This window comes from Emys orbicularis, chromosome 12, assembly GCF_028017835.1.
Source record: "Emys orbicularis isolate rEmyOrb1 chromosome 12, rEmyOrb1.hap1, whole genome shotgun sequence".
In the NCBI taxonomy this organism is placed as follows: Eukaryota; Metazoa; Chordata; order Testudines; family Emydidae; genus Emys; species Emys orbicularis.
Genome location: NC_088694.1, coordinates 47,194,898 through 47,265,360, shown reverse-complemented (window position 1 = coordinate 47,265,360; position 70,463 = coordinate 47,194,898). Strand labels below are relative to the sequence as shown.

Here is a 70,463-nt window from a genome sequence, read left to right as displayed (position 1 = left end):
GGGGTTGTCTGTAAGCGAGGGCAGGTCTGTCTCCCAAGATCTGTGAGAGTGAGGGATCATCTTTCGGGATAGGTTGTAGATCTCTGATGATGCGCTGGAGAGGTTTTAGTTGGGGGCTGAAGGTGACAGCTAGTGGTGTTCTGTTATTTTCTTTGTTGGGCCTGTCTTGTAGGAGGTGACTTCTGGGTACTCGTCTGGCTCTGTCAATCTGTTTTTTCACTTCAGCAGGTGGGTATTGTAGTTTTAAGAATGCTTGATAGAGATCTTGTAGGTGCTTGTCTCTGTCTGAGGGATTGGAGCAAATGAGGTTGTATCTTAGAGCTTGGCTATGTAGACAATGGATCGTGTGGTGTGTCCTGGATGGAGGCTGGAGGCATGTAGGTAAGTATAGCGGTCAGTAGGTTTCCGGTATAGGGTGGTATTTATGTGACCTTCGCTTATTAGCACAGTAGTGTCCAGGAAATGGACCGCTTGTGTGGATTGATCTAGGCTGAGGTTGATGGTGGGATGGAAATTATTGAAATCATAGTGGAATTCCTCAAGGGCTTCTTTTCCATGGGTCCAGATGATGAAGGTGACATCAATGTAGCACAAGTAGAGTAGGGGCGTTAGGGGACGAGAGCTAAGGAAGCGTTGTTCTAAGTCAGCCATAAAAATGTTGGCATACTGTGGGGCCATGCATCTGATGAAGTGGGCTGTAGCCCACGAAAGCTTATGCTCAAATAAATTTGTTAGTCTCTAAGGTGCCACAAGTACTCCTGTTCTTTTTGCGGATACAGACTAACACAGCTGTTACTCTGAAACCTGTCATTATGTAAGGCACTGCATTTAGTCGTATGGAGTGGAAATCCATCAACTTCATGAAAAAACTCATACAGATACAGACAGACATCATGTTCCTTTCCAAATGCAAACAGATGGACATCATACCAAAAGGACTAAAGGTAAAAAATCCATTACAATCTACATATCACACAGACTATGCTGAGAGACTGTGTCACACACTCTCAAAGAAACTGCGAAACCACCTGATCAGCATCCTATACAGCAAACAGGGAAAGATTAAGAATGAGCTCTCAAAACTGGATACTCTCATAAAAAACCAACCTTCCACACAAACTTTCTCATGGATAGACTTTACAAAAACTAGACAAGCCATTTACAACACAAACTTTGCCTCTCTACAAAGGAAAAAGGACACTAAACTATCTAAACTGCTACATGCCACAAGAAGCCACTACAGTAGTTCCCTTAACCCACCCAACAATATTGTTAATCTTTCCAGCTATACTCGTAGCCCAGCAGAAGAGTCTGTCCTATCTTGGGGCCTCTCCTTTTGTCCCTCCAGACCCACGAACATGATACAGTTCTGCGGTGACCTAGAATCCTACTTTCGACGTCTCCGATTCAAAGAATATTTCCAACATACCTCTGAACAGCATACTAACCCACAGAATCCTCCCTACCAACACTACAAAAAAAAAGGATTCTGCATGGACTCCTCCGGACGGTCGAAACAACAGACTGGACTTCTACATAGATTGCTTCTGTCAACGTGCAAAGGCTGAAATTGTGGAAAAGCAACATCAGTTGCCCCATAACCTCAGCCGTGCAGAACACAATGCCATCTACAGCCTCAGAAACAACTCTGACATCATAATCAAAAAGGTTGACAAAGGAGGTGCTAGACAGCTCTCTAACACCACATTCTACAGGCCATTATCCTCTGATCCCACTGAGGATTACCTAAAGAAACTACACCAACTGCTAAAAAAACTCCCTGACAAAGCACAGAAACAAATCTGTACAGACACATGCCTAGAACCCCGACCAGGGGTATTCTATTTGCTACCCAAGATCCATAAACCTGGAAATCCTGGATGCCCCATCATCTCAGGCATTGCCACCCTAACATCAGGATTGTCTGGCTATGTGGACTCTCTCCTCAGGCCCTACGCTACCAGCACTCCCAGCTATCTTCGAGACACCACTGACTTTCTGAGGGAACTACAATCCATCGGTGATCTTCCAGAAAACACCATCCTGGCCACTATGGACGTAGAAGCTCTCTACACCAATATTCCACACAAATATGGACTACAAGCTATCAGGAACAGTATCCCCGATAATGTCACAGCTAACCTGGTGGCTGAACTTTGTGACTTTGTCCTCACCCACAACTATTTCACATTTGGGGACAATATATACCTTCAAGTCAGGGGCACTGCTATGGGTACCTGCATGGCCCCACAGTATGCCAACATTTTTGCATACTAAGAACTAAGAACAACGCTTCCTTAGCTCTCGTCCCCTAACGCTCCTACTCTACTTGTGCTACATTGATGACATCTTCTTCATCATCTGGACCCATGGAAAAGAAGCCCTTGAGGAATTCCACCATGATTTCAATAATTTCCATCCCACCATCAACCTCAGCCTAGATCAATCCACACAAGCGGTCCATTTCCTGGACACTACTGTGCTGATAAGCGATGGTCACATAAATACCACCCTATACCGGAAACCTAATGACCGCTATACTTACCTGCATGCCTCCAGCTTCCATCCAGGACACACCACACGATCCATTGTCTACAGCCAAGCTCTAAGATACCACCGCATTTACTCCAATCCCTCAGACAGAGACAAGCACCTACAAGATCTCTATCAAGCATTCTTAAAACTACAATACCCACCTACTGAAGTGAAAAAACAGATTGACAGAGCCAGACGAGTACCCAGAAGTCACCTCCTACAAGACAGGCCCAACAAAGAAAACAACAGAACACCACTAGCCGTCACCTTCACCCCCAACTAAAACCTCTCCAGCACATCATCAAAGATCTACAACCTATCCTGAAAGATGATCCCTCACCCTCACAGATCTCGAGAGACAGACCTGCCCTCGCTTACAGACAACCCCCCAACCTGAAGCAAATACTCACCAGCAACCACACATCACTGAACAAAAACACTGACCCAGGAACCTATCCTTGCAACAAAGCCCGATGCCAACTCTGTCCACATATCTATTCAAGTGACAACATCATAGGACCTAATCACATCAGCCATGCCATCAGGGGTAGATGTGCAGCCTGCACATCTACCAATTTGATATATGCCATCATGTGCCAGCAATGCCCCTCTGCCATGTACATTGGCCAAACCAGACAGTCTCTACGCAAAAGAATAAATGGACACAAATCTGACATCAGGAATCATAACATTCAAAAACCAGTAGGAGAACACTTTAACCTGTCTGGTCACTCAGTAACAGACCTGGGGGTGGCAATTTTGCTACAGAAAAGCTTCAAAAACAGACTCCAAGGAGAAACTACTGAACTTGAATTGATATGCAAACTAGATACAATCAACTTAGGCTTGAATAGAGACTGGGAATGGCTGAGCCATTACAAACATTGAATCTATCTCCCCTTGTAAGTATTCTCACACTTCTTATCAAACTGTCTGTACTGGGCTATCTTGATTATCACTTCAAACATTTTTTCTCTTACTTAATTGGCCTCTCAGAGTTGGTAAGACAACTCCCACCTTTTCATGCTCTCTGTATGTGTATATATATCTCCTCAATACATGTTCCATTCTATGCATCCGTAGAAGTGGGCCCACGAAAGCTTATGCTCAAATAAATGTGTTAGTCTCTAAGGTACCACAAGTACTCCTGTTCTTTTTAGTGAAAATAAAGATACTCCTTTTAACAAAAGATGTTTAACTTCCCTCAGAAAATACAGCAACTTGCTTTAGATTTATGCAAAACAGTGAATGTCCTATCCCCAGCACTGGCAATAAAAGTGTAAAGGAGAGAAATTATGTAGCATCCGGTCCCCCCTCCTTTTTTCCCCCCTAGAAGACAACAGTGAGGAGAATGTAGATAAAACTCCCTTCTAACTGTTTTGAAGATAAGCTCATTTCTGAATTCTTTGGCTAACAGTGAATACAAAGATACATCTTTTAACAAAAGATGGTCTCCTTCTCTCAAAAAACACTGGCTTGCTTTTTATACTTTTTCCCAAAGGAATGTTCCGTAAAGAAATTATACAACTTTTACAAGCAGAGGCCCCTCTTCTAAGATAAAGCTAATGACCAACAACTCCAGGGTTAAAAACACCAACCCTCAGAAAGACCCCAAGCCATAAAATGATTTAGCTGTAAACTTTGTAAAGTATGAAAACTATGCATCCGAAGAAGTGGGTTGTAGCCCACGAAAGCTTATGCTCTAATAAATTTGTTAGTCTCTAAGGTGCCACAAGTACTCCTGTTCTTTTTGCGGATACAGACTAACACGGCTGCTACTCTGAAATTTGTAAAGTGTGAAAGTCCTATTCCCAGGATTGACAATAAAAGTTCAAAAGAACCTATATTAGCAGGTTCTTTCAGTGGATGACACTAAGAAAGCAGCTTATACAAAAATCAGCTCCTTTTTTCAAATAAAAAAGGAAAACCTTATATTTTACAACAAATAACGCTGGTTATCTGAAGAAACACAAGCCCTCAGTAAACCATAAAACCCAGCATTGAATGAGCTGAAACATAACAAGGTCTCTTCTTTAGGAATATTTTGTAGAAGTTCAGTGACATAAAAATGTTTAAGATACACTAGCCTATCCTTTGAAAAATAGTGTTTTTAAAGTACCAAAACAACAACTAAGTAGAATATGAAAACTGTCACAATTGATGGGAGTTTACATATGTGTTTCAATAAAAAAAGAAGTTAGCATGCAGTGAGGACAATTTGAAGCAGCATATTTTTTTAAAAACTCTTAAATTTTGCAAGAAAAACACTTTCTTAAAATTAAATAACAGAAGCCTAAAAAGATGCTAAGTTTACTCAATTTCCATAACTAAATAATGATCATCTCTGCAACACAAAGATCTTAGTCTAACTGACTTACCTGGTAAGGTCAACCTCCTTCTCCACCCCCCCACCCCCACCACCACCACCCCGGCCTGGTAAAATTAGGTTATACGGAAATGTAAATTGTGAAGAAATAAGTTCGTGGGGGACAGGAATATTATACAAAACCCTCACGTAAAGAAGGGTTTTACAATAATAAAATAAAATGGAAAGACAGGTTATAGCTTTCTACATGGTTAGGCAGGGTCTTTAAAATATAGTGTTAGTTCGTTTTTTAAACTTTTGTGTAAACAAATTGCCTAGAATACAAAAAGTGCTCTACTTGTAAATCGTAAAGATAGCTTTGAAAGTCAAGGGTGTGGTTAAGAATCTCCTCTCCTCTCCCTATCCCCCAACACCACACACACACACACACACACACACACACAGAGGCAAATGAAGGGTTTTACAATAAAACAATTAAAAAGACAAAAGCCACAGCCATAGAGAATAGGGCATGGGGATAAGAGAGCTGTCCTGAGGTTTTAGGAGAATATGGATAACTGACTGAAATCTCTTTTAGCGACACAGGTTTGTAAACAGCCATTCTCTGTGAGTTCTTATGCTTGTGCACAGGCGAGCCTTTGTCATTCAGAATACCTTTCCCACTCTACGAGGTATTATCTCCCCCATCCAATGGACTATCATAAATAATATTAACAAAAACACAGAGGAATTACATACTTGAAGATACTTTGTAGCGGTGCCTGCAAAGCAACAATTACAATTTTGTTTATTATTATCTTGTCTTGATACCTTAGAGAATGTTTTGTTGTGTTTTTATAAAACACTTCTATGCAAACTGTAACCCTAGAGGCTGTACAGCATTAAATAATATGCGCCAGTAGATGAAAGACCTGAGACATTGCTGAAAACAGAGGTGTCATGATCACTAAAGTCCTAATGCAGAGGGCCTGCAGGAAAAGTAAAAGGCACAGCCAAAGCAGAAGATGGTATGCTTTAAGAGGGTTTCTGGAGCTACTTTGCAATGGCCCAGATGCCCCAACAGCCTATCCCTCATGCACAAGTAGCCAGGGGCCCATGTTAGAGGAACAGGCTGTCCATATATTTCTTGTCATTGAAAAACTATAACCTAACTACAAGTACACCACGGGTTCAACCTGCTTCTCTTTTGACAACCACCCCCACCCTTGAGCTCCATAAAAACATGCTTCACACCGACATTTTAAACTGACATTTTATTTGTACAATATGCCGTGTTTTGTTCCCAGACCACGCTCTAACTTTTATCTAATGTGTATCTGTCAGTTTGATGATTTCATCTAACACTCTATCTGGTTCCTCCGCCTCTGTCACGTTGTCCACCAATGCTGCTACGAAACCAAAATGTTCCTGGGTTAAACTGAGGCACTGCAGCTCATATCCCAATGTAATGATGGTATTTAAAAAACGGTTCATACACAAATTACCATTAAAAATTACCACTAATTTCTTTAATTTTACAATTCACATCATCTACAGACCAGTTCACACAGTACAGACCTGGGGCGGGATCGGGGCTGGTGCCCCTCAGAGAGGAAAGGTCCCATCTCACATTTCCCATCACCACTGACAGCAGAAGGAAATGCATAGAGAGTGGCTGGATCCTAGTGATTTGTTTAACTAACTGCTCTGGTCGGACAGACAGCTCAGACTGCCAGTGACTGGGGCTCCCCTGCCCTGGGTGACAGAGATCTGGGAGAGGAGGAAACACTCCCAGGGACGGGATTCCATAAAACTCTGTGTTGATTCCAGAGGACACAAGCCAGCCTGGGAAATTAACAAGTAAAGAGTGCAGATGGCGGGGAGGGAAGGGGACTTTAACTACCCAGACATCTGCTGGAAAAGTAATACAACAAAACACAAGATTTCCCATAAGTGCCTGGAATGTCTTGGGGACAACTTTTTGTTTCAGAAGGTGGAGCAAAAACCGAGAGGGAGGGGCATTTTAGACTTGAATCTGACAAGCAGGGAGGAATTGGTTGTGAATCTGAAGGTGGAAAGCAATTTAGGCTAAAGTGACCCTCAAAAGATAGAATTCCTGATTCTAAGAAAGGAAGGAGTGAGAGCAGCAGAATCAGAACAATGGACTTCAAAAAACAGACTAACCAGTTCAGAAAAGTATAGGTGAGGTCCCAGGTGAAGAAAATCTAAGGGCTAACGTAGTTCAGGAGAGCTGGCAGTTTCTGAAAGGGGCAATATTAAAGGCACAACTACAAACTATCCCTATACAAAGCAAAGATGGGAAGAATAGTAGGAGATCAATATGGCTCCAACAGAAATTCTTTAATGTCGTGAAAATTCATAAAGAGGAAATTTGAAAACTTACTAAGGGGAAGTACAAAAGACTAGGGCCTGGTCTACACTACGAGTTTAGGTCGACTTTAGCAGCGTTAAATTGAATTAAGCCTGGATACATTCACACGACAAAGCCCTTTCTTTCGACTTAAAGGGCCCTTTAAACCGGTTTCTTTACTCCACCTCTGACAAGGGGATTAGCGCTAAAATCGGCCTTAGCGGGTCGGAATTGGGGTAGTGTGAATGGAATTCGACGTTATTGGCCTCCGGGAGCTATCCCACAGCGCTTCATTGTGATCGCTCTAGACAGCACTCTCAACTCAGATGCACTGACCAGGTAGACAGGAAAAGCCCCGTGAACGTTTGAATTTCATTTCCTGTTTGCCCAGCGTGGAGAGCACAGGTGACCACACAGAGCTCATCAGCACAGGTAACCGTGATGGAGTCCCAGGATCGCAAAAGAGCTCCAGCATGGACAGAACGGGAGGTACGGGATCTGCTCGCCATATGGGGAGATGAATCAGTGCTAGCTGAACTCCGTACCAGTAAACGAAATGGCAAAATATTAGAAAAGGTCTCCAAGGCCATGAAGGACAGAGGCCATAACAGGGACGCACAGCAGTGCCGGGTGAAAATTAAGGAGCTAAGGCAAGCCTACCACAAAGCCAGAGAAGCAAACGGAAGGTCCGGGGCAGAGCCGCAAACATGCCGCTTCTACGCGGAGCTGCATGCCATTCTAGGGGGTGCAGCCACCACTACCCCAACCGTGTGCTATGACTCTGTCACTGGAGAAACACACAGGGAAGCGGGTTCGGGGTACGAGGAAGATGAGGATGAAGATAATGTAGATAGCTCACAGCAGCAAGGAAGCGGAGAAACCGGTTTCCCCAACAGCCAGGATATGTTTATCACCCTGGACCTGAAACCAGTAACCCCCGAACTCACCCAAGGCGTGCTCCCAGACCCTGAGGGCACACAGGGGACCTCTGGTGAGTGTACCTTTGTAAATATTACACATGGTTTAAAAGCAAGCGTGTTTAATGATTAATGATTAATTTGCCCTGGCAATCGCGGCCAGTACAGCTACTGGAAAAGTCTGTTAACGTGTATGGGGATGGAGCGGAAATCCTCCAGGGACATCTCCAGAAAGCTCTCCTTCATGTACTCCCAAAGCCTTTGCAAAAGGTTTCTGGGGAGGGCTGCCTTATCCCGTCCGCCATGGTAGGACACTTTACCACGCCAGGCCAGTAGCACGTAGTCTGGAATCATTGCATAACAAAGCATGGCAGCGTATGGTCCCGGTGTTTGCTGGCATGCAGACAACATCCATTCCTTATCTCTCTTTGTTATCCTCAGGAGAGTGATATCATTCACGGTCACCTGGTTGAAATGGGGCGATTTTATTAAGGGGACATTCAGAGGTGCCCCTTCCTGCTCTGCTGAACAGAAATGTTCCCCGCTGTTAGCCACGCAGTGGGGGGGAGGGGTGAAGTGATCATCCCAGAGAATTGGGTGTGTGTGTGGGGGGGGGGGTAGTTGGGTTTGTGCTGCATGTAAACCGGGAAACTGCAGCCCCTCCTTTTACATTGCAAACCCATTTTAAATGGCCAACCCAAGGGGTGCTTGGTATGGGAAATGAGGGCTCTACTGTTTGAAACCATTCCCACATGTTAAGAAGGTTAAAAAAGCCAAAAGACTGTAGCTTACCATGGCTGCCTGCAAGCCAAAATCTGTTGCCTGGCACTGCGTGAGTGATCTCTCACACCAAACCGGCAGGCCCTCAATATAAGAGGAAAAATGCGACCTTGTAACGAAAGCACATGTGCTGTGTAATGTGAACAGCAAAATTTAACGTGAAAGAGTGTACCCATTGTTCTCTAAAATGTGTCTTTTTTAACCACCTCTCCCTTCTCCTCCACCGGCTGCAAATGTTTCTCCTTCACAGAGGCTAGTGAAGATTAGAAGGAGAAAACGGCGGACACGGGATGATATGTTCACGGATCTCCAGATGTCCTCACACGCTGACAGAGCACAGCAAAATGCGTGTAGGCAGTCAATGTCAGACTACAGAAAAGCACAGTATGAACGAGAGCAGAGGTGGCGGGCTGAATCGCGGGCTGAAGAGAGCAAGTGGCAGGCTGAAGAGGATAGGTGGCGTCAGCTTGCAGACAGAAGGCAAGAGTCGATGCTCCGTCTGCTGGAGCATCAAACTGATATGCTCCAGTGTATGGTCGAGCTGCAGGAAAGGTAGCAGGAGCAGAGACCGCCGCTACAGCCCCTGTGTAACCAACAGCCCTCCTCCCCAAGTTCCATAGCCTCCTCACCCAGACGCCCAAGAACACGGTGGGGGGGCCTCCGGCCACCCAGTCACTCCACCCCAGATGATTGCCCGAGCATCAGAAGGCTGGCCTTCAATAAGAGTTAAAGTTTTAAACTGCAGTGTGTCCTTTTCCTTCCCTCCTCCCCCACCCATCCCGGGCTACCTTGACTATTATCCCCCTAGTTGTGTGATGAATTAATAAAGAATGCATGAATGTGAAGTAACAATGACTTTATTGCCTCTGCAAGCGGTGCTCGAAGGGGGGAGGGGAGGGTGGGGTGGTTGGCTTACAGGGAAGTAGAGTGAACTGGGGGGGGGGCAGAGGGTTCATCAAGGAGAAACAAACAGAAGTTTCACACCGTAGCCTGGCCAGTCACAAAACTCATTTTCAAAGCTTCTCTGATGCGCACCGCACCCTGCTGTGCTCTTCTAACCTCCCTGGTGTCTGGCTGCGCGTAATCAGCGGCCAGGCGATTTGCCTCAACCTCCCACCCCGCCATAAATGTCTCCCCCTTATTCTCACAGATATTGTGGAGCGCACAGCAAGCAGCAATAACAATGGGGATATTCTTTTCGCTGAGGTCTGAGCGAGTCAGTAAGCTGCGCCAGCGCGCTTTTAAACGTCCAAATGCACATTCCACCACCATTCGGCACTTGCTCAGCCTGTAGTTGAACAAGTCCTGACTACTGTCCAGGCTGCCTGTGTACGGCTTCATGAGCCATGGCATTAAGGGGTAGGCTGGGTCCCCAAGGATAACGATAGGCATTTCAACATCCCCAACGGTTATTTTCTGGTCCGGGAAGAAAGTCCCTTCCTCCAGCTTTCGAAACAGAGCAGAGTGCCTGAAGACGCGAGCATCATGTACCTTTCCCGGCCATCCCATGTTGATGTTGGTGAAACGTCCCTTGTGATCCACCAGGGCTTGCAGCAGCATTGAAAAGTACCCCTTGCGGTTTATGTACTCGGTGGCTTGGTGCTCCGGTGACAAGATAGGGATATGGGTTCCGTCTATGGCCCCACCACAGTTTGGGAATCCCATTGCAGCAAAGCCATCCACTATGGCCTGCACGTTTCCCAGAGTCACTACCCTTGATATCACCAGGTCTTTCATTGCCCTGGCAGCTTGGATCACAGCAGCCCCCACAGTAGATTTGCCCACTCCAAATTGATTCCCGACTGACCGGTAGCTGTCTGGTATTGCAAGCTTCCACAGGGCTATCGCCACTCACTTCTCAACTGTGAGGGCTGCTCTCATCCTGGTATTCTGGCGCTTCAGGGCAGGGGAAAGCAAGTCACAAAGTTCCATGAAAGTGCCCTTACGCATGCGAAAGTTTCGCAGCCACTGGGAATCGTCCCACACCTGCAGCACGATGCGGTCCCACCAGCCTGTGCTTGTTTCCCGGGCCCAGAATCGGCGTTCCACGGCATGAACCTGCCCCAGTAACACCATGATTTCCACATTGCTGGGGCCTGTGCCTTGTGAGAGGTCTATGTTCATGTCAATTTCCTCATCACTCTCGTCGCTGCGCTGCAATCGCCTCCTTGGCTGGTCCTGGTTTTGCTTTGGCATGTCCTGGCTCTGCATATACTCCAGGACAATGCACGTAGTGTTCATAGTGCTCATAATTGCCGCGGTGATCTGAGCGGACTCCATGATCCCATTGCTATGGCGTCTGGTCTGAAAAAAGGCGCGAAACTAGTATCTGACGGCCTGGGGGAAGGAGGGAGGGGCGAGTGACGACATGGCGTACAGGTACAGGGAATTAAAATCAACAAAGGTGGCTGTGCATCAGGGAGAAACACAAACAACTGTCACACAGACTGGCCCCCCTCAAAGATTGAACTCAAAACCCTGGGTTTAGCAGGCCGTTGATTTCACAGAGGGAGGGGGAAGCAAATGAATACAGAACAAATCTATTTTTTACATCTTAAGCTGGCAGACGACAGTGCAGCATGACTGATAGCCCTCGGCATCTTCTGGGTGCTTGGCAGAAAATACTGGGCGCTTGGCAGAAAATGGCATACTACGACTGATTGCCATCATCATCGTCAAGACTGTTCGATAGGACTGAGCATGTCTGCCCAGGTGCCCATGATTGACAGCCACTGCAGTACGATGACGACGGATACCAATCGTAATATACCATCTTCTACCAAAAGGCAAGGGGCTGCTGCTGTGTAGCAATGCAGCCCCACGTCTGCCAGCCCCACGTCTGCCAGCACCCAGATCGCCCTCGGCATCTTCTGGGTGCTTAGCAGAAAATACTGGGCGCTTGGCAGAAAATGGCATACTACGACTGATAGCCATCATCGTCATTGTGAAGGCAGCAGAATATGACTGGGGGGACTGGGGGACATACTGAGTTCCAACCACTGCTGTACGACGACGACGGTTACCAGTCGTAATACACCATCTACTGCCAAAAGGCAAGGGGCTGGTGCAATGCAGCCCTACGGCTGCCAGCCCCACGGCTACCAGTCATGCTGCACCATCTACCGCCAAAAGGCAGTTAGCTGCTGCTGCTGTGTAGCAATGCAGTACCACGTCTGCCGGCACCCAGATGACATATGGTGACGGTGAGCTGAGCTGAGCGGGCTCCATGCTTGCCGTGGTATGTTGTCTGCACAGGTAACCCAGGTAAAAAGGCGCGAATCTATTGTCTGCCGTTGCTCTGACGGAGGGGTAGGGGCCTGATGACATGTACCCAGAACCCCCCGCGACACTGTTTTGCATCATTCGGGCATTGGGATCTCAACCCAGAATTCCAATGGGCGGCGGAGACTGCGGGAACTGTGGGATAGCTACCCATAGTGCAATGCTCTGGAAGTCGACGCTAGCCTCGGTACTGTGGACACGGTCCGCCGACTAGAGCACTCAGAGCATTTTATGTGGGGACACACACAATCGGCTGTATACAACCGATTTCTATAAAACCGGCTTCTATAAATTCGACCTAATTTCGTAGTGTAGACATACCCTAGGACTAGCATGTAGGAACAAAATTGGAAAGGCTAGGGCACAAAATGAGTTTCACCTCACAAGGGACCTACCAAGGGACCGGTGAGAGGTCCCAGAGGACTGGAGAAGGGAAAATGTAGTACATATCTTTCAAAAGAGGAACAAAGAGAATGCAGGGAATTGTAGACCAGTCAGCCTAACTTTGATACCTGGAAAGATACTGGATCAAATTATTAAACAATCATTTAGGAAGCCCCGGCCTAGAGGATAATAGGGTTACAAGGAATAGCCAACATGGATTTGACAAGAGCAAATCATGACAAATCAACCTAATGGCCTTCTTTAACACGGTTACTGGCACGGTGGATGGGGGGACACAGTAGACATGATATATCTTGATTTTAGTCAGGCTTTTGACACAATGCCACCAAACATTCTCATGAATAAACTAAGGGAATTACTATAAGGTGCTGGGAGAAATGGTCAAAAGACTGAACTCAAAAACTATCAATGGTTGTGTGTCAAACTGGGGGAACAATTCTAGTGGGGTCCAGCAGGGGTCAGTCCTCAGTCACGTACTATGCAATATTTTCATTAATGGCTTAGATTATGGAGTGGAGAATATAAATATAATATTTGCAGATGACATCAGGTTGAGAGGGACTACAAATACTTTCGAATACAAGGACTAGATATTGAAACAAAGTTGACGAATTAGCAAATTGGTCTGGAATCAGTAAGATGAAATTCAATAAAGACAATGCAAAGTGCTACACTTAGGAAGGAAAAATCAAATGCACAGCTACAAAATGGGGAAATCTCTGGCTAGGTGCTAGTACTGCTGAAAAGGATCCGGAGGCTATAGTGGATCACACATTGAATATGAGTCAGCAGTGTGATGCGGTTGGGTAAAAGGTTAGTATCATTCTGGGGGGTATTAATAGGAGTGTCCTATGTAAGACACAGAGGTAATTGTCCCACTCTACTTGGCACTGGTGAGTACATCTCGATGTGCAGAAAGAGTAGCAAATATGGCAGGCGGCCAGCTTGGCTTAACAGAGAAATCTTTGGTGAGTTTAAACACCAAAAGGAAGTTACAAGAAGTGGAAACTTGGACAGATGACTAGTGAGGAGTATAAAAATATTGCTCGAGCATGCAGGGGTGTAATCAGGAAGGCCAAAGCAGAACTGGAGTTGCATCTTGCAAGGGATGTGAAAGGTAACAAGAAGAGTTTCTACAGGTATGTTAGCAAGGAGAAGAAGGTCAGGGAAAGTATGTGACCCTTACTGAATGGGGGAGGCAACCTAATGACAGATTATCTAGAAAAAGCTGAAGTATTCAATGCTTTTTTTGCCTCAGTCTTCACAGACAAGGTCAGCTCCCAGACTGCTGCACTGGGCAGCACAGGATGGGGAGGAGGTGAGCAGCCCTCAGTGGTGAGAGAAAAGGTTAAGGACTATTTAGAAAAGCTGGACAGGCACAAGCCCATGGGGACGGATGCAATGCATTCGAGGGTGGTGAGGGAGTTGGCTGATGTGATTGCAGAGCCATTGGCCATTATCATTGAAAACTCGCGGCAATCGGTGGATGTCCTGGACGACTGGAAAAAGGCTAATATAGTACCCTTCTCTTAAAAAGGGAAGAAAGAGAATCCGGAAAACTATAGCCTCACCTCAGTCCCTGGAAAAATCATGAAGCAGGTCCTCAAGGAATCCATTTTGAAGCACTTGGAGGCCAGGAAGGTGATCAGGAACAGTCAACATGGATTCACCAAGGCCAAGTCATGCCTGACCAACCAGATTTCTTTCTGTGATAAGATAACTGGCTCTGTAGATATGGGGAAAGCAGTGGATTTTGATACAGTCTTCAACATTATTCTTGCCAGCAAGTTAAAGAAGTATGGATTGGGTAAATGGACTACAAGGTGGCTAGATCGTCGGGCTCAACAGGTAGTGATCAATGGCTCAATGTCTAGTTGGCAGCCGGCATCAAGTGGAGTACCCCAGGGGTTGGTCCTGGGGCCGGTTTTATTCAACATCTTCATTAATGATCTGGAGGATGGCATGGATTGCACCCTCAGCAAGTTCATGGATGACACTAAGCTTGGGGGAGAGGTACATACGCTGGAAGGTAGGGATAGGGTCCAGAGTGACCTAGACAAATTGGAGGATTGGGCCAAAAGAAATCTGATGAGGTTCAACAAGGACAAGTGCAGAGTCCTGCACTTAGGATGGAAGAATCCCATTCACCGTTACAGGCTGGGGACCATCTGGCTAAGCAGCAGTTCTGCAGAAAAGGACCTGGGGATTACTGTGGATGAAAAGCTGGATATGAGTCAACAGTGTGCCCTTGTTGCCAAGAAGGCTAATGGCATATTGGACTGCATTAATAGGAGCACTGCCAGCAGATCGTGGGAAGTGATTATTCCCCTCTATTTGGCATTGGTCAGGCTACATCTGGAATATTGTGTCCAGTTTTGTGCCGCATACTACAGAAAGGATGTGGACAAATTGGAGAGAGTCCAGCGGAGGGTACAAAAATGATTAGGGTGCTGGGGCACTTATGAGGGGAGACTGGGGGAACTGGGCTTATTTAGTCTGCAGAAGAGAAGAGTGAGGGGGGATTTGATAGCAGCTTTCAACTACCTGAAAGGGGGTTCCAAAGAAGATGTAGCTCGGCTGTTCTCAGTGGTGGCAGATGACAGAACAAGGAGCAATGGTCTCAAGTTGCAGTGGGGGAGGTTTAGGTTGGATATTAGGAAAAACTATTTCACTAGGAGGGTGGTGAAGCACTGGAATGGGTTACCTAGGAAGGTGGTGGAATCTCCTTCCTTAGAGGTTTTTAAGGCCCGGCTTGACAAAACCCTGGCTGGGATGATTTAGTTGGTGTTGATCCTTCTTTGAGCAGGGGGTTGGATTACATGACCTCCTGAGGTCTCTTCTAACCCTAATATTCTCTGCTTCTATGATTCTACTTTGTCCAGTTGTGGGTGCCGCACTTTAGGAGAGATGTAGAAAAACTGGAGAGGGTCCTGAGGACAGCCACAAAAATAGTTAAAGGTTTAGAAAACCTGACCTAGGAGGAAAGGTGAAAAAAACAGGGTATGTTTAGTCTAGAGAAGAGGAGGCTAAGGGGGAACCTGAGAACAGTCTTCCAATATATTAAGAGCTGTTCTAAAAAGTATGAGGGTCAATTGTTCTCCATGTTCGCTGACGGTAGGAAAACAAGTAATGGGCTTCATCTGCAGCAAGGGAGATTGTGATTAGTCATAGGAAAAAACTTTCTAACCCTAAATGGAGTTAATCTCTGGAATAGGATCCCAAGAGAGGTTGTAGAATCCCCATCACTGAAGGTTTTTATGGCCAGATTAGACAAAAACCTGTCAGGGATGTTCTAAGTTGACATGGTCCTGCCTCACAAGAGGAGGATGGACCAGGTGACTGCTTGATGTCCCTTCCAGGATGATATTTCTATGATTCTACTCTATGAAATGTCTTCTGAGATGAAATCCCCTGTGCTTTGTTCCCCTCCATTGCCCGTTATCTGGTGACCAGCTAGCCAGGGTCCAGGGAGTTATGAAACATTACACTGAGAAAACAAAGCTGGTCTTGAAAGTTTTCTAAGAGCCAGGAGAAGAAGGAAATTACTTAGCTCGTGGGGAATGCAGAAATAACAAATTTGCAGAGAAAGATATAGACATTTAATAGTCTTGCTGGTGCAGGCCAGAGGCGGTGCGGTCGGGGGTGGGCAGTATGTGACCACAAATGCCCCCCCCCCGATTAGCTACTTAGCTTATACTGACCATGCTAACATGGACTGAGCATGCTGGATAGCACTGCTGAAACGGGCTGCCCTCATTCTGCGCCCCCACAATGGGCAGGGATGGGTCATCTCTTTTGGGGACCATCAATCCTGACCTGTAGACCCACCATCCCAGTCCAGGACTGAGACCTTCAGAGAGCTCCATTTGTGCTCCCGAATGTCTGACTCTAAGAACTGTTTTCGTTCATGACACGGCTGTGCGTGGGGATGTACCTTTCACTGCCAGGGGGACGAGGAGATATCCCTGCTCAGATGTTCAGCTTGACAGTCAGGCCTCAGGAATGAGCCTGCTACAGATGGGAGGGTTTTACCGTCCAGGCCATGGACACTGGGGGTTCGTCAACACCACAAAAAAACCCACTGCAGCCAGTTTCAGAGGCTGAGTCAATTGATACCGTAGGACGGACCAGACTGGACACAGCCCCAGCTGTGCAGAGCCCAAGATGCTGAGTGTCTGCACATGTTGGGGGCCCGTCCTTTCTCCCAGCCATGTGGTGGGGTGTACATGCCCCAGGACAGCCTAGCACCCATCTATGCATTGGGAACCTGACCCTGAGGTTGCCTGTCCCCACCCAGCTGGGGCTGTAACCCCTCTGGGACCAGGCAGAAGGGCTGCCCCCTCCTCAGACAGGCCATGAAGATGCCACTCATGGGGGATGGGAAGACATCATCTGGGAATGAATACGGGGTTCTCATGCTCTGTGGGTGCTGTCTGAGTCGTATTAGGGCACCCTGAGGGAGTGGCACGGATGAGGAGAAGACAAGGGGGTTTTATGCATTTATGGGTCATGTCTTCAAACTCTTCTCCACAGCTTCGTGGGCTCAAAACGCCCAATTTACCACAAGAGAAGCTAAAATTTGCAGGTGATCCCATGGCTCCTGATGCTGGGGCTTTATGAAATACACCAAGGTATTTCAGGAGAGTTTGGAGCTTGATGGAGAAATGGGGCCGGGGCCTCAGTGCAATTTTAAGCCACTTTCTGTGGCCCAGAATTGTGGGCATGTGAGATGTTCAAATGTCTGGACAGCCAGGGTCACATTTCCAAGTGGTCACCTCTGTTGTGTGGGGACGTTTGCTCTTTACTCAACCATGCCAGCCATGGGGCAGGCCCAGAGGAACACGGCTCCAGCACCGTCTGTTTAGGGCCTTCCCCATCACCCATCACCATGATATCAGTGCTCCCCCACCTCCAACGTGGTCTACGTGCTCCCCATCTTCTGGGAGAATTTCTGCCATGGGCTCTGTGGCTGGGCTACAGGAAGTCACAGCAGGGCCCCCATCCCCTTCTTACTGCTCTGAGACGCACACTGGAGAGGAAGCGGGGAGCTGAGCCAAGCCAGCGGGTGACTCAGCATCAGCCGCACTCCCCGCCAGATGAGCTGCTGGAGCAGAGGAGACGGGCGAGCTCCAGATGAGCCCAGTGCCAGGTGTGCTGGGCTCCAGGCAGGCCCCAGGGGGCCCTGCTCTGAGATGTTGTCGGCAGGGGGAAAGAGATGTCCTGTCCCAGAGGGATTTTCCCCTGAGCTCCTTCCTTCAGAGAGAGGTTGTTTTCCAGCCACCAGCTCCCTCCCTCATGCCCCCCATGTGTGAGCGGCGTGATGCTGACGTTTCTGAAGGCGCCTGTGTGGTCCCAGCTCCCCACAAGGGGAGAGCGTACGTGATCTGTGGTTTCCTGCTGACTCTATAAATCCCCCAGGGCTGAGGCACGAGCACTGTCACTTTCCCCAGACGGTGACGATGCTGATCCTGTTCCTGCTGCCCGTGGCCTTTCTCCTGCCCCCCGGGGCTGGGGCTGGTGAGTATGTGGGGGGAAGGGGTCAGGGATCCTGGGGAGAGGAGCCAGGAGCTCGCTGGGCTGTTTGCAAATTCTGGATCCTCCCCTGAGTAAGATGCGTCTCCCAGGGTGATTTCTGGCTCCCAGGACGCAGCTAGGGAAGAGTTTGGAGGTGGGGGTGAAGGAGTTGGGTGGTGGAGCTGGTGTTGAGATAAAGCCCCCGAGAGATACATAGAGAGCTTGAGAGCAGGAGAGAGACAGAGAGTATCTTAACTAGGGGCTAGGAGCCAAAACTCCTGGGTTCTATTCCCTGCTTGGGAGTGGTGTCTAGTGATTAGAGTGGAGCTCGGGGATGGCAGTCAGAACTCCTGCGTTCTAGCTCTTTCTTCCTTTGTCTGTGGTGTCATTTTAAATTGAAGCTCTTTAGGGAAGGGACTGACTTTCCCTGAGGGTCTGTGCAGCACCCGGCACAACGGGGCTCTCATCTGGGTTGGTGGCACCGTATGCAAATAACAGCACCAGACTGTCAATACAGCCTTGTTCCTATGGACGTCAAACTAACAGCCATGAGTCGTCTGTTAAAACATTCAGATGTGAGCTGCGCACAGACTTGTATTGCTTTAATTATCCTGATTTTAAACCACATCTGTAGTTCAACTGGTTCAGCTCTGCCTGTGGCTGCCCTGATATTGATTTAAACTTGGCCAAAGTGTCGGAAACTTCCCAGGGGCCAGTTAACCTCAGAGAACCAGCCTTCAACCCATACAAGTGCCTCAAGAAGTGCATTTGCACAGGGTTAAAACAAACCATGCAGTCTGGCAATTCCTAAGTCCTACGTCCCTCTGATAGTTAGAGACCTTCTCACTTCCACCTCCATCTATCCTTGCCCGGTTTTTCCCCTTTTGTTCTTCTGCCTACATTGTCCTTCAGCTTCACCAGCTCTTCCCCCCTCCTGTTCCCTCCACCCTGTTGTCTTTACACCGATTGTCTAGCTTTGACTTCATCCACCTGGGCTGAGACGTATTCAGAGTTGGTCTGAAAAGTTTTTCCCTGGGAAATTTTGACTTTTAATTGAAAACCCCTCAAGTAATTTGTTTTCTAGTAACTTTTTATTTTTTTTAAAAGATATATAGAGAGTGAGAAAACAAACAGCAAAATATACATAAACTTCTCATAATGCATGAACACCTCATAAGATATTAAATATTCACTACCTCACCTTACCTAGGCTTGAAACATTTAGTTATCTGTAGTATGAATGGTTAGAATATCAATCCCTTATTGTATTCCACAATTTACAAACAAAATATGCTTTATAAAAATCCAGCTAGTTAAAGAAAAAATTATTAAAGTAAGATAAACGCTAGAAGCAAAATTCAAATAGATACAGGGAGCGGAAGGAAGTGGCTAGGGAAGACGGGGGTTGAGGTGGACCCATGCATTTGACAGGATGATCAGATACTTCCAGGAGAGCATCTCATATCTCTAACAACTTTTCTTGGGAAGCTCTGTAACAGTCTATAGCTCTTTCAATGGTAGCCGAGCTTAGGATGTCTGTGCTCTAATCTTCGATTGTTGGTTGCTTTTTGGATTTCCGTTTTGGTGGTACTTGTCTTTTCACTGCTGTTAGTGCTCTGCTTAGCCAAAGTTTTTCTAATTTATTCTGCTTCCAGATAACACCCACTAGATTGAAAATTACATGGTTAATTTTATTTGATGGGGAAAAAAAACACTGTCCCCTTCAGTTCCGCCCAAAGCCGACCGGTCTATGAGCTTATGGGTTAAGTCAGCACCTGCTGAGTCACAGCTGACTTAGCAGCGCCTGCATTGAACATTGAAGAGGGGTCCAATGCATCCTCCATATGATTCCTGTGGAATTAATCTGAAATGTAGCTCCAAGGAGCAGTTCAGAGAACTGGCTACAATTTTTTTTCATTTGGTTAGCAGAAAATTATTCTAGTTTCTCCTCCCAATGCTTTTTTAGGGGATCAGTGTTTAATTCAAATTTGCTGGCCAGGTGTGCATAACGTTGCCATAGATCCTGATAATCTGGGTAACATTGAGAGAAACAAAAGCAGTAATGAGTGAAGGGCAGCGAAGGCAGCGGTGCTAAACAGATGGGGGGTGGCATGTTTCCCTTGCATCCCTCGCCACTCCATCTTAGTCTGTAGTGTGACCAAAGTTAAAATTGTTTTGGTGACTAAAAACTTACAAATTTTCAGCTGAAAAGTGCCGAAAACTGGGGGGAAATAATCAGTTTTCCAAGAAAAATGCCAAAATGTTTGAGGTGAGGCCTTCTGGGAAACATTTCATTGTCTAGAAAATCCGATTTTCTGTACAAAAACAGTTTGGAGGGGCAGCTTTGGAGCAGTCCTGGCTTGTCACTGGGGGTTGGTGGAGAAGGTGAAACGTCAGCATGGGACGTGTCAGTGGCGTTCTGGCTGATGTTGACACCCAAAGCCATTACCTCAAGACAGTGCGATTAGTGACCCACTCCCGATGCCTTTGGCACTGATTTTCCACCTAGCAAGGTCAGAGCTTTAGATTTAACCTCCAGCCCCATAGAGTGTCCAGTCTGGGGGAGAGCTGAGGAGGGGGCAGGGTTCCAGGTACAGGGATCCCCCAAGGACAGCATCAGAGGGGGTGGGTTGAGGTTGTGGAGACTCCCCTTTGGGAGGGGAGATTGATCCCAGCCCAGGCCAGGGAGATGATGAGACTCTTTATATGAACCTGGTCTCCCCCCAGGAGAAATCATTGGCGGACAGGAAGCCCAGCCCCACTCCAGGCCCTACATGGCCTATCTGAATATACGACATGAAGCCAAGAGTTTTCACTGTGGAGGGTTCCTGGTGTCAGAGAACTTCGTGCTGACGGCCGCTCACTGCAATGGAGAGTAAGTGCCTCTGTACTAGGGATATTGGGGAAGGTCAGGGTTAGCAGGTGATGGGGGAGCTGGGAGCTCCGGCGCCATCGTGGGTTGCAGGGAAGGAGCAGTTAGTAGGACAGTCTGGGAGAGCAGAGCCCAGGGGTCTGATCTGCTTAGGGGGCGTTGATGCATGTCTAGGGGCCTCTGAAAACCATGGTCCAGATCCAACTCTGGGTAAACCAATGGGGCTACGGCCATTGATACCAGTTGGGGTCTGGCCCATTGCCCAGATGGGACAGGGAGGGACTCACAGCCCCAGAACAGCTCTGCAGGGCTCCGGACAGGGGGGAGCTGGGCATAGACCCATCTGGATCTAGCTGGGAGGGGTTCCCTGGCTGGAGAGGAGCTGAGACCAAGGGGTCAAGGGGAATGAAGGAGTCTGAGATCACAGCCTGAGCGTCACATGCTGCCCTGTCCCCACAAGATCAGTACTTATGTCAGACCATGTGCCCATCCCCCACCTCAGTACACTCCTGCCCCAATGCCCATGTATTGCTCTTGGCTTTTACAGCAAGATCACCGTGTCCCTGGGAGCCCATAACATTAAACAACGGGAACAGAGTCAACAGAAAATCTCTGTGTGCCGCCAGATCCCCCATCCAAAATACAACAAAACGACCTATAACAATGACATCATGCTGCTGCAGGTACCGCCCCATCCCATCACTCCACCCCCAGTGACATCACACTGCTACAGGTACTGCCCCCATCCCATCACCCCGCCCCCAGTGACCTCACACTGCTGCAGGTACCGCCCCATCCCATCACCCCGCCCCCAGTGACCTCACACTGCTGCAGGTTCCACCCCCATCCCATCACCCCGTCCCTTGAGTCTTGAGTTTCTGAGTTCTCTCCATCACTCACATACACACACACACACACACACACACACACACACACACTCTGCACTTCATGGGCTGTGTCATTCCCCTCCCCTCTTTGCCCCAACAGCTGCATCACAAGGCGCATCTGACCAAGGAGGTGGGATTGATTGATTTGACTTCTGCTCATCGCAGAGTGAGCCCAGGGACCAGGTGCAGCGTGGCTGGCTGGGGGAGGACCAGCTTGACTGATACAACCAGCACCCTTCAGGAAGTGAACCTGTCGGTGATAAGCGATGAGACCTGTTACAACCGGTACCGTTACTATTACCCCTCCAGCATGCTGTGTGCAGGGGACCCTGATGACCAGAAGTCAATTTATTCTGTAAGTGGCTGATTGGCTTGGGCTCCTGCTGCTGGTTGTCCTTTCTCAGCCGCATTGTGGGATCAGCCAGGGCTGACAGGGGGCTGGCAAGTGCAGTGGGACCTGAACCCTGCTGATTATCTAGCCCTAAATGACTAGACCATGGTAACATGCCTAGCCTACTGCAGAGCCTTCCACTGACACCTTCACCTCCTTATTGTCACACATTGGCCAGGGGTATCATGCAGCCCTTCCATACCTAATTCACACGCCATGGGAGTATGGAAAGAATGACACAGGGTGGCAGGGTCCAAATAACGACATTCATTAATCACGCACAACCCATGAGGCCTGGCTTCCAGCCCACGGGTGCTCTGCTCGGGTTCCGGTAATGTAGGAGACATAGGACACTGTGAGCCCCACTGGAGGGCTCCCACGCTGTTGACAGGGACACCACCCAATTCCTGTGCACTACGGCTGGTGACAGCCCCAAGCTGGCTCTTTCAATCTTTCAAATCCTAGACGAGCCCCTCCTAGGAGTCATGGCATGGCCAGAACAGACCAGATCATCCAGTCTGAAAATCTGTAGCTCATAGGCCACCAACTGTGCCCAGCATCCGCACACTAGAACCAACAGCCAAAATGTGACCAAGGCATCACGGCCCACAGGCAGGGCTTCACTTTTAATAAAAGAGGTGTCAGGACTTAAGCAATTAGTTGCCAGGGCTCAAGCAATTTATTACATTCATACCTGATGCAGCAAGCCCAGAGGTGCTGGGGCTATGAACGGCGAAGTCTAGCGATGCTGGGGCTCAGCCCTGGCACAAATTAAGCGCTGCTCACTGGAGACCAAATTGTTGTGGTGACAGGCAGAGAACAGGAGGGATTGAGGGGCCACCAATGCCCGAGATCCCACAGTGGCAGGAAATGGATTAGGAGAGATGTGCCCAGGTGGTTGCAACAGGTGACTCATGCCCCAGAGGAAGGTGACCCCCCCCCCCAAGGTCCCCACCACTCTGACCTGGGGGAAAGATTCCTTCCCAGCCCACAACGTGTCGATCACTCAGACCCTGGCCCTGTGAGCAAGCTCCTGAAAGGCAGAATCCTCTCTATCACCTCAGAGCACCATCCAGCGTCCAATCCTCAGCCCTGGCCACTTCGGAGGCTTCAGATCAACCCCCACCACCTACACCACTTTTATACTTTCAGCCCAAGCACATGGAAAGTTACTGGCAAAAGATGGAGTCTTAGGTCACAAGTCCTTATCCTATGTCCTTACATGCCTTGCTGAGTCACTGGGACTCCATTGTCCATATGCCCTTTCGGGAGCCCTCTGAAGGGGTCCCTTGATATCCTTAATGGGCCATCAACACATGGCTGGCTAGTCCTGATGTAAATCTGCCTGGTGGGTGTCACCCAAGAGCAAAACATATTTGAGATACACCTAGTCAGTATTCATAACTTCAGACACAACCATGATATGTGAATGTAAACAGGATAATCACACTTAACAGATTATAACCTTTACAAGGATACCTTACACGACATGCTTTGTACAAGATTGATTGCAATTTTGTAACAATGGCGACTGAATTATTGCAACTAATCATCTTTCTTTTCATACAGCATCACACAGGAGGTCAGACTAGATAATCACAATGGTGCTTCTGGTCTTAGATTCTATGAATCCCCCATCTTGGGCTTCTCAGTGTTAATTCATTTCTTTTTTGAAGATGCTCTGGCTTTAATGACCCAAACAGCCCTGGAGTCCTGGGTATGATCAGTGCATTAAAACTCATCTCCCTGCTTATTCTGGGACAGGGCGATTCTGGAGGCCCTCTCGTATGCTTTGGAGTGGCCGAGGGCATTGTCTCCAAGTGCATCAAGAACAGCATCATGCCTCCTGCTGTGTACACACGGATTTCCCACTTCATGCCCTGGATCACTGACACCATGAGAGGAATCTAGCAACACAGAGCCCATGGCCAGCCACGGCCTTCTGCTACGCAACCTGCTCCTGGAAACATGTGATCAGACTTCCCCGTTAGTCTGGGCCCAGCTACTCATTGATTTATGGTCAACAGAGTCCTTGTGGCCAGATCAGAGATGGTGTCCTGTAATGGGGAAAGGCCCCGGGTCCCATTCCCCACCCCTCTGAGCCAGCCAGTCCTCCGCCCTGGGGCCGGACTGGAGCTGCCACCCCCTAGAGAGACCACATACCACGTTCCTTTCTGCTTGTATCCTGGATAGTCTATGTAAAGCACTGAGGAAAATATGCAACGTTCCCTGCTCTGTGGGTCACAGATACAGCTTGTGATGCACTAAATGGCTTTTTGCAGCAGCTGCTGTTGGTGTCTGGACTCCTGAGTGTTTCGCTGATTGTGAGAGGTGGGCTGCCCGAACCCCTCACACAGCCCAGTGTCCCTCTGAGTGGTGGTTTGGGTGTGGGGGTTGTGGGATATGAAACTACAGTTAAAGGGGACTTGTGGGGAGAAGGGAGAAAGGCCCCAATTCAGCCAGGCACTGAGCACATTCCGACATTGCAGCCCATGAGTAGCCCCTTTGCATCCAATCAGAATATGCAAGTGCTTAAAGTCAGACACCTGATTATGCACCTTGCCAAATCAGAAGACAAATAGGATAGATAGATAGATAGATAGATAGATAGATAGATAGATAGATAGATAGATAGATAGATAGATAGATAGATAGATAGATAGGCTGAGCCCTAAGTTGCTACAGTCCACACACAAACCCCTGGAGGTGCTTTGAACCAGGGCTAGGTGTCCTGACTGGTGGTGTCAGCTAGAACCCAGGTTCTGCTTGATCTTGGGCTCTAACTCACCGACTTTGGAGCCAGGCTGGATCACTCAGGGCTGGTGCTTCTCCAATGCCTTCCCACGATTCCCCTAGTCTGCCCTTAGGCCTAGTCTGCCCTTCCCCCTACTCCCTTCTGCACCAGACATCACCCCCAGTTTCTTAGTGCCCTGGGTTGGCATTGAGCCCCTCTTTGTGCAGAGTCTGCTCCGTTTCTACCCAGCCCAAGAGCAGCGCTGCCCTCTGGCAGATCCTCTTGCCAACATGCTGCTCGGTGGCCAGACGCCCCCAGCCTAGCTCAGGGGGAGCATGACGGGGAGATGGACCCCACAGATAAGATCCCCAAGAGGCAAACAGGGGAGGGGATGGAGCAGGTGGCAATTCAGTGGGAGGAGAATAAAAAACCCGGAGGGCGTCTATGGCAGGGGAATTTACACCAACAGCCAGCCTGGCCCCTCACCCCAAACCTGCCCCTGTGATGGGGGCTGAGTCGATGCTGGCACCGCTCAGAGTGTGGAGCCCTGGCTGTGCTGGACAGGCTTTGAGCCCAGAGCTGTTAATAACGGACCAGGGCAGAGGGGCTGGGACAGACTCCGACTGCCTGGGGGAAAAGCTGGTACCTCCTGGGCCTGGTCTCCCATGGGAGATAAGCCCAGAGCTCAGGGCGGGGAGGACCCCACTGCTGTGGGGGATGGGCCTGTGACATTCCCCAGGCTACAATCTGGACTGTTGGACAGTGTGTTCCCTCAATTCTGCAACCTGGGGTGCCATTTACACTGCTTCACTCTGAGAGCCACCACTCCCCATCCGCTCACACCCAGCCTCCAGCATGTTAGTTACTCCCAGCTCTGGTGTGTGAGTGCTATGGGCAGCCACTCCTCACTTACACTGCAGGGCAACACCAGCAAACTCCCAGTCCCAGACTTGCCCCCAGAAATGTGCATCTTGTACTGCCCAGCGCCCTCCTTCTGGACCATACAAGCTCATTGAAAGTCTGTCATTTCATTAATAGAAAATGATCTGCACAAATCCCGTTATCTCAAATGGAGCTTTACAAACAATTTGAATCCAAACACACTGATTTAGATACAACAATAAAACAAGTGTATTGACTATGGAAAGAGAGATTTTAAGCAATTACAAGTAATGTGGCATAAAAGTCAGATTTGGTTACAAAGAAAGAAAAGGTAAAACACAGCTAATACCTAACTTAACAAGCTAAGTGAATTCAAACCAACGGTCTCTCTCACCATGCGTTCCAACAGTCTTACTGGCTGAATACTTCAGTCAGGATCTCCCCCCAGCCCAGTGCTGCTTCCTTCCTTCTTCAAGTGTTGTTGATGCTGTTGGTATAAAGAAAGGGAGAGAGAGATTTGGGGCTCTTGCTTTCTCCTCTTAGAACCCTTTCTCTTGCTCAAGGACCATCTCCAGCTGCTGTCAATGAGACACAGAAAGTCTCTGTGGCCAGGAACCTCAAGCTGCTGCTTTGTCAAAATGTAGATATTTTGCCCATACCCCCCCACCCCCTCCAAAGAATGGCCACTTAACCAGGTGACAATCCATTTGATCTTGTTGACACTTGGCTGAGGCATTGGCTAGCCTTTCATCTCTGGGGAACTGGTTTGTGACTACCCTCCAGAACATGTTGGAACATGCCCCAATATTATCATAGAATCATAGAATATCAGGGTTGGAAGGGACCTCAGGAGGTCATCTAGTCCAACTCCCTCCTCAAAGCAGGAGCAATCCCCAATTATCACACTGTAGAAACTTATAACTCTACATACAGCATTGCCACACGTATTTTACAAGGACAATAATGATCAGCAAATTATGAGTTTTCAAATTATTCCTCACAAGGCCTACTTTGTACGAGATTTATCATAACTCTATGAAAGGGGTGAATATAGCAGTACAGACTGCCACAGGGACATGCTTCATGGCAGAGTTTGCTGCAGCTGAAGATGGAGGAATGGCCAGTTCCCTGCCCCTTCCCTCCAGATGTGTAGCACCATCAATTGGAAGGGACCAGTACGTCATCTAAGCTGATCTGCTGGAGAGCACTGCCCCCTGATACCAGATACCTCTGTGTTCTTGTGGAACCAGGGTGCAGTATCCAGCCTGACTCATGAAAGACACCCCCCACCCCCAGTCTCTGCTTAAACCAAAACCCATCAGAGAAAAAAACTTTCAGAGACCAGTGAAGGGCATTGGGAGACACACCTAGACCCCTCCTGACAAGGGTGACAAGATTAAGACATCTCCGTTAGCATACAGAATGGAGAGCAGAGACAACTCCCCTAGCCTCATCTGCATGAAAGATGGGACAGGAAGACATCTCAATTTACATACAGAATGGAGAACAGAGAACCACACTGAATTCTGGGACCAGAAAAAGCAGGGAAGCACTGCATCATGGGAATCTCTGCTCCAGATGCTAATGAACCTACGCCTGCACACACCCAGCTCAGCAGTTATCAGACCAATTCTAGTAATGAATCCTTAATTGAGATCCAAATACTGAAGCAGCCTACTTGCATTGTGAGCTCCCTGGAAGAAAACACCAAAAGTGATCAGATCCTATTGTCTAGTCTAAAGAAAACCCTTGAGTCATCAGCTTACCTATAAACAAATCTAGTGTTCTCCCTTGAACCATTGTAATTTCTCTACAAAAATCCCTACTCACCCTCTAGTCAGAGTTCTGATGCTTAGATCCAAACTAGGCATCAGTTCCACTGGAACTCCATCTTCTGACTGATCTTGCTGGGGGCTCTGCCTGTCTCCAGCATTCAGGACCCTCAGCTACCACCATCACCTGGGAACCCTGACCAGTTCAAGCCTCATGGAGTGGGTGAGATCCCCCCCTCTTTCTCTCTCTCTCTTTTCCTTTCTACCTTAGATATTAACCTTTAATCATGTATGTTAGGTTGGTTTAGTCCTCCTTGTGTAGTTATCACTATTATTCAATAAATAACTTCTATGGTTAAGTTGGTTGCTTCTCTCTCTCTTGCTGAACTTTACTCGTTTGGGTTTTTAGCTTCCCCCATTCACTCTACAGCAACGCTTCTTTTACCTAAGCTAAAGATCCCTGCAGCGCCCAAAATACAGTGGGGTTTGCTCATCGAGTAGGTTACTGCCAGTACAATTGTGTTGGGGGAGTGGGGATAGGGACGTGCTGAAACTGGGACGCATAAGGGTAACAGCTTGAAAGTGCTGCTTGACCCAGTCCATGGAGCCCAGGGGCATATAAGGAGAGACAGCTTGAAAGTGCTGCTTCCTCCAGCCCAGTGAGTCCAGAGACATATAAGGGGTCAGCTTGACAGTGCTGATGGACCCGGTCCACTCAGACTTGCTCTGTTAATGTACGTGTGGGTGTGGGTGTGTTCATCCGGTTCTGGGGTGGGAGTAACCCAGCCCTAGGGACCCTAGGTCCTGCAAGATAGCTCCACTGGGAGGGGACTTGCAGAAGGGAGAAGTAGAGCTCCATATGTAAACACAAGTGACACAAGCAGTACATTGACAGGATTACAGAACCCCCTTCCCCAGAGGAGTAACCCGAATAAATGAGCATACCCCAAAGTAATGGGCAAATCTGGTAACACCCCCGGCACCACCCAGGACTGCCTGCCCCAGGCCACCCATGGGCCACCACAGGTAAAGCCCCAGGCAGGGTAAAATTCAGCCTGAGACTAATCATTGATCATGACATTGCCCCTGCATGGTGCTGAGCAGGGGTGATTGATCCAGCCCAGCAGAGCCTGCAGATGCAGGGCACAGGTGGCCCCGCTATGAATGTGTGAGCACTGCAGGGAACAGTCTGGAAAACGTCCGGCCTTAATTCATAAACCAAGTAACCTGAGATCTTTGGTGAAAAGGCTGCAGTGAAGAAATGGTCAATAGCCTCCTGGCTCTGGTTACTGACAGGGCGATTCTGGTGTGTGATGGTGCGGCCCAGGGCATCGTCTCCATAGGAGATACCAATGGGAGCTACACACAAGGATCTCCACATTCCTCCCCTGCATGGAGAGAAATCTGCAAACCTGAGAACCTTTTGTAGGGCTTGTGGACCCAGCTGAGTACTCCCTGATAAGGGTCGTAGGGTAGCGCCAAAGAGCCTGTTGGAAAGACTCTGACCCTGGCCTGCTGGGGGGCTGTGAGCATCTCCTGTCCCTCCTTGTGCCTCAGTTTCTCCCATGCCCCATGGGAAGAATGACACCTGTGCTGTCAGGCCTATGCATGACGGACAGTCCCGAAGAGCTGGGTGCTTTAACTGTTATCGTGGGCAGCGCCCGGCTGCTGGCCATGAAAACCAATGGAAACACCAAAGACAGAGCTGGGAAAGGCGCCCTGGGCCCTCCAGCCCAATCCCATTAGAAACACACAGAGAACAGCCAGGAAACCATAGAGCTGCCTTCACCTGCCCACGCCAGGGGCTACAGGTTTGTTTCCAGCTATTGCACCACTCGGACCAAGGAGCCCTGCCTCCTCCTGGCCCCTGGGTGTAGGCTGTGGGTTACACTGATTGCTATCAGTGCTGGGTGAGAGAACACGCCCTGATCCTCCCTGTGTGCGAGATAGACAAGGGTGCGGCTCTGATCACCCTGATACCAGCTCCCGCCGGTCTGTATGTACATCATGCCCAGAGTGTCTCTGACTTCCTCCTGCATAAACACATTGTCAGAGTCAGACACCTCCTCGGCTTCTGCTGCCCCATTGGGTCTATCAATCCACAAAGAGGGCTCAGCCCTGTCCCTTGTCTGTGGGGTCCCTGCCCTGTCTGGGGAGGTGCCATCTCCCTGGGGGTATTCACGCACACAGAGCCAGGAGCATCACTGGTCCAGCCATTCCTGCATCCCGCCTCCCCCAGGGCCGGTCCCGGATGCTCCCAGCCAACATCCCCAATGGCCTTGTATCCAAGTCAGGTGGGTCGAGCACTGGCAGGGTGGGGAGATGGGCCTAGAATGGATGTACAGGGATCTAAATGAAACTAGAAGAGATCTATATGAATGTGGATGGATCTAGAATGGACCCACATGTAGCTATTCGGATTGGATAGATCTAGAATGGAATTGCATCAACTTAAATGAATCTAGAATGAATGTAAATAGAGTTAGTCAGGTATTCACACATCTGCATTGACAGGGCCACCCAGAGGATTCAGGGGGCCTGGGGCAAAGCAATTTCAGGGGCATCTTCCATAAAAAGAAGTTGCAATACTATACAATACTATATTCTCATGGGGGCCCCTGTGGGGCCGGGGCAAATTGCCCCACTTGCCCCCCCCCCCCCCAGGGCGGCACTGGGAAAAATAAACATTTAAAAACCTTCTGCATCTCGGCACAAACCCAGTTTTGAGAAAACTTCTTTTCAAGTCACCTTTACAAGGTATCACTGGTTCTCAGCATCAGCTAGTGCTAAAAGGCACTAAAGCTCATTAAAAGGGTTGGACAAATATTTTCCATCAAAACTTTTTTTGGATCGAAAACGGGGTTTTTAAAAAGCAGAAAAAATCACGGACAATGTCTGCTTTCCTTCAAAATTTGTTGTGTTTTTTTTTTAATTGAAAAGCTGAAATTAGTCTGCCAAAACCTGAACATGGTTTGGGGTTTCAGAAGTGTGTGGCCAAATATTTGCTTATTGCTGTGTTTGATTGTTTAAAGAAACAATACAAAAATTCTGCTTAAAAAAATCCAAAACTTTTGAACCACCTCAGCTTGTGACCTTGAGCCCATCCAGTCAGAGATTTTTCCAGGTTTCTGATACTCTGCTGGCTTCCTTGACTCATATCTGTCTCCACAACTTTGGGTTCATTTAGGTTAGAACATAAGAATGGCCATACTGGGTCAGACCAAAGGTCCATCCAGCCCAGTATCCTGTCTACCGACAGTGGCCAATGCCAAGTGCCCCAGAGGGAGTGAACCTAACAAGTGATCTCTCTCCTGGCATCCATCTCCACCCTCTGACAAACAGAGGCTAGGGACACCATTCCTTACCCATCCTGGCTAATAGCCATTATTGGACTTAACCTCCATGAATTTATCTGTTTCCTAGAGACTGGCTCCATGGGATCCCTCACAAAGTGGAGACGATTACTGTGGGTTTGTCTTTAGTATAGCTTATGTACATACTTCACGAACTGAGCATTTGAGCTTGTTCCAGAATCTGGGATGAGCCTATGTTGTGAAAACTGAAATGCTCAAAATAGCACATGCATGTGAATGGACACAGGGTGCTAAAATTAATTAACCCAGGGGGTCTCAAACTGGGGGTCGGGACCCCTCAGGGGGACACAAGGTTATTACTGGGGGTCACGAGCTGTCAGCCTCCACCTCAAACCCTGCTTTGCCTCCAGCATTTATAATAGTGTTAAATATATAAAAAAGTGTTTTTAATTTATAAGGGGGGTCGCACTCAGAGGTTTGCTATGTGAAAGGGGTCACCAGTACAAAAGTTTGAGAACCACTGAATTAACCCCTCTGGAGCCTCGGGGAATACAGGGGAGGGGGGGGGTCTCCCTTGGTAGGGTTGGGAAGGAGGTAGGTGGTGTAGGATATTGCTCTTCTCTTGTGATCCTTCCCCCATGGCTCTCTTGGCTCTATCACTGTTAATCTAAAGTGGCTAATTTTCAATGAAGCTACCCTCCCCTGACATGAATCTCCCTATGGCACTGAAATTAAATGTAGACTATAATTTGGCATTTGAGAAGTGAAAGGGATGGTAGCCCTAAGGGAAAAGATAACAGCTTGGCTCTTTGTGTTAAATAGCTGTCTGCAAGCCTCAAACTGCTGAATGAGCTTTAGGGTAGGGAAGGCTGTGCCTCCCCAAACAGCCTGGCCCTGCCCCCTATCCGACCCCCACCCACTTCCTGCCCCCCAACTGTCCCCCTCAGAATCCCCAACCCATCCTGCTCCTTGTCCCCTGACTGCCCCCCCGAGACCCTCCCAACCACCACCCTGGGACCGCACCCCCCACGAAACCCCCCCCGCTCCCTGTCCCCTGACTGCCCCGACCCCTATCCACCCCCTCGCCGAGTCCTGACAGACCCATGGAATGCCCACGATCCAACCCCCCATTCCCTGTCCCCTGACTGCCCCCCCAGAACCTCTGCCCCCTCCCTGTCCCCTGACTGTCCCCGGGACTCCCTGCCCCTTATCCAACCCCCCCAGACCCCTTACCGTGCCGCTTAGCCCCACCTCCCGCCTCTCCTGGAGCCTCAGCGTGCTGCGTCCAGGAGTGGCCCTGGACAGCACTGCAGCACCATGGCTCCAGCAGGACCTGAGCTCCCGCTGCTCGGTCGCAGCTCGCAGCCCCTCCCCCTTACCGCCATGACCCAGCTAAAGTGGAGATCACTGACAATCTCCTCCCACCACATTGAGTTCATAGAGAATCCCATTGAGGCAGGTGGTTGTGGAGCTCTCTTGAAACCCTCCCCACATGTCTCAGGTCAGATCTGCCCCCTGGTCATGGGGGTTTTGGTCTTTCCAGACCCTGCCTGTCCTTGCAACACACAACCCATAAATCACGTAGGCTGGGGGGAGGGTCAGGCCCTGCTGAGTCTGCACATCTGGGCATCTTCTGGGAATGCTCAGTGCCTGGAGCCCTGCACAGCTGGGGCTGGCCCATGCCCCATTGTGCCCAGCTGGAGCCCGGCAGCCTCTGTCTCCATGCACATCTGGTGCTGAGCTGGGAGATGTGAGTTCACTGCTAACACCAGAGACACTAGAGTCTCTCCCTGCCTGTTGTAGTGGGGGCTGTGGTTAACCTGAACTCCTCTCAGCTGCAGATAGGAACCCAGCCCTTTGATCCTTCTCACATCTCCTTGCACCATGAGAGAGACGGGGGAGGGGCTGAGGTCAGAGAGACCAAACGCTGCACTTCAAGGCGATGGTGATAGAAGGGCCTCTCCCACCTACCGTGCTGAGGCTGGGAAAATACAACCCACTGAGCCAGCCAGTTCTCATCCCTTGGGCCACATGGGAGCCAGTGTCCTCTAGAGGGGAAAGGCCCTATGTCCCATTCCCTGCCCGGTCACCAAGCTAGGGTCAATGGGCTGCAGCTACACTGGAGTCAATAGGGCAGATCCCCAGCTATTATCAATCAGCCATGACTCCAATGGTGTCAATGGGGCCAGATCCCAGCTGGGGTCAATGGGACGTAGCTCCATTGGGGTCAATGGGGCCAGATCCCCAGCTGGAGTCAATGGGATATAGCTCCATTGGAGTCAATGGGGCCAGATCCCAGCTGGAGTCAGTGGGGCGTAGAAGTGCAATAACTCGCAGTGTAACTGTCAGCGGTTAGGGGTCTCCCCTCCCAAGCAGTGGGAGAACCCCACGGTGTTTGTTACAGGGCCAGAGACAGACGCTGTTTAACAGGAATTGCCCTGAATACAGAGACGGAAACACCGTGAAGGTGGGAAGGTTTCTGTCACATCAATGCTGAGCTGTTCATAGAGCAGGAGAGGTGACGGCCAGCAGAGACCATCAGACCATCTCCTCTGCCCCCACCCCCGCATACAGTGTGGGCCAGAGCGCCCAGCCCAGGGGATCTGAATGACGTTGGCTGGGAATTGGCCATTCAAATCCCTTCAGTGACTGGGCCAGCGTCAGGCTCGGAGACGTTGCTGCCAAGGGCCAGGCTGGATTCTCCATCCCTGGTGACGTGTAACTCAAACCGGGAGGTTTCTCTAACAGCTTTGCTCTAGTTCTAGCCGGGATTAGCTCAGGGCCGTCCCAGGGCCAGGGCTATGCAGGGGTCAGGCAGGACGAGCACCATGGTCCCTTCTGGCCTTGGAATGGATGAGTCTATTGAAGGAACGTGGTTCTCTTATTGCGGCGGGTCAGGGTGGAGGGACCCAGGGTATCTGAGGGAAGCTTTGGGAATCTGTCTCATGCCTCTGGCTCAGACAAATCTGGCCTTTAGCCAGACAGGGATCAGCAACACGGCATCTCCCGGTGCTGGGGAGCGCTGGCCATCACCACCCCTGTTACCAGACAGAGAGAGCCAGATGGAGGGACAAGAAGCAATGGTCTCAGGTCGCAGGGGGGGAGGGGAGGTCTAGGTTGGATATTAGGAAACACTATTTCACTAGGAGGGTGGTGAAGCACTGGAATGGGTTACCTAGGGAGGTGGTGGAATCTCCTGCCTTAGAGGTTTTTAAGGCCTGGCTCGACAAAGCCTTGGCTGGGATGATTTAGTTGGGGATTGGTCCTGCTTTGAGTAGGGGATTGGACTAGATGACCTCCTGAGGTCCCTTCCAACCCTGATATTCTATGATTCTATGAGGAGAGTGTGGAGACACACAGATCGATATTGTCTGTGTTTGCTCCACAGTCACTGGATTTGCGGGTGGGCATAATTCCAGCCCTGCAGATGTTACATCCTCACACCCTGTAACCTGAGACCTCCCCTGCCCTGGTGGACTTAGCGCCTGCCCCAGACGACATGGGTCAGGCGGGAATTCAGTGCTGGAGAAGTTTGTATCAGATCTGTACTGATTCCAGAGAACACAAGATGGGAATTGAAATTAACAAACAGTGTGGTTGATGGGCTGTGGGGCCATGGTGCGTGGGACAGCCTGATTGAGCTGTTGTCAGAAGGGAAGCTCTGTGGCCAAGTAGCCAGAGCAAAGGCCTGCACCTCAGGATCCCTGTGTTCTGTTCCTGGCTTTGCTGTTGCATGACCTTCAGCAAGTCCCGGCCCCTTTCTGTGCCTCAGTTTGCCCATTTGGGGCTAATGATCCTGATCACCCTTTGTAAAGCGCTTTGAGATCTCCTGGAGGGAAGAGCTAGGAGCCCAGATCCCCAAAGTTATTCAGGCTCCCGGTGATTTCAATGGGAGTTAGGCACCCAAACACCTCTGAGGTTCTGGGCCTTGATGTTTTTATTTAGCACCAATTTTGTTTATGGCTCAACCCATCACCTGCATCCTGCCCACCGCCCCATTATTCTCCCCCAACCCTGTATCATCCACACATGCAGCATCCAGTCTACAGGCCAGTGATGGAAAAGGCAGCGCAAATTGTTCAGAGAAAACATTTTTTATTTAGAAAAATGGCTTTTTTCCCTCCAAGTGCCATTTGTTTTTCAAACAAGCGTCCGTTTTCAATATTTTCCAAATATTTGGAAATAGACAATTCTTTCTTTTGCCCCAATGTATCTCACTGATGTTTTCTGGGTTCCCTTCCTTTGGTTTTTTCCAACCTCCGGTCAGTATCATAATAATAAATAATAAATAATTAAATACTTGTGGGGTGGGAGAGGGAAAAAGAAAAGAAAATACTGAAAACAAACAAATTTGGGTCTGGCTCAAAATGTATGAAACAAAATCATTGAAATTTCACTTTTTTTCACACAACCATTTCAATGTGCTATTGTCATGGGCTGTTTAATTCGACAAGCCACACTTTGTGGTCATAGGTTGGCCACCAAAGCCACATGGCCCCATTCCTGCTCTTCGGTTGGGGGAAAGAATGTTTTTAAGCCAGCCAGAGACACGCTGCAGCTAAGAATTTTGATGGTGGAAAACCCTTGAGGAATGGATTAGGTATAAAAATGTTCAGCATGTGTAGAGGTCCTATAGAATTCAACAGAGAAAATCCTACCCTTGCTCCAGAATCCCCTAGGCTGATGTAAAACCCTGTGTACATGTGGGAATTCTAACGACTCAGGAGGAAAGGTCGTCACCGAATATTGTTCTGGGGTAATGGGGCATGTGGATCAGACAGACACAACATAAACAGAGAGCTCTGGGGACAGAAGCGAGTCAGACGCAAAGTAAAAAGCCAGGCAGACACAACCTGGAAACACAGGAATGCGGCCCTGAGAAAAAGCTAAGAGAACCATTTTGGGCACACAGTCTTGGCTGGAGAGGCAGGCTCTGTACACGGAACAGAGTTGCTGTCTGCTGCTGTTTGATTCCGACTGTATTCAGGGAAACAGGACTTTGGATGTTCCTTGTAAATAAACTAGATCACATCACAGGAAATACCAGACTCCATTGTCAATTTCTGCTCCCAACCGGAACACGCGTAGGGTCCCAAACATTGACTAGACACTTGGGGAGACAATATAACAAAATTTCAAACATCGATGGGGTATTTCTAGCTACAAAAGGATTTCACGACTGAGCCACTCGAAGAATTTCTCTAACACTAGAAAGAAATACTCTGATCTAAAGCACCTGGGGATTCCACACATGCACATTGCCCAGTATGGCCAAATTGGCCCTTTAAAGAGTGGTGTTTCCTTTAACTCAGCTTCTGCAGAGTTTCGTTGATCCAGGGGATGAATTTGGAGATTCTCGTGTATATGCTGGGGGGGCGCCCATCCGGATCTCCATTGGAGATGATGCCCTGGACCATCCCGTCGCACACCAGGGGCCCGCCGGAATCGCCCTGCCAATAAGGAGAATAACGTCAGTGACTGACATAACCCAGCCCGGCCTGTTCTCCAGAGATCTCAGATTTCATGTGGGACAGGTGTTCTCTGCAGCTGAAGGATGAGCCCGTCCTGCCAAACAGAACCAGCCTGGAAATGGGTCGGCAGAGAGAGAAATCTAGAGCAGCACAGAATGTGGAAAAGGCAGTTTCTACAAAATTGAAATTTTCCACAGAAAACAATCAATTTTCAATTTTTGCTTTAGGAAAATTGAAAGGAAATACTTCATTTTGGGTCAGTTCCACCTGAATCAGAATATTTTACTTTTAAAAAATGTCCTGAAACATTTAATTTGGAATCAGTTCAAAAGATGTTAAACTGCTTTTCTCCTAACCGTGCATTGGCTTATGGGAGTTGTCCTTCAGGTCTTCATTCTCTCCTAAGGACTTGGCTCCCTGGAGCAGTACATCTCCCATAATGCAACTCGGATTTGCTTCTGACTGAGCTGTTTGGGGCATCATGGGAATCACATGACAAAGTACATAGTGGGAGATGTAGTGCAGGCAGGGGCTACATAAGGGAAAATAGAGGCCTGATAAGGAACTGCAGCCCCTTCAGCCTCATCTTCTCTGCCTAAACATGCCCAATTCTTTTAGCCTTTCCTCCTACATAAGGTTTTCTAAATCTCTGATCATATTTTTTTGTTCTTGTTTCTCTCCTCTGGACTCTCTCCAGTTTGTTCACATGGAAGGAAACGTTTCAAGCTGTTCACATCTCAGCATGTTTCATTTTGATTGAAAAATTTTCAATGAAACATTTTGAAATTTCTGAGTCAAACCTGCTTTTGGAATTTCCATTCTGCCAAAAATGTTGAAATCTCAACTTTTCTTAGAAAACAAAGATTGGAATGTTGCCATTTCCTGTTAGACGGGAATGCTGATTCTCCCTCAGCTCCAATGCCAACCTGGTCCTATGGACATCATCAGCAAAGCTCCCATCCACATGTATGGGGTCAGGATTTCACCCAGTGTCCTATCTGTTGGATAGCCTCAGGGTTGAGTTCACCAGTAGATCCTCCAATGAAGGTGAAGAGTAGAGATGGTCAGAACATGTGGTAGGGAAGGGGGAGGGGGTCCCTTTTTCCATCAACACTTTTCCTGGAACATTTTGCTAAAAACTCAAGGCCTAAGTATGTGTAATCATGGGAATTGTATTTCAGGTGCCTCATGCTCCTATGGGAACACAGGACTGGAAGGGCCCTATTGGGTCATAAAGTCCAATTTCTGCTATTACAGGCAGCCCTGTCATATCATCCCATCCATAAACTTATCAAGCTCTGTCTTTATCTTTGTTAGGTTGTCCCCCCCCCCCAATGCTCCTGTTGGAGGTTGTTCCAGAACCTCCTCCCTCTGATGGTTAGATACCTTCCCCTCATCTCCAGCCTCCATTGATCCCTGCCACTTTTATCCCCATTTGATTAGTCCTTTAGCTTCAACAGCTCATTTCCCTGCCTGGTGTGTCCCCGTCCCCCCGGATGTATTTATAGAGCAATCAGACCCCTCTCAGCCTGTGTTCTATGCTAACCTAGCCCAGGTATTTTATTCCCCTCTGGTCAGACCGGCTCACCATCCCCCTGATCGTCCCACCAGCCCTTCTCGGCACCTGCTCCAGCCGGGGTCCCTCTTTCTGGGACAGGGCTGCCCAGAACTCTGCACCGGATTCCGGCTGAGTAATGCCCAGAGCCTTCTCTGCTGGCATTAAACCCTCCCTCTCTACTGGAGACACCTGGGCTGCTTCATCCCAGGACCGCATGGGCCTTTCTTCTGGCCACATCCCGATGGTGGCCCATGGTCATCCTGTGATTGGCTGACACACCCATTTCTCCCTCCCTGTCTGTCACTTCCAGCTGATGAGCCCCTGGCTCAGGGAAGAAATTCTTTTTTCTTGTCACTATGTGCATGAGCCCATGTTAAATTTCAGCCCGTTTCCACCAGCACTTTGCACAAGGGCAGTAACACGGGAGATACCTCTCTGCAGTCATCCTATGTGCTGGGCTCCCCAGCTGGGCTGCATCTCCCATGATGCACGATGGGCTCCCGTCTTGGGGCAATGGAGCATGGGAGGGGCATGTCCATGGTGGTTTCTATGGGCTCCTTCCCCTGGAGCAGCTTCCTGTACCCCCAGTGGCTTTGGGCAGGGAGATATTTACCTGGAATGCTGATTTCTTGGTGTGGGGGCTGCCGGCGCAGAGCATGGTGATGGGGTTGTAATGACGGTACCGCTCTCTGCACAGGCCGTCCGACACCACCTCCTGCTCTGCCTCCTGCAGCTTGTCGGTGGTGGTGTTCACTCCGGTCCGACCCCACCCGGCCACGCTGCACTCGGAGCCTGGGCTGACGAGGTGATCAGCCTCCGGCAGGGGGACAAGCCCCACCCATTCGGTCAGCTCCACGCTGTGCCACAGCTGCCATGGGAAGGAGAGAGAATGGACCCAGATCAGCACAGTTATCGGAGGTGGCAAGGGGCAGCACCACCTGTCCAAAGCATGGATGTGAGTCCAGGAAGTGAGTGTGGGGTCACTGGGGGGAGGGTGATGGGATGGGGGCAGTACCTGCAGCAGTGTGAGGTCACTGGGGGTGGGGTGATGGGATGGGGGTGGTACCTGTAGCAGTGTGAGGTCACTGGGAGCAGGGCAGTGGGATGGGGGTGGTACCTACAACAGTGTGATGTCACTGGGGCTGAGATGATGGGATGGGGGCAGTATCTGCAGCAGTGCGAAGTCACTGGGGGCAGGTGATGGGATGGGGGCAGTACCTTGAGCAGCATGATGTCATTGTGAAAGTTCTCATTGTTGAAGTCAGGGTGCTGGATCCAGCGACGGGCCCGGATCCGTTGCCAGTTCTGTCCCGGCTTCATGAAGTCTTGGACTCCCAGGTAGACATAGATGTTTCTGGAAAAGCCAAGGGGAAAATATGGGGGCATTAGTGCCCATTGGATAGTGGGGTGGGGCCATCACAGACTCTCCGGAAGGGACATCAGCCCAGATCCTGGCCTGTGCAGATTTCTACCTACAGTTGTGTGACTGAGTAACACAGAGACCATCTTATGCACCTACATGGACTTCCTCCTTCCTCCTTCTCCATTCTGGTTGGCTAAAGAGACCCAAAAGACTGAGCAATGGACTGTTCTGCTATGCAGGGTGACCCATTGTCTAGTTCTTGTCTGCAGAGTTCAAGAAAGATGTTGATAAATTGGAGAGGGGTCAGAGAAGAGCCACAAGAATGATCAAAAGATTGGAAAACACACCTTATACTGAGAAACTCAAGATCAATTGGTTTCAAATTCAGAGGGAATATAAAGGATTCTTTTTGATTTATTTTTCAATGATTGTTTTGTGGTATGAGTTTTTAGCAGGAACTTTAACTAATGTTGGAACCACTTACCAAAGTTAATTGTGGATTCTCCAACACTGGCAATTTTTAATCAAGATTGGATTTTTTAAAAGATCTGCTGTAGATCCAAAGGAATTATTTGGGAAGGTGTAAGGCACTAACCTGGGCGCAACTTTGAAATATTAAAAGAAATTGTTCAAAGCGGGGAAATCCCAGATGCCTAGGCTGGGCCGACACAGAAATAAGGTCGCTGGAATGAATGAAACATGCAAATAAGAAAAGGATCAAAGAGTTTGTTATGCACCAGTGCCATCTACTAGATATGGACAGCAGTAGCAGGAAGCCCAGATCTGCCCGTGAAATGACCTTGGGGACAGAAATCACAATGTGGGACATAAGTGGCTGCTGAGTCCATCAGAGAAGATGTTGAAGTGCAGAAGGGAACCAGGATGCTTGGCCCAGCCCCTCTGGACAGGCCTTTCCCTCCTCCAGGGTTAGCAGGACATGAGAAAAAGTGGTGAGACTTCATGGCAGAGATTGAATCTCCTCATCTTTCTTTAATCTCTGTCTGGGTGTTCCTCTTTTGACCCTGAGAAACATGCTACAAACACGAAAGAACTGATGGCAGATGATCGAAAATGAATGTTGTAGGAAATCCTGGGGATTGGATCAGTCTCTGGTACAACAGCTGAGCCCCAGCGCTGATCTATGTCCATTGCCTACAAGGTTGTTCTGTTCAGTAGGGCTCAGATCCCCAAAAGCAATGGGGGGTTTCTTGATTGGTTAAGAGCAGCCAAGTGTCTGGGTTTGAGAAGCGATGGCCAAGGGAAAAGGCTTGAGAAGAGGCTAGGTTTCAACTGAGTGAAGTAACTCAGTGACAGGGGTTGTCCTTATTGAACTGACTAAAATCATCAGCTGGGATCAAGTATCAGAGGGGTAGCCGTGTTAGTCTGAATCTGTAAAACGCAACAGAGGGTCCTGTGGCACCTTTAAGACTAACAGAAGTATTGGAGCATAAGCTTTCATGGGTGACTTGTGTCTGACGAAGTGGGCATTCACCCACGAAAGCTTATGCTCCAATACTTCTGTTAGTCTTAAAGGTGCCACAGGACCCTCTGTTGCGTTTATCAGCTGGGATGTTTGCCCTGTGGGGCAGGTCTAGTTTGGTGGGTTTGGGCTTTAAAATCTAACAAGCACCCAGTGATATTCATAATTTTCACATCCCATAAACGCTTCTAGTCTTTGGGGCAACATATTGCCAGCTCCAATCCCGTCCCAGAGATGGAGACTGGCTGGCTCAGGGGGTGGGAAATGGGACAAGGGGCCTTTCTCCTTCAGGGGCACCAGCCCTGATCCAGCCCCGGGGTGGGGGACTGTCTGGCTCAGGAGTGGGGGGTGGCGCATTTCTTACCCCAGGTTGCAGTTACAATGAGCCGCCGTCACCACCACATCCTCCTGGATCAGGAACCCTCCGCAGCTTCCCGTTGACCCGATTTGCACGTAGGCCATGTAGGGTCTGGAGCCAAGCGAGGCTTCCTGGCCCCCGATGACCCGAGCTGCAGGGAGACAGGGAGGGGTTCAAAAGGGAGCTGGAGAGTGGGACTAAGAGCCAGGGCGGGTGCAAGGATGTTTCGCGCCCTAGGGGAAACTTCCACCTTGTGCTTCCCCCCCCTCCCCGAGCCCTGTGGCAGCTCTCCATCCCCCCCACCCTAAGGTGCGCCCCCGCGGCAGCTCTACACCCCCCCTCTGCCCTGAGGTGCCCCCCCGCGGCAGCTCCCCACCCCCCCTCCGCCCTGAGGTGCCCCCCCCCGCGGCAGTCCCCCCCTCCGCGGCAGCTCCCCCTGGCCCGGGGAGCCGCGCGGCAGCTCCCGCCCCAGCTCACCTCTGCTCCGCCTCCTCCCCGAGCATGCCGTCGCTGCTCCACTTCTCCCGCCTCCCAGGCTTGCGGCGCCAATCAGCTGTTTGACGCCGCAAGCCTGGGAGGGAGGGAAGCAGAGCGGGGCGGTGTGCTCAGGGGAGGAGGCGGAGCAGAGGTGAGCTGGGGCGGGGAGCGGTTCCCCTGTATGCTGCCCCCCCTTACTTGCTGCAGGCAGCCCTCCCCATGCCCCCATGCCCCAGCTCCCTCTGCCGAAATGCCGACGAGGACTGGGGCGGCCGAAGATCCGGTCGCCGCCAAAGAAAATGCCGCCCCCCCAAATGCTAGTGCCCTAGGTGACCACCTAGGTCGCCTAATGGGTTGCACCGGCCCTGCTAAGAGCCCAATGCAACCCGGATCCTCATCCCTTAGCTCAGCCCCCTCTTGGCCTGGATCAGCCCCTTAGGCCCCCCCAGCCCAGCCTGCCCCTAAGTCACCCCCTCTCCCCAACCAGCCTGGTAAATCCCATACATACACGTAACCACTGCAGATCTACCTATTCCCACGTGGACCTGTCCATCCTTCCATCCATTCTTTATCCCATATACGCCCATCTACATTCTGGCTGTGGGGCCACCCCCTAGCCATCTCCCCTCTCAGAGAACTAGGTCAGGAATTCCCTATCTCCCCTCAGCCTCATTGTCCCATCTCCTGACACCTGACTGAGCCCCATGGCTAATTCTATCCCCCTGCCCCTGGTGTGGGTTGCGCTGCCCACAGCCCGAATCTCCCCATTCTCACCACTAGAGCCGGGCAAAAATGTATAAGGAATTGGCAAATTTGCTAAAAAAAAGCAATTTTGGGGCATCAAATGTACCTGTGAATTCAGGTAGAATTCAGTGGATTGTTTTGGCTACAAAGAAATGATTATTTTTTTCCAGAAAAAAGTAGAAAAGTTTTGTTATGAGCAATGGGAAACAAAACATCTTGAATTTCTGTTTGAAATGGTGCTTCCTTTAGAAATTGAGCAAATTGGGTTCTTTTAAACTAATTTTGTTAAAAGTGATTAAAACCCTCTCTAAAGCGACCTGAAATCAAATGAAAAAATACCCCCCAAAATTGTTTTGAATTGAAAGCAAATGAAAAAGCAAAAAAAAGCGATCAATTTTTGTTTCAAAATTGCATTTCAGTTCAAAACTCAGCTAATTAAAAATGAGGGTGAAAAACACCTGAACAGGTCCCATAATGAAACCAAAAAGAAAAAAAAATGCTTCAGGTTGAAGGAGACACCACAAGCAAACAATCCCGCACCCCCCCCCCCATTTGTTTTGAAACAATGTCTTTTTAGGGTTTCTGCATCTGCGAGAAAAAATAAACAAACGAATTTGGGGAGGGACCCAGCTTTTTCCCAGTTTTTACGGTTCAGCCCCTGAACCAGAAACTCTGTGACTCGCTCAGCCCCACTCCCAGTGTGAGTCCCCCGGGGCTGGGACATAACCGGTCGCTCAGCTCTACTCACCATTATGAAGTGGGATAAAGACTGTGGAGAGCAGGAGCCGCAGCAGCATCATTGGTGCACATCCAGGAGCTGGGGCTGGTGGCTCTGTCTCAGCCCCCGGGGTTTTTATACAGTGGGCAGCGGGGAGGGGAGGCTGGGAAGAGGTGACCTGGGAAGTGCAGGGTCATGTACCCGGCTACCAAGAAATTCCCCATCAGCGATGTGTCAGGGGTGGGGATTCCCCGAGAGGAAACCTTGAGCCATGTCCGCTCCCACATCCCGGGGGGGGGGAGGGGGGAGTTTCCTTCCTGCACTGGTGCCTTCCCTGCCCCCAGCTGCGGACGTGGCCAGTGCTGAGGCCTCCCAGCTGCAGATGGCAGAATCCCCCCATGTCTGTTCTGCCCCTGGATACCTGGATCCCCAGATGTTTGGGCCAGCAGGGTCCGTTCAACCGACCCGTCCGCCCTCCTGAGTGACCCCGGCCGGAGAACCTCACCCAGCTCCCCCGGACTGAGCCTGGTCACTGGAGTTCTGTGAATGCCTCTCCCAGCAAGGCAGCCAGGCTGGGTCTGATACCACCCGGAGATGGAGGAACCCCCCTGCTCTGGGGAGCTGGTTCCCATGGTCAGTCCCCTGCACTGTCCCACACTGGGCCTTCCATTCCTGCTGGATTTGGTCAGGTTTTAGTTTCTCCAGTTGGATCTTGTTCTGCCTTTCCCTGCAGGATTGAAGAGCCCCCAGCACCCAGCTTTGTCTCCCCACGAAGGTCCTTGTATGCCGAGCGCCAGGCACCTCCCCCGTGACTTGTGGAGAAGCCAAACAGAGCGAGCATATTCAGTCTCTCCCTGACAGGCATTTTCTCCAGCCCTCCAATCATTTGCCTGGCCCCATCCTGCCCCATCTCCAGTTTGCCGCCAGCCCTTTTAAAGTGCACACCCCAGAACTGGGTGCAGGATCACAGGATTCCCCCAGGAAACACCCCTCCCTGCTCTTGCTCAACATGGCCCTGTTCACACGGCCAAGGAGGGCACTAGCCCCTGGTGCTGCAGTGTCACACAGGGAGCTCGGGGACTGGGGGGGTTGTTGGGTCAAAATAACATTTGGCTGGAGAATTCCACACCAGCTGGGATGGGAGAGAAGCTGCTTTAGGAAGGATTCTGGTTCTCTTGGGTTTGGGTCTGTGGAGCCCCAAGGACACCAAAGGCAGGATAAAAATCCCTCAGCAACTTCTGCCTCCAAGAGACACTGTAGGGCCAGGTTTTAAATAAAGCTCAGCCCCCAAAGGCTGACTGGGGTCTCAGCAGCAGTGCAAGTCCATAATCTATCTATCCATACACCCCCCTCCCCGCACTCTCTCTCATATTTTATTTCATTAATTTGTTTGTTGATGTTGATTTAATTCTGGGTAATTGTTTCAGGTGAGGTTGGGCGAACTATGGCAGCTGGGTGCGTCAATGTTGTGAGTGTCATTTTTATGATGGAAAAGCCCATCCATCCATCCACCCATCCCCGCCTATCCATGCTTCCATCCATCCATCCCCACCTATCCATCCCCATCCCCACCCCCACCCCCACCTATCTATCCATCCATCCACCCATCCCGGCCTATCCATCTGTCCATCCGTCTGTCCATTCATCCATCTGATAGGATATCAATATTCAAGCCTGTCTGCAAAGGCCTATACTTTAAGAATTTAGGTGTATTCTTATCACTTAGCTAGTTATAGAGGTATAAAAGAGAGAATTAAAATCACTGTCTCCCTCTGTAAGGGCCTTTTCTCACTGTGACAGTCTGAGGCTCTGTTCTTAAGCTAAGTAAGGCCTTTTGCTAAGCAGCAGAGGCAGCCATAAGCTGGGAAGCGAACGGTCACATCCTCACATTCCAAACTAGTCACATTGAAATAAGGCAATCTGGGGCTGTTAGAAAGGTGATCCGATCTATCACTCCAGAGAAAGGGAAGAGCCTAAAAGATTTAAAGAAAACTTAGTTTGATAGCTGGGGTGTACAATCCTCATTTCTGTATTGTTCTATCACTGTAGTCTCTACTTCCCTATTGTTTGTCTGTATAATCACTGTCTGGTTCTGTGATTGTTTCTGTCTGCTGTATAATTAATTTTGTTGGGTGTAAACCAATTAAGGTGGTGGGATATAATTGGTTAAATAACCATGTTACAGTATGTTAGGATTGGTTAGTTAAATTTCAGTAAAATGTTTGGTTAAGGTATAGCTAGGCAGAACTCAAGTTTTACTATATAGTCTGCAGTCAATCAGGAAGTAAAGGGGGGGAATGGGAACAGGGAACGGGAGTGGGGGAACTGGAATCATGTTTCGCTAAGGGGGGGAATGGGAACAGGGACACAGGCAAGGCTGTGTGGCATCAGAGCTAGGAAGGGGGACACTGAGGAAGGAAACTGGAATCATGCTTACTGGAAGTTCACCCCAATAAACATCAAATTGTTTGCACCTTTGGACTTCGGGTATTGTTGCTCTCTGTTCATGCGAGAAGGACCAGGGAAGTGAGAGGGTGAAGGAATAAGCCCTCTAACACTATCCATCCAACCTATTCATACTTCCATCCATCCATCCACCTATCCATCCATCCCCACCTATCCAGCCAGCCAGCCAGCCATCCCCACCTATCCATCCGTCCTCCCATCCCCACACCTAAATTCATAGATTTACAGATTCCAAGGCCAGAAGGGACCATTGTGGTCATCTTGTATGACCCCCCTGCATAACAGGCCACAGACCTGCCCCACAATTATTCCTAGAGGAGATCATTTAGAAAAAATCTCCAGTCTTGATTTAAAAATTGTTAGTGACCTTTAGTCAGTTGTTCTGATGGTTAATTACCCTCACTGTTAAAAATGTAAGTCTTATTTCCAGTCTGAGTTCATCTAGCTTCAGCTTCCAGCCATTGGATTGTGTTAGACCTTTGTCTGCTAGACTGAAGAGCTGTTATAAATAAGGAAGGTTATTAAATATTTGTTCCCTGTGTATGTACTTATAGACTTTGATCATGTCAGCCCTTCCCTTTGTTAAGCTAAACAGATTGAACTCTTTGAGTCTACCACTAGGTGGCAGGTTTTCTAATCCTTTGATAATTCTTGTGGCTCTTCTCTGAACACTCCCCAATTCATCAACACCCTTCCTGAATTTGTGGGCACCAGCACTGTACACAGGATTCCAGCAGTGGGTTGCACCAGTGCCAAATGCAGAGGTAAAATAACCTCTCTGCTCCTACTCGAGATTCCCAGGATCGCATTAGCCCTTTTGGCCATGGGGTCGCACTGGGAGCTTCTGTTCAGCTTATGCACTGTGGCCCCCAAATCTTTGGCAGAGTCTCTGATTCCCAGGACAGAATCTCCCAACCTGTAAGTATGTGGGAGAGCTGCAATTGCTGGAAAAAGCCCTGAAACCCCTGGCATGGACAGGTGAAGGGAGCTCTGGAATTTCTTTCTGTTCTCTGTGTGTTTCTAATGGAGCCAACTGGAGGGCCCAGGGGGGGCTTTCCCAGCTCTGTATTTGGCTTTCCATTGGCATTCCAGACTGGCAGTGGGGAGCTGCCCACAATAATGGTGATAGCACCCAGCTCTTTGAGACTGACCGTCGTGCATAGGCCTCACAGCGCAGGTGAATGTCATTATTCCAAAAGGGCTGGTGAGTAAACTGAGGCAAAGGGAGGGATGGGAGATGCCCACAACCCCGCAGTAGTCCAGGGTGAGAGCTTTTCCACTGGTCTTTTTGGAGCCACCCTACGGCCTTTAGCAGGGAAAAGGCAGCCCCTGCTTCTGGATCCTGTTGGATGGGGCCTAAGCCCTACAGACAGTTTGCAGGTTTGGAGATGTCGCATCATGCAGGGGAGGAATGTGGAGATCCTTATGTGTAGGTGCTGGGCAGGGCCCATTGGAGTGCAAGCTCCAATCCAGGACCAGGGCAGGGGACTGACTGGCTCAGGGGGTGGGAAATGGGATACAGGACTTTCCCTTCTGCAGAAATTCAGTGCTTCCATCTCCCTTCCAAGGACCAATTTCTATCCTTCCCTAGGTAATCCTTACATGGTTGTGGGTAATGCTGATTGGTATCGATGCTGGGTGAGAGAATACACCCCGATCCCACCCCTGTGTGTGTAGGATAGAGGGGGTTGCAGCTCTGATCTCCCTGATACCAGCCTCCCCCAGGGACAAAGTGTATGTGATGCCCAGGGTGTCTCTGAACCCCCACCCCCACAAACACATTGTCAGAGCCAGATGCCTCCCCTCCTCCTGCTGCCCACACTGGGTTTATCAGCCCCTGCCTGGGGGGGGGGGGATGTTCAGCCCTACCCCCATCTTGGATCCCTGGCCTGTCAGTGGAGACACAATCCCCCTGTGGGAATTCCCATAGACAGAGCCAGGAGCATCACTGGTCCAGCCAATCCTGCTTCAAGCTTCTCCCAGGGGCCAGTCCTGGATGCTCACAGCCAACCCCCCGTGCTGGCCTTGGAGCCCAGTTGGTGACCCCTACTGTAGCTACCAGCAAAACTCTTTGGGTCCAGCAGTGCATGGCTCATGAATGGGTCTAGAAACTAATGGTTTGGGTCTAGGTGGATCTAGAATCAATTTGCATAGATGTGAGTCAATCAAGACAGATAGCTCTAGACTGGAATTTGCATTGATCCAGAATTGACCTAAATGGATCCAGTAGCACATTTGTTCATTTGCATTGCTCAAGCATGGATGTCAAATAGTTTGGGCATGGCTCTAGCTGGGCAATCGTGAGTCTACATCAGGGGTGGGCAAATAAGGCCTTTGGGCCATGTCCGGCCTCTTAGAACTTTTAATCTGGCGTTCGAGCTCCCGCTGGGAGCAAGGTCGGGGGTTTTCCATGTGGCTCCCGGAAGCAGCGTCATGTCCCCGTCCCCCCCCCGACTCCCATGCATTGGGCAAGCCAGGGTGGTCCACACGCTGCCCCTGCCCCAAGGGCCACCCCCACAGTTCCCATTAGCTGGGAAACGTGGCCAATGGGAGCTGCAGGGACGGTGCCTGCAGGCGGGCAAGTGCACAGAGCCGCCTGGCCGATGCTGCGCCTCCATGTAGGAGCTGGAGGGGCATGCTGCTGCTTCCGGGGGAGGCACCTGTGGACAGGGCAGCATGCAGAGCCGCCCTGGCCATGCCTCCATGTAGGAGCCAGAGGGGGGACATGCCGCTGCTTCCAGGAGCTGACTGAGGTAAGCGCTGCCAGAGCCTGCACCCCTGAGTCTGCCCCACCTGCGCCCCAACCCCCTGCCTCAACCCTGATCCCCCTCCTACCCTCCGAACCCCTTCGTCTCAGCCCGGAGTACCCTCCTACATCCCAAACCCCTCATCCCCAGCCCCACCCCAGAGCCTGCACCCCCAGCCAGAGCCCTCACCCCCCCTCATCCCAACCCCCAATTTTGTGAGCATTCATGGCTTGCCATACAATTTCTATACCCAGATGTGGCCTTCAGACCAAAAAGTTTGCCCACCCCGGTCTACCTGGACCTAGATGGAATGGGTGGGATGGGACCCCATCAATAGAAGAGACAGAGCTATAACTGAGACCAATCAACATGGTTCCGTGGACAGCAGGCCTTGTTAAATGAAGACAATGTCGTTTTTTGACAACGTTGTAAGGCTGGTTGATAGAGGTGACAATGCTGAGGGAAGAGAGAGATTTGGACTCCTGGAAGGCATTTGAGAAAGTGTAACACAAACATGGCCCATGTGAAATGGGTTAAAAAAACCTGACTTGCTGACTGAGCACAAAATGCAACCCTCAAAAGGGAACCAAGGGACTTTCTAGGGGGGGTCCAAGAGGGACCTGTTCTGGGCAAGGAGCTCTAGAGCGGCTCATGCTTTTCGCTCTGGAGGCCCCTAGTTCAATCCCTGGTGTATCAGCTAAGATGACAGATGTGATACTCCAGCCCCCATAGCCACATTGCCAACACTCCTGTTACTGTCTGCTCGGTTATCTCGTGACTTGTGCCTCTCTCTGCCCCTCCTCTCTCTTGCACATGGACAACAGCTGTTTCACCGAGCAAAGCCCTGGCCCCCGCCTTTGCTAGGCACGCCCATGGAAACCCCTGGAACCACGTGATTTGGCATCTACTCCAGCTTTCCCATGAGCCTGTGTCAGGCACTATGGTTATGGATTCCCCACATGGCTACAATTGCTTATTTCCATTGATCTACGAGGGTGGAGGCCCCACCCAGAACAAGGTTTAACCCAACCCCCAACAATAGCATTGGCCCATCTCCTCCTTAGGCACTGGAAACACTGGTTTCACATGATGACTAGGAGGCCACATCTCCCAAGCATCTCTGACAATCTTGACCTTAAGACAAATGACCCCATCACATAGTTAGTTACGTAGCATGAATCCCTGAGGAGAGCACTGGGAGATCAAGGGAAGACTATATCCCTCTGGGGGTTAGTGGACAGGTCCCTGTCTCTGGCAGTGATGGGCAAGGATCAGGATTTGGAAGCCACATGGCACCAGCTGTGCATCATCTGGAGCCCAGCACACCTGGGCTTCCTGTTTCCAATGTTGTTGCTTCAGTGGCTGGAAGCCATTCCCCTCTAGGGGGTGCAGGCTCTGATATGGCCACAGGGTGGGGGACTGGCTGGCTCAGGGGTGGGGAATGGAACATAGGGCAGCTCGGTGCTGCTGTCACCGTTCCAAGGGATTATTTTTGCCCTTCCCCAGCTCTTCCTTACATGGGCTGTGGCTAACACTGATTGGTATCAGTGCTGGGTGAAACAACACACCCTGATCCTTCCCATGTGTGAGATAGATGAAGGTGCAGCTCTGATCACCCCGATGACAGCCCACTGCAACAATGTGTACATGACGCCCAGAGTGTCTCTGACCTCCACCCCCACAATCACATTGTCAGAGCCAGATGCCTCCTCTTCTTCTGCTGCCCCATTGGGTCCATCACTCCACAAAGGGGGTTCAACACTGTCCCTTGTCTATGGGGTCCCTGCCCTGTCAAGGGAGGTGCCATCTCCATGGGGAGATTCACACACCCAGAGTGCGCAGCATCACTGGTCCAGTCATTCCTTCATCCTGCCTCCCCCAAGGGCCAGTCCAGGATGCTCCCAGCCAACATCTCAAAAGGACTTGGAGCCAGGTCAGGTGGGTCCAGCACTATCAGGGTGGAGGAGATGGGTCTAGAATGGATGTATCGGGATCTAGGGGAAACTAGAATAGATCTTTATGGATGTGGATCGATCTAGAATGGGCCCACATGTACTTATGTGGACATGGATAGATCTAGAATGGAATAGCATAAACTGAAATAATGGAATCATAGAAGATTAGGGTTGGAAGAGACCTCAGGAGGTCTAGTCTAACCCCCTGCTCAGAGCAGGACCAACCCCAACTAAATCATCCCAGCCAGGGCTTTGTCAAGCCTGACCTTAAAAACCTCTATGGATGGAGATTCCACCACCTCCCTAGGTAACCCATTCCAGGGCTTAACCACCCACCTAGTGAAAGCTTTTCTAAATATCCAACCTACACCTCCCACACTGCAACTTGAGACCATTGCTTCTTGTTTTGTCATCTGCCACCACTGAGAACAGCCTAGCTCCATCCTCTTTGGAACCCCACTTCAGGTAGTTGAAGGCTGCTATCAAATCTCCCCTCACTTTTCTCTTCTGCAGAGTAAATAAGCCCAGTTCTCTCAGCCTCACCTTGTAAGTCATGTCCCCCAGCCCCCTAATCATTTTTGTTGTCCTCTGCTGGACTCCCTCCAATTTGTCCACCTCCTTTCTCTAGTGGGGGGCCCAAAACTGGATGCAGTACTCCAGATGTGGCCTCACTAGTGCCAAATAGAGGGGAATAATCACTTCCCTCAATCTTCTGGCAATGCTCCTAGTAATTCAGCCTAATATGCCGTTAACCATCTTGGCAACAAGGGCACACTGCTGACTCATATCCACTTTCTTGTCCACTGTAAACCCCAGGTCCTTTTCTGCAGAACTGCTGCTTAACTAGTCGGTCCCCAGCCTAAAGCAGTGCATGGGATTCTTCTGTCGTAAGTGCAGAATGCTGCACTTGTCCTTGTTAAACCTCATCAGATTTCTGTTGGCCCAATCCTCCAATTTATCTATGTCACTCTGGACCCTATCCCTATCCTCTCACATATCTACCACTCCCCCCAGCTTAGAGTCATCCATGAACTTGCTGAGGGTGCAATTCATCCCATCATCCAGATCATTAATGAAGATGTTGAACAAAACCGGCCCCAGGACCGACCCCTGGGGCACTCCGCTTGATACCAGATGCTAACTAGACATTGAGCCATTGATCACTCCCCATTCAGCTCAACGATCTAGCCAGCTTTCTATCCACCTTATAGTCCATTCTTCCAATCCATACTTTTTTAACTTGCTGGCAAGAGTATTGTGGGAGACCGTATCAAAAGCTTTGCTAAAGTCAAGATATATCACCTCCACTGCTTTCCCCATATCCACAGAGCCAATTATCTCATCGTAGAAGGCAATCAGGTAGGTCAGGCATGACTTGCCCTTGGTGAATCCATGTTGACTATTCCTGATCACCTTCCTCTCCTCCAAATGCTTCAAAATGGATTCCTTGAGGACCTACTCCATGATTTGTCCAGGGACTGAGGTGAGGCTGACCGGTCTGTAGTTCCCCGGATTCTTCTTCTTCCCTTTTTCAAAAGATGGGCACTATATTTTCCATTTTCTTGTCATCCGGGACCTCCCCTGATCTCCACAAATTTTGAAAGATAATGGCCAATGGCTCTGCAATCACATCAGCCAACTCTCCCAGCAACCCTGTATGCATTAGATCTGGACCCAAGGACTTGTGCATGTCCAGCTTTTCTAAATAGTCCTTAACCTGTTCTTTCACCACTGAGGGCTGCTCACCTCCTCCCCATACTGTGCTGCCCAGTGCAACAGTCTTTGAACTGACCTTGTCTGTGAAGACCGAGGCAAAGAAACTCATTGAGTACTTCAGCTTTTTCCATATCATCAGTGACTAGGCTGCCTCCCCCATTCAGTAAGGGTCCCACACTTTCCTTGACCTATTTCTTGTTGCTAACATACCTGTAGAAACCCTTCTTGTTACCCTTCACATCCCTTGCTAGCTGCAACTCCAATTGTTCTTTGGCCTTCCTGATTACACGCCTGCATTCTTGAGCAATATTTTTATACTCATCCCTAATCATATGTTCAAGTTTTCACTTCTTGTAAGCTTCCTTTTTGTGTTTAAGCTCACTGAAGATTTCTCTGTTAAGCCAAGCTGGTAACATGCCATATTTGCTATTCTTTCTGCACACCGGGATGGTTTGTTCCTGTGCCCTCAATAAGGCTTCTTTAAAATACAGCCGGCTCTCCTGGACTCCTTTCCCCCTCATATTAGCCTCCCAGGGGATCCTGCCCATCAGTTCCCTGAGGGAGTCAAAGTCTGCTTTTCTGAAGTCCAGGGTCCATATTCTGCTGCTCTCCTTTCTTCCTTTTGTTAGGATCCTGAACTCAACCATCTCATGGTCACCGCTGCCCAGGTTGCCACCCACTTCTACTTCCCCTACCAATGTCAAGAGGAGCATGACCCCTAGTTGGTTCCTCCTGCACTTTCACCAGGAACTTGTCAGAAAACTTCCTGGATTGTCTGTGCACTGCTGTATTGCTCTCCCAGCAGATGTCAGGGTGATTGAAATCCCCCATGAGAACCAGGGCCTGTGATCTGGAAACTTCTGTTATTTGTCAGAAGAAAGCCTCGTGTACCTCCTTCTCCTGGTCTGGAGGTCTATAGCAGACGTTCACCATGACATCGCTATTGTTGTTCTCATCTCTAAACTTAACCCAAAGATTCTCAATAGGCTTTTCTCCAGTTTCATACTGGAGCTCTGAGCAATCATACTGCTCCGTTACATACAGTGCAACACCTCCACCTTTTCTCCCTGGCCGGTCCTTCCTGAACAGTTTATACCCATCCATGACAGTGCTCCAGTCATGTGAGTTACCCCACCAAATCTCCATTATTCCAATCACATCATAGTTCCTTGACAGTGCCAGTACTTCCAATTCTTCCTGTTTGTTTCCCAGGCTTCTTGTGTTCGTGTACAGGCACCTAAGATAACTAGCCGACTGCCCTACTTTCTCAGTATGAAAGAGGAGGCTTCCCCTGTTGCACCCTCCTCCTTGTGTTTCCTCCTGGGATCCCTCTTCCTCACTTACCTTTGTCTTAGGTCACCATCCCCCGGCAGACCTAGTTTAAAGCCCTCCTCAGTAGGTTAGCAAGCCTGCCTGGGAAGATGCTCGTCCCTCTCTTTGTTAGGTGGATCCCATCTCTTCCTAGCAATCCTTCTTCCTGGAACAATATCCCATGGTCAAAGAATCCAAAGCCCCCTCTCTGACACCACCTGTGCAACCACACATTTACCTCCACAATTTGATGGTCCCTACCTGGGCCTTTTCCTTCAACAGGGAGGATGTATGAAAACATGACTTCTGCCTCAAACTTCTTTATCCTTCTTCCCAGAGCCATGTAGTCTGCAGTCACCTGCTCAAGGTCATTCTTGGCAGTATCATTGGTGCCCACGTGGAGAAGTAGGAATGGGTGGCGGTCCGAGGGCTTGATCAGTCTGAGCAGACACTCCATCACATCCTGAATTGTAGCTCCAGACAAGCAGCACACTTCCCTAGTTTCCCAGTCTGGACGGAAGATGGATGACTCCGTCCCCCTTAGGAGGGAGTCTCCGACAACCACCACCCATCTCCTCCTCTTGGGAGTGGTGGTCATGGAACCCCCATCCCTAGGACAATGTATCCCATGTCTTCCGGTCAATGGGGTCCTCTTTTGATCCCTTCCCTCAGATAACTCTTCCAAACCATTATCCACCGTAGTACCTGTGCAGAGAGCCTGCAAACGGTTTCTTACCTCTATCTGCATTGGGGGTACATGAGCTCTCCTCCTTCTTCTTCTGGAGGTCACATGCTGCCAATTTTCTTCCCCGTTCTGCACTGCCCTCTCTGATTCTTCAGCATGCTGTGCCTGCAGTACCAAACGCTAAATTCTATCCGGAAAGTCTTCATTTTCTCTGATGCAATGCAGGGTTAATACTTGGGTCTCCAGTTCTTTAACCTTCTCTTCCAATATGAAGACCAGCTGGCACTCTGTACAGACAAAGTTGCTTCTATCTTCTGGGAGAAAGACAAATTTGGAACATCCTGTGCAGGTCACAACAGCTGATCACTCACTATCCGTATTGTCTTCCTTCTAAGAGCCTCTTCCGATGTTGTGTTTACTGCTCATGGAAGCCTGAAAGACAAACAACTCCATGGGAACTCCCACCAGGCGGAATCCCAGTCAAACTCCCTCAGTTTGCCTGTCCTGCCATTTGCTGTCCTGAGCTATGGCTGGGGCACATAGGTGCTATCCTAGTGCACCTAATAAATAATGTACAGCCCCTGTCTTCTAGGCACTACCATAATAAACATAATAAACACAGTACAGCACCCAGCACAATGGGGCCCTGCTACTCTGACAGTCCCAGCCACGCTGAAGTCTCAGGTTCGACACCTGAAACCAGCTTAAGCTGCGATCAGATCTGCGGGTGTCACAGCGCTGGGCAGTGGGTAAATGCTGACAAGGTGGGGAAAGGTGCAGGGATCAAGCTGGGGTGCTTGGTGAGCTGAGCCCAGTCACACACCAGGGGTGTGATTCCAGCCAATGCAATGTTCTCCATCTTGGCCCAAGAGACCTGGCCACCTCCTCGGAGCTGGGACTGGAGAACTGGGGCTCTACAAAAGATCTAGGAGGGCTTACAGTGAACAAGCAACGCCATGAGTTCCCCATGCACTGCTGTGGCAAAACTGACCAGAGCCTGGGCTGTAAAACCAGGAGAATAGGAGCAGGGAGGGGATTTTGTCTCTCTAAGCAACATTGGTGAAACTGATACTGGCCCCAGGATCAGGGACAAACTGGCTCAGGGGGGTGGGGAATAAACATGGGGCCTTTCCCCTATAGGGGGTGCCTGCTCTGAGCCAGCCCCATAGCAGGGGACTGGCTGGTTGAGGGGGTGCCTAATCAGACGTGGGGCATTTTCCCTCTAGGGCATCTCTGTGCTGCTGTCACTGTTCCAAGCACCAAGTTCTGCCCTTCCCCAGCTCTCCTGTGTACATGGTCTGTGGGTAACACTGATCGGTATCAGTCCTGGGTGAGAAAACACATCCCTGTCCCCCTGTGTGTGAGATAGAGGTGGGTGGCTCTGATCACCCTGATACCAGCGCCCCACCCCAGACATTGTGTATCTGATGCCCAAAGTGTCTCTGACCCCACCCCAACAGATTGTCAGAGACAGACAACTCCCCTGCTGCCCCACTGAGTTTATCAGCCCCCAAAGAGGCTGAGCCCCATCCCCGCCCATGGGGTCCCGGGCCTGTCAGGGGAGATGCTGTCCCCCTACAGAGATTCACAAACACAGAGCCAGGAGCATCACTGATCCAGTCATTCCTCCATCCCACCTCCCCAGGCTCCCAGCCAACCCCCCACTGACCCTGAGTCAGGTCAGTGACCCCTACTATAGCTACCAGAAGGGTGCAGACAGAGGGTGGGTCCAGGATTGGTAGGGTGTGGAGATGGATATAGAATGGATGTATGGAGATCTAGATGGCTCTGGAATGCATGTACAGAGATGTGCATCGATCTAGAAGGGATCTACAGGTAGCTATGTGGGTATGGATAGATCTAGAATGGAACAGCATCCACTGAAATTAATCTAGCTTGAATGTAGTTGGTTGGGTCTTCATACATCTATATTGATCTTGAATGGATATAGAGCGGTTCTGGAATGGTTCTACATGGTGACACATAGATCTAGTCATATCTGGATGGATAGATCCCACCGCTCATTCATGAGACATGCCAACTCCAAGAGGGGGATCCAGAGCCAAATAATAGAATGGCTGAGATTGGATCTACCAATAGGCAGATACTAAAGGATGGAAACAGAATTAATGCTAGTCAATATGGGTTCATGGAGAGCAGACCATGTTCAATAACCACTCTAAAAAAAATATGAGGAGTCCTTGTGGCACCTTAGAGTCTAATAAATTTATTTGGGCATAAGCTTTCATGGGCTAAAACCCAGAGATAGGAGTTGCTTTACCAAGTGAGGGGTCAGTGCTAACAAGCCAATTCAATTAAGGTGACTCCAACGAGAAACTGCAGAACTGGAATTAATTTGCAAAATGGACACCATCAAATTAGGCCTGAATAAAGACTGGGAGGGGTGGGGTCACTACAAAAATTAATTTCCCTCTGCTGATACTCACACCTTCTTGTCAACTGTTTGAAACAGGCTATGTTGATTGCATTGGTCTCATTAGCACTCCAAAAGTGATTTTCCCTCCCTTGGTATTCAACCCTTCTTGTCAACTGTTCAGAATAGTCCACTTCTACCTTAAATGAATTGGCTCGTTAGCACTGACCCCCTAACTTGGTAAGGCAACTCCCATCTTTTCAATTGCTGTGTATTTATACCTGCCTACTCTATTTTCCAGTCCATGCATCTGATGAAGTGGGTTTTAGCCCACAAAAGCTTATGCCCAAATAAATTAGTTAGTCTCTAAGGTGCCACAAGGACTCCTCGTTGTTTTTGCTGATACAGACTAACACGGCTATCAGTCTGAAACCAATAACCACTCTGTCATTTCTGAGCAGCGTTAAAAGTGTGGTTCTTTAAGGTGACTGTGCTGATGTAATATATATGTGGATTCCCGTAGGGAGTTTGTCCAAGTACCACACGACATTTGAATTGAGAAATTAGCTCTCAAAAAACTCAACATGACTCCAAAATGGGCTAACTGATCCTCCTCAAAATGTGATCTTCAGAGGGGAATCAGCATCCACATCTGTGTTTCTGGTGGGCCCAGAAAAGATCTGTTCTGGGCCTGAGGTTATTCAGTATCTGTATCAATGATCTGGAAGTTCATGTAAAATTGTTGCTGGTAAAATCTGCAGAGAACACAAGGAAAAGTGGGATAGGGGACGCCTCCAAGCTACAGAGCTACCTGGGTCACCTCGTGAGTTTGGCTCAATTAGACCTGCACATGAATCCAGCCAAATACAAGGTTAAACATCAAGGGACAAGGGACGCTGGCAGGACCTGGAGAGCAGAGGCTCTGAAAGGGAGCATAGTGGAACCCAACCAAACAAGATATTTCAGTGGAATGCTGGAGCTAAGCAGGCAGATAGCATCCTTGGGTATATAAACCAGGGGATATTGAGTAGCAGCAAGGAGGTGGGGTCACCTCTGGATACGGCACCTGTGGGACCATGACTGGAGATTATGTCCAGCTCTGGTGTCCACACCTCCAGCTGGATGTTGTGAAATTGGAAAGAGCTACAAGAACAAGCTGAGATCTGGAGACCCTGCTTTGTGGGGAGAGCTCCAAGGAGAGTGACCTCCTGAGGGTTTTGGAGGTGAAAAAGGGATTCAGCCCCCTCTGTAGTAACCTCCATGGGGAGGGGGCTTCTGAGAGCAGGGGGGTCTTCATCCTCTCTGGACAAGGCAGGATAAGACCCGACGGCCAGCAGCTGGAGTCAGAAAAGGTCTGGTTGAGACTAATATGCAAACATTAAACATGGAGCCATGGGAACAGCTGACCCAGGGCCGTGGTGGAGGCAGGAGTCGCTGGGTGGGTTCTGGCTCTGGGTGTCCACCAGGGGGTCAGCTTGGAAGGTCACAATGGTCTCTCCTGCCCTTGAAATCTATGGGTCAGGGTATCTTGGTGCAGAGAAGCCCAGGGGTGTATCTTACACCTGTAGTAGGGAGGGAGCAGGGTTAACCACATCCGTGGCCAGGCCGAGCGGGCACCAGAGCAGGGAGGAAACCCCCTGCCCTGATGTGGTCACAGCTGTGGCTTGAGGCTTCGCCAATCAGCGACTCCACTCCTGGGCCATCCGGGGTGGGTGTTTCCGGGCAGGAGGGTACACATCCCTGTGATTGCCAGCCCATGATCACCCCTCCCGGTGTCTGGTCCATATAACCCCTGGGGCTCAGGCAGAGGCTCCGTGCCCATCCCTGGATGTCTCTGATGATGCAGCTCTTAATCTTGGTCCTGCTTCCTGTGGCCTTGCTCCTTCCCCCTGGGTCTCAGGCTGGTGAGTTTGTGGTGGAATCAGGGCCTGCTGCGAGCGGGACCCTTGCCCCATATGGGGAGCTGTGGGCAGTGTTTAGGGTCTCCCCCTTGCTCCTGATGGGGCCAAGCACCTGTATTGAACCCTGTATCCTCTCCTGAGTGTGGCTGGGGCTCTCATAGCACCCCAAGGGGTTGGGTGGCCAAGCTCCCAAAGGCTCCTTTGGGACCCTGGAAAAATCATGGAGCAGGTCCTCAAGGAATCAATTCTGAAGCACTTAGAGAAGGGGAAAGTGATCAGGAACAGTCAGCATGTATTCACCAAGGGCAAGTCATGCCTGACAAACCAAATTCCCTTCTATGATGAGATAACTGGCTCTGTGGATGAGGGGAAAGCAGTGGACATGTTATTCCTTGACTTTAGCAAAGCTTTTGATATGGTCTCCCACAGTATTCTTGCAAGCAAGTTAAAGTAGTATGGGCCGGATGAATGGACTATAAGGTGGCTAAAAAGCTGGCTAGATCATCGAGCTCAATGCGTAGTGATCAATGGCTCCATGTCTAGTTCGCAGCTGGTTTCAAGCGGAGTGCCCCAAGGGTCGGTCCTGGGGCCAGTTTGTTCAACATCTTCATTAATCATCTGGAGGATGGCATGGATTCCACCCTCAGCAAGTTTGCAGATGACACTTAACTGGGAGCAGTGGTAGATACACTGCAGGGTAGGGATAGGATACAGAGGGACCTAGACAAATTAGAAGATTGGGCCATAAGAAATCTGATGAGGTTCAAGAAGGACAAGTGCAGAGTCCTGCACGTAGGAGGGAAGAATCCCATGCACTGCTACAGACTAGGGACCAAGTGGCTAGGCAGCAGTTCTGCAGAAAAAGACCTAGGGGTTACAGTGGATGAGAAGCTGAATATGAGTCAACAGTGTGCCCTTGTTGCCAAGAAGGCTAACGGCATTTTGAGCTGCATAAGTAGAACCATTGCCAGCAGATCAAGGGACGTGATCATTCCCCTCTATTCGGCATTGGTGAGGCCTCATCTGGAGTATTGTGTCCAGTTTTGGGCCTCACACTACAAGAAGGATTTGGAAAAATTGGAAAGAGTCCAGGGAAAGGCAACAAAAATGATTAGGGTGCTGGGGGCACATGACTTATGAGGAGAGGCTGAGGGAACTGGGATTATTTAGTCTGCAGAAGAGAAGAATGAGGGGGGATTTGATAGCTGCTTTCAACTACCTGAAGGGGGGTTCCAAAGAGGATGGATCTAGACTGTTCTCAGTGGCAGCAGATGACAGAACAAGGAGTAATGGTCTCCAGTTGCAGTGGGGGAGGTTAAGGTTGGATATTAGGAAAAACGTTTTTACTAGGAGGGTGGTGAAGCACTGGAATGGGTTACCTAGGGAGATGGTGGAATCTCCTTCCTTAGAGGTTTTTAAGGTCAGGCTTGACAAAGCCCTGGCTGGGATGATTTAGTTGGGGGTTGGTCCTGCTTTGAGCAGGGGGTTGGACTAGATGACCTCCTGAGGTCCCTTCCAACCCTGATATTCTATGATTCTATGACCCCACTGTTAATCCGTGTCCCAGACAGGGAGGTCGGCTATGGGGCTAGGCCATTGGGCTGGGACCCAAGAAATCTGGGACCACTTCCCAGATCTGCCCAGGATCTCTGGTCAGGGATTTGTATGGATTGAGGATGGTCACCGAAATCCCTTAGGCAGGAGTACAAACAATCTATCTGGGCCTCAGTTTCCCTATCTGTACAATGTGAAGAATAATTCAGCTTGTGTCAGGACACTGCCTGGGTCAGTGAAAGGCCTGGAGCAAGGGAGCCCCTGATCTCGGTTAGTTTCTGCGCAGCCCTTGGCATAATAGGGGCCCGGATCTTGGTCTATGTGCCACCCTCGTGCAAATAACAGCAATTTGTTAAAGGTGAGATTTTCCAACACACCCACCCCAGTGGAAACTTCTTCAGAGGTGATCACAAAACGTTTTTTATTTTCCATAGGGAAAAAAAGTGGTACTTTTAAATTTTCACCTAAATATTACCCAACACTGGGGGGAAATAATCAGTTTCACTACAATAATTCAGACAGGTTTGAGACGAGGCTTTCTGAGAAAAAATGACATTCCTAAAAAGTTTGGTGGGTCAGTCTGGGAGCAGCCCTGGCTGGTGACTGTGGGCTGATGGAGAAGCAGTATCCAGGAGGGACCTGTCTGTGCCCTTCCAGGTGCTGCCTGGCTTAATCTGGGGTGACTTCAGCCCCAAAGCTGTTAACTCCAGGCAGTGCGATTACTGACCCACTCCTGGTGCGTTTGGCACCGATTCTCCACACAGCAAGGTCAGAGCTTTAGATTTACCCTCCGGCCCCATGAGGTGTCCAGTCTGGGGGAGAGGTGAGGAGGGAGCAGAGTTCCAGGCACAGGAATCCCCCACGGAGAGAGGGGATGGGATGAGGTTGTGGGGACTCCCCTTTGGGATGGGGATCTCGGTCCCAGCCCGGCCCAGGGAGATGATGGGGCTCTTTCTATGAACCTGGTCTCTCCCCAGGTGAGATCATTGGGGGTCGGGAAGCCAAGCCCCACTCCAGACCCTACATGGCCTATCTGAAAATACAACGCAAAGGGAAGACCTATATCTGCGGAGGGTTCCTGGTGGCGGAGAACTTCGTGCTGACGGCCGCTCACTGCAATGGAGAGTAAGCGCCTCTGTGCTGGGGATGTCGGGGCAGGTCGGGTGTTAGTGGGTGATGGGGGAGCCGGGAGCTCCTTCTCTGGTGCCGTCATAGGCTCCAGAGAAGGAGCTACAGGCTGGGAGAGCAGAACCCAGGGATATGATCTGCTCAGGGGGTGTCGGCGTGTCTCTAGGGGCCTCTGCAAACCATGGTCCAGATCCAACACTCGGTAAATCAATGGAGCTACGGCCATTGACACCAGCTTGGGTCTGACCCATTGCCCTGATCAGGGCAGAGAGTCACAGCCCCAGGACAGTTCTGCAGGGCTCTGGGCTGGGAGGAGCTGGCATAGACCCCTGTCTGGATCTAGCCGGGGGGTGGGGAGGAGCTGAGACCCAGGGGGCAGGAGGACTGCGGGGCGTGAAGGAGCTCAGAGGAACAACACAAGGGGCTGTTAGAGACACAGGGTGGGACCCCAATGCCACTGGGCAGGGTCTGTGTGCTGCAGCCATTGCCTCCTAGAGGGGAAAAGTCCCCTGTGCTATTTCCCAGCCCCGAAGAGCCCTGTCCTCCCCATAGCACTTTTAATGAGTCAGACCCACATGTGCCCCTTCCCCGCCTCACATACGCTTCTGCCCCTAATGCCCCATGTATTGCTCTTGGCTTTCACAGCGAGATCTCTGTCATGCTGGGAGCCCATAACATTAGAGAACAGGAACAGAGCCAACAAAAAATCTCCGTTTGCCACCGGATCCCCCACCCGCAGTACAACAAAGAGACAACAAACAATGATATCATGCTTCTGCAGGTAAGTCCCTGTAGCGGGGTGAACGCCCACTCCAGCCCTGAAGGGGTTGGAAAAGCCCTGCAGGGGGCTGTGGCTGTGTAAAGGAGCAAAACCCCTGCTGATTGGGGAAGTTGCTGCAGCTGGGTCCACGCCCCAAACAGAGCAACTAGGGCTTATAAGAAGGCCAGGGTAGCCAGAAGCTTGGGGGTCTCCCTCTGACTGGAGAGCCAGCCAGCCTGCCTGCCCCCCCCCCCCCCCCCCCGGGCTGCAGGGCCTAGTTCTAGGCCCACATAGGTATTGGGGTTGCAGAGGGGCAGCCTGAGGTGGGTAAAGGCAGCCAGTCCAAACCCCTTGTTGCCTATGATGATTGGCTGATAGACTGCAATCCGCCCCAGGGTGTGGGGGCTAGATGGTGACTGGCAGTAGCCATGACTGAGGTGATATTGGGATAAGGGGTGGGGGTTCCCCTGGTGGGGAGACCCAGAGCGAGAGTGGGATACTGCCAGGGGGGCAGTACCCAAGACAAGGGCATTGGGGTCCAGGAGGGACATGGAGCCAATGACAGACAGGACACCTGGCCTGCAGGGGGTGCTCTGACAACTGGTGAGCTAATTCCCGAGATGACCAGTAGGAGGTGCCCCAGAGGTGAGTCTGTGCCTGATTACAGGCCCCCATCCCATCACCCCGCCCCCAGTGACCTCACACTGCTGCAGGTACCGCCTCATCACATCACCCCGCCCCCAGTGACCTCACACTGCTGCAGGTACCGCTCCTAACCCATTCCCTGATCCCCAGTGACCTCTCAGGCATGGGTTTGCATGTTTCTGGGTATGGGGGTGTCTCTGTGTCCTTGAGTGCCACCCTCACATTGATGTTCATTGTTCTTGTGTCTCAGCTGGCGAAGAGAGCGAAGCTGAACAGATGGGTGGATACCATTGCCCTGCCCCGCGCCAGCGAGAAAGTAGAGGCAGGCGCCATGTGCAGTGTTGCCGGCTGGGGCGGCACTAGCACAGATTGTGAATTGACCCCGGCCAGGCTCCAGGAGGTAGATGTGGTGGTGATGCCGGATGCCACATGTGCAAGGAATCCTAATGGGCCATATCGCGACTATAACACCTCCACCATGATGTGTGTGGGGGATCCAAAGACGGGCAAAGATTCTTGGAAGGTGATTCTCCTCCTGTCTTCAAGCATCCTTGATAAGTCCTTATTATTAATGAGGCTGTTGGTGTTGCAGGCCGGCCTATGAGTGGCGGTCAGCGATCAGGCCCCACTGTGCTTGGTGCTGAACAAATGAAAGGGAAAATATCTGGTCTTCTCCCAGGGGAGGCAGAGACCACCTCTGGGGGTGGGGGACTGATACCAGCTGGGTCTTGGGGGAGCCAAGCAGAGACTAGCTCGACATAGGGGGCTGTCACTGAGCTGTGCGTCAGCGGGAATGACTCATTGAGCTGTTCTCCATTTGTGGCTTGTTTTATTTCACAGGGTGATTCTGGAGGCCCCCTGGTGTGTGGGAAAACAGCCCAGGGCATCGTCTCCTGGGGACCACCCACCCCTCCCGGGGTGTACACAAAAGTCTCTACCTTCATCCCCTGGATATGGGAGACGATGAGGAGGCTGCAGCCCTGAGCCAAGCTGGGAATAGCTGTGGGGGCTGGAGCTGTGTCGCTTCTGTCCTTTGGTGATGCCCAGATGTTGGGCATGCTTTTCAGATTGTCTGAGCCCCCCTCTCCCCAGGCTAGCCCCCCGCCCATTGCTCCAAACAGGCAATGCCCAACCAATGAGCATCAAAGCACAGAAAATAGGGGAGTTAGGAAACAGGTTCAAGACCAGCTCCCTTGGCAATCCCAACCCCAATCCTCAGGCTGCCTCTTTGCTATGGAAACAGCTGGTTTATTTCCCCCGGGGTAACGGACACAAGACAAACCCTGGGACAGACCTGGCGGTTGTAGCTCTCCCCCATGTCATCTGGTCGAGTGACCATTGATTGGGGGATCTTCATTGTTACCTGACCTGCTAACTCCTGTGAAAACTGCAGCCTGCCCTGTCCTCACTGGGCCTATCCCCTGGGTTAGTTTATTGGGCTGGACACCGCCCGTTCCAAACACACCTGTTCCCAGCGCTGGCGAGACCAGTGGGAAGGGAATGCAGAGAAGGCTGCACTGAACTGATTGCAGATCAATCCCCGGTGCTGATCCCTCCTTCCCACCCTGCCGCGCGGCCTGCTGCATTTCGCTCACTGCTCCATTGCCAGCAATGAATAAAAATGAAGTTACAAAAAAATGTGTTTCAGGTACTGAGCGATCAACCCGAGCTGTGAAATCCAGAGCAGCTGCTGCATCGGCCAGGAGGGAATTAACCCCTACAGGGGAAGGTTGGGCTTGTGGTCAATGCTAGGCTGGGACCTAGGACACATCACATTTTTGACACTGAGTGCACGTCCCCTCCCCTTTTGTCCACTTGATCCTTCCTGACTAGCTGGTAACCATGGATTTTAACCGACCAGTCGTGGGAATCATCCCAGCAGGTTCCAGTCACACCTGCTACACCAAACTGATGCTCCCAGAGGAGCAATTCCAATTCCTCGTGTTTGTTCCCCAGACTCCTCGCACTGGTGCAGGGGCAAGTCAAGAATTTCTTCTCTTCATTTAATTGGGGTTCCTGGATTAATTTTGTTCTTGATTTTTGCTGAGAGCTCATTTCTTTCCCCTCTTTACCCTCCCCTTTGCCTATTAGTTTAACCCTCCCTTGACTCCTCTAGATGGCCGGTCCCCATGGAGATTGGTCCCCCTTCTCCTGAGGTGGAGGCCATCCAAACTCTACAGCTCCCTCTCCCCACAATCTGTCCACCCTCCACCCCACCAACATAGAGAGTAATCAGACCCCATTTCAGGCTGCGTTTTAGGCTAATCCAGCCCAGCACATTCACTCTCCTCTCTTCAGACCTGCTCTCCGGTCCCTTGAGCGCCCTCACAGCCCTTCTCTGCATCTGCTCTGGTCTCAATTCCTCTGTCCTGCACACAGGTGACCTGAATTGGTTCCAGATGGGAAGGCTGGTTCATGACAGTTCCTGGCACACCCTGAACAGTGATGGAAGGTGTTTACTGAGGTCGCAGCACTGGTCCAGGGAAGCTGGAGTGCAGCATCCTATGACCCTGGGAAAGGTGCCCAGTGGCAGCCCTGGCCCCGGAGCCGGCCTTGGGAGCCCCAGAGCTAGGGGCAGTGGCTTGGCTTGGCCCAGATGTGTCTCGCTCAGAATCATGCGAGGCCTGGCATTTGGGTCTACTTGCCACAGATTAGCTCCTGCACAGTGGGGCTGAATCAGGTCCATCTGGGCTGATGCCTCCCCCTTTATAGGCAGAGGCTTGAGCATTGGCCTGTTAAACCCAGGGTTGTGAGTTCAGTCCTTGAGGGCACCATTTAGGGATCTGGGGCAAAAATTTGTCTTGGGATTGGTCCTACTTTGAGTAGCAGGTTTGACTAGATGAGGTCCTTTCCAACCCTGATATTCTATGGTATGAGATTGCACCCCTAAGTAAGCCCAGATGACATGCACAGGCCTGTGGGGGACAGATGTGGCTTCTGCATGAGACACTCAGAAACCTCAGAGTCATCATGCAAGTGCTGTGGTTCCTTTTGTCTCACATTCAAGATGCCGGGGATAAGGCCACTTGGTGAGAAATGGCCCAGAGTCTGGAGTGCTGCAGAGCAGGGGCCATGCACCGCTGGAGCCCGGCCTACATAGATCTGAGCTCAGGCAGCTCTGCAGCCCATGGGAGGTCCCTCCACCCCCACGCTGGTCTGTTGGTCAATGTGGCAAATGCTCTCCAGTTCAGGTGACACATCAGCCCCCTCATTCACAGGAGCGGGAGGGGACACAGCCCAGGCTGGAGATACAGGTGGGGATTTACAAAGAGCGAGTTAGTGCAGGCCTGTGTCTATGGATTCCAGGCCTCAGGTGAGATGCAGTAGCATTCCCTGCACCCCTGAGCCAGTCACTCCCCCAGACCTGAGTCCTGATCAGAGCCGGGGTCCCCCAGAGGGGAAAGGCCCCATCTCGCATTCCCCATCACCACTGACAGCAGAGGGAGATGGTTCTAGAGTGCCTCAATTCTCCTGATTTGTTTTTCCTCCTGCAATGGTCTGACAGACAGCTCAGACTGCCGGGTTTAACCGCTGAGCGGCTGGGGCTCCCCTCAGCGGGATGACAGAGATCCAGGAGGGAAGGAAACACTCACAGGGATGGGATTTTATAAATTCTGTGTTGATTCCAGAGGACACAAACCAGCCTGTGAAATTAACAAGTTCAAAGGCCAGATGGTGGGGAGGGAAGGGGACTTTAACTACCCAGATATCTGCTGGAAAAGTTATACAACAAGACACAACATTTCCCATAAGTGCCTCGAATGTCTTGGGGACAACATAAGTGCCTCGCTTTTTACTTTGCTTCAGACTTTCTTCTGTCCCTGGGTCTCTCTGTTTGTGTTGTGTCTGTCTGAGGACATGCCCCGTTACTCTCAGAACAATATTCGGTGAAAACCTTTCCTCCCGAGTTGTAAGAATTCCCACATTTGTACAGGGTTTTACATCAGCCTCGTGGATTCTGGAGCAAAGGTAGAATTTTCTCTGTTGAATTCTATAAGCCCTCTACAAATGCTGACCATTTGTATACCTATTACATTCTTCAAAGTTTTCTACCATCAAAATTCCTAGCTGCAGCATGTCATTGGCTGCCTTTAAAACTTTCACCCCATCAGGGAATAGTTTTAGATGGCAATATAACACTGGAAAGCATTGCTAGCCAAATTAAACAGCCCATGACAATAGCACATTGAAATGATTGTGTGAAAAAAAATGAAATTTTGCATGTTTTATGTAGCAGAATTTGAACCGGACCCAGCTTTTATTTGTTTTCAGTATTTTCTTTCCTTTTTTCCTCTCCCCACCCCACAAATATTTAATGATTTATTAATTATTATTGTGATACTGACGGGAGGTAGGAAAAACCCAGATCATGGGAACCTGGAAAGCATTGCTGAGCTATATTGGGACAAAATAAATATATTCCAAATATTTTGAAAATATCAAAAACGGACCTTTATTTGAAAAACAAATTACTCTTGAGGGAAAAAAGCCGTTTTTGAATAAAAAACATTTTCTTTGAACAATTCACACTTCCTTTTCTATCACTGGCCTGTAGATTGGGCTTTGTGTGTGCAAATGATCCAGGGTTGGGGGAGGATAAGGGGTCAGTGGGCGGGATGAAGGGAAGCTGGGATGAGCCATAAACAAAATTAGTGCTAAATAAGAACATGTAGGCCCACATCCTCAGAGGGGTTGAGGTTCCTAACTCCCATTGAAATCACCAGGTGCCTAAGTACATTTAAAGATCTAAGCCGTAGCTTTCTTTCAGCAGATCTAAAGCAGTTTACAAAGGTTGTTGGGATCATTATTCCCAGATGTGGAAACTGAGGCACAGAGCGGGGCCATGACTTGTCCAAAGTCACCCAGCAGCAGAGCTGGGAACAGAACCTAGGTGTCCCAAAGCACAGGCTGCGAGGCCACACTGCTTCCCCCCAACTCACAGCACCTCAGTCAGGCAGTCCCAGCCCCTGCAGCCCTCCCCCCCGCTTGTTAATTTCACTTCACATTTTTAATCCTCTGGAATCAGTACGGATCTGATACAAACGTCTCCATCACTGAATTCCCTCCTGACCCATGTTGTTTGGGGAGGTGCTGGGTCCACCAAGGCAGGGCAGGGCAGGTCTCTGGTTAGAGGGTGTGGGCAGTAACACCTGCAGGGCTGGAATTACACCCACCCCATCCCCACACCCAAATCCAGTGGTTGTGGAGCAGATAGAGACAGAATCGATCTGTGTGTCTCCACACTCCCCTCCGTCTGACTCTCTCTGTTTGGTAACGGGTGGTGCTGGCCAGCGCTCCCCAGGACTGGACGATGCCGTGTGGCTGATCCCAGTCTGGCTAAACATCAGATTTGTCTGAGCCAGAGACTAGGGTGACCAGACAGCAAATGTGAAAAATTGGGATAGAGGGTGGGGGGTAATAGGATCCTATATAAGAAAAAGACCCAAAAATCGGAACATCTGGTCACCCTACCAGAGACCCAGAGGATCCGTGGCCGGCTGTACTGGGAGACTGGGTAGGACGTAGCGCTGGGGAAATAGATACTAGTGCGGTCCTGGGACCGGGTGACTCGTCAGCATGTTTCAGTGGGATCCCCGCTGACCAGTGGTGGGGTGTTATGGCCCTGGGCTGGGACCCGGTGGAGTGGGTGGGCCCAGGTCCTCCTACCTCCTGCTGCCAACCCCACACCAGGGTGGCAGCTTCTCCCCAGTTTAGGCCTAGAGACTTGTGGTTGTCTACCATTCACCCAAGTCAGAACGCTAGACTATTGAGACTGTGAGTTTCCGGCTCTGCCCAGTCTCAGGGCCTGAGCAACCCAGACTGGGTGTTTGCTGCTCCGCCCTGCGTGAGGGCTGGAGGTCCCTGACCGTTGATTTGATGCTCTACGCTGCTTGACGGCCTGAGACTCTGGGGGGCAGCCCTTTCCCCTCTGCCTACTAGGATATGCCAACCTGAGAGAAAGAGCTGTCCCAAAGGACTCTGACTACTAGGTCACACTGCCCTGAGAACAAGGATAGCCCAAAGGACTCTGACCGCTAGCTCGCACTTTCCCATGTTCTGGGTTAGGGTGTCAGAGAGACTCTAGCAATCAGGGCATAAGCTCCCCACTGACTGTGCATGACTAGACACCCCTTGACGGGGTGTATCTACCCCATGACAGACCATGCACCCCCTTCTATCTATCTGTAACCCCTTTGGGGTTTAGAGAGCATGGCCCCTTTAAATCTTTTTCCTGGGGGGAGGGGGAGAGTGAGAAGAAAGGAAGGAAACTCCAGGGGGTGGCTCTGGAGATCTAGGGGAGAGAGAGGGGCAGCCCGCAGGCCCTCGCAAAGGAAGCAGCAGAGAATGTGCCTGAAGCCTGGGAAGGACAGGGCCGATTGGGGACACCCCAGGACAGGAGCCAGGAGGAGCACGGTGCCAGGGAGGAATCGCCAGAGAAGGACAAGCCGGAGCTGGACCCAGTATCAGGGCTGCCCAGAGCTGCGTGGGGCTGTGAGTACTGGGGCTTGGGACTCTGCACTGGGAACAAGGAGGGAGGCTGTAGCTAGTTAAGTGGGGAGGTGGTCGCTCTGTGTGGCTTTGCAGAGAGCGGCAGAAGAGGGCACCGGAGGGGTTTGTTGGGGGAAAGTTCACTGTCGCTGAAGATGACCAGGAGCACCCAAGACTCAGCACTGGACTGGAACTTTGCTCAGGCCTCCTGAACTCTGTGTGCAGACACATTGCTCGATGTCTGCCCCTCCAGACTGTGCTACCAGTCGGCCTGTGGGGTCTTGGTTTGGATGCAACCCTGTTTTACTGCTCCCCCTATATGTCCCCTTGTTGTTTTTCTCCTCTCATCCCTCTGTTAATAAATATCTCCCTTTCTTATATCCATTGTACTTTTCCTGTGGGTGGGTGTGTTCACTCTGGGGGGTTTGGAACAGGTGCCCCTAGGGTGGAAGTCCCTTGAGCGCCCTCACAGCCCTTCTCTGCATCTGCTCCAGTCTGAATTCCTCTGTCCTGCACACGCGTGAGCCAAATTGGTTCCAGATGGGAAGCCTGGTTGATGGCAGCTCCTGGCGCACCCTGAACAGTGATGGGAGGTGTTTGCTGAGGTCGCAGCACTGGTCCAGGGCAGCTGACGTGTGACATCCCACACCCCCAGGAAAGGTGCCCAGCGGCAGGCCTGGCCCCGGAGCCTGCCTTGGGAGCCCCAGAGCTAGGGGCCGTGACTTGGCTTGGCCCAGATGTGTCTTGCTCAGAATCATGTGAGGCCTGGCATTTGGGTCTGCTTGACACAGATTAGCTCCTGCACGGTGGGGCTGAATCGGGTTCAATCAGGGTGGTGCCTCCCCCTTTTGGTGCGGAACGGCCCACAGCCTGGAGAGCTGCACAGCTGGGGCCATGCACAGCCGGAGCCCGGCCTACATAGATCTGAGCTCAGGCAGCTCTGCAGCCCATGGGAGGTCCCTACACTCCCAGGCTGGCCAATGTGGCAAATGCTCTCCAGTTCAGGTGGCACATCAGTCCCCTCATTCACAGGAGGGGGAAGGGACACAGCCCAGGCTGGAGATGCAGGTGGGGATTTACAAAGAGCGAGTTAGTGCAGGCCTGGGCCTATGGATTCCAGGCCTCAGGTGAGATGCAGTAGCATTCCCTGCACCCCTGAGCCAGTCGGTCCCCCAGACCTGGGTCCTGATCAGAGCCGGTGTCCCCCAGAGGGGAAAGGAACCATCTCACATTCCCCATCACCACTTACAGCAGAGGCAGATACAGCTAGAGTGGCTGAATTCTAGTGATTTGTTTTTCCTATTGCCCTGGTCTGACAGACAGTTCAGACTGCCGGGTTTAACCGCTGAGTGGCTGGGGCTCCCCTCAGTGGGATGACAGAGATCCAGGAGGGAAGGAAACACTCACAGGGATGGGATTTCATAGAATTCTGTGTTGATTCCAGAGGACACAGTCTGGCCTGTGAAATTAACAAGTTCAAAGGCCAGATGGTGGGGAGGGAAGGGGACTTTAACTACCCAGACATCAGCCGGAAAAGTTATACGGCAAGACACAACATTTCCCATAAGTGCCTGGAATGTCTTGGGGATAACTTTTTGTGTC

The 70,463-nt window shown here is 50.2% G+C and overlaps 3 protein-coding genes across 3 annotated transcripts; 2 read left to right on the top strand and 1 right to left on the bottom strand.

Moving 5' to 3' along the window:
- Nucleotides 1-18,039: 18,039 nt before the first annotated feature.
- On the top strand, nucleotides 18,040-24,486 carry LOC135886581 (mast cell protease 1A-like). The gene is made up of 4 exons (XM_065414339.1): nucleotides 18,040-18,112; nucleotides 20,837-20,984; nucleotides 21,529-21,664; nucleotides 24,024-24,486. Exons 1-4 carry the CDS (start codon nucleotides 18,055-18,057, stop codon nucleotides 24,168-24,170), a joined length of 489 nt encoding a protein of 162 aa, XP_065270411.1. The 5' UTR covers nucleotides 18,040-18,054; the 3' UTR covers nucleotides 24,171-24,486.
- Nucleotides 24,487-36,264: 11,778 nt separating this feature from the next.
- Nucleotides 36,265-43,212, bottom strand: LOC135887203 (mast cell protease 3-like). Its single transcript, XM_065414979.1, has 5 exons — nucleotides 43,161-43,212; nucleotides 41,198-41,342; nucleotides 39,209-39,344; nucleotides 38,604-38,858; nucleotides 36,265-36,411 (listed from the first exon to the last, which is right to left on the bottom strand). The coding sequence occupies exons 1-5, from the start codon at nucleotides 43,210-43,212 to the stop codon at nucleotides 36,265-36,267; spliced, it is 735 nt and encodes a 244-aa protein (XP_065271051.1).
- A 14,992-nt stretch (nucleotides 43,213-58,204) lies between these two features.
- LOC135886471 (mast cell protease 3-like) lies at nucleotides 58,205-63,997 on the top strand. The gene is made up of 5 exons (XM_065414194.1): nucleotides 58,205-58,288; nucleotides 60,817-60,964; nucleotides 61,613-61,748; nucleotides 62,623-62,895; nucleotides 63,213-63,997. Exons 1-5 carry the CDS (start codon nucleotides 58,213-58,215, stop codon nucleotides 63,354-63,356), a joined length of 777 nt encoding a protein of 258 aa, XP_065270266.1. The 5' UTR covers nucleotides 58,205-58,212; the 3' UTR covers nucleotides 63,357-63,997.
- Nucleotides 63,998-70,463: the final 6,466 nt, after the last annotated feature.

What these genes read in the sequence shown, in the direction of transcription:
- LOC135886581 (XM_065414339.1), top strand. Translation starts at nt 18,055, where the DNA reads ATGCTGATCCTGTTCCTGCTGCCCGTGGCCTTTCTCCTGCCCCCCGGG. An exon ending in GCCGCTCACTGCAATGGAGA is followed by an intron (nt 20,985 to 21,528) that starts GTAAGTGCCTCT and finishes TGGCTTTTACAG; the next exon opens with CAAGATCACCGTGTCCCTGG. An exon ending in ATGACATCATGCTGCTGCAG is followed by an intron (nt 21,665 to 24,023) that starts GTACCGCCCCAT and finishes ATTCTGGGACAG; the next exon opens with GGCGATTCTGGAGGCCCTCT.
- LOC135887203 (XM_065414979.1), bottom strand. Translation starts at nt 43,212, where the DNA reads ATGATGCTGCTGCGGCTCCTGCTCTCCACAGTCTTTATCCCACTTCAT. An exon ending in CTTTATCCCACTTCATAATG is followed by an intron (nt 41,343 to 43,160) that starts GTGAGTAGAGCT and finishes GTCTCCCTGCAG; the next exon opens with CTCGGGTCATCGGGGGCCAG. An exon ending in ATGACATCATGCTGCTCAAG is followed by an intron (nt 38,859 to 39,208) that starts GTACTGCCCCCA and finishes TTCCCATGGCAG; the next exon opens with CTGTGGCACAGCGTGGAGCT.
- LOC135886471 (XM_065414194.1), top strand. Translation starts at nt 58,213, where the DNA reads ATGTCTCTGATGATGCAGCTCTTAATCTTGGTCCTGCTTCCTGTGGCC. An exon ending in ATGATATCATGCTTCTGCAG is followed by an intron (nt 61,749 to 62,622) that starts GTAAGTCCCTGT and finishes CTTGTGTCTCAG; the next exon opens with CTGGCGAAGAGAGCGAAGCT. An exon ending in CGGGCAAAGATTCTTGGAAG is followed by an intron (nt 62,896 to 63,212) that starts GTGATTCTCCTC and finishes TTTATTTCACAG; the next exon opens with GGTGATTCTGGAGGCCCCCT.